At 40.4% G+C, this 61361-nt stretch overlaps 3 protein-coding genes and 1 long non-coding RNA gene across 5 annotated transcripts; 2 read left to right on the top strand and 2 right to left on the bottom strand.

Annotated features, from left to right (window-relative positions):
- Positions 1-2769: 2769 nt before the first annotated feature.
- tdrd6 (tudor domain containing 6) lies at positions 2770-19561 on the bottom strand. The gene is made up of 19 exons (XM_053445864.1): positions 14239-19561; positions 14003-14073; positions 13802-13882; positions 13249-13303; positions 12672-12745; positions 12384-12474; positions 11804-11898; positions 11545-11604; positions 10061-10115; positions 9702-9775; positions 9451-9505; positions 8824-8918; positions 7132-7186; positions 6549-6622; positions 6297-6351; positions 5673-5767; positions 5440-5502; positions 4443-4461; positions 2770-2984 (listed from the first exon to the last, which is right to left on the bottom strand). The coding sequence occupies exons 1-19, from the start codon at positions 19559-19561 to the stop codon at positions 2770-2772; spliced, it is 6705 nt and encodes a 2234-aa protein (XP_053301839.1).
- A 3914-nt stretch (positions 19562-23475) lies between these two features.
- Positions 23476-26197, top strand: sf3b6 (splicing factor 3b, subunit 6). Its single transcript, XM_053445009.1, has 4 exons — positions 23476-23630; positions 24228-24346; positions 25415-25553; positions 25684-26197. Exons 1-4 carry the CDS (start codon positions 23601-23603, stop codon positions 25771-25773), a joined length of 378 nt encoding a protein of 125 aa, XP_053300984.1. The 5' UTR covers positions 23476-23600; the 3' UTR covers positions 25774-26197.
- Positions 26198-31105: 4908 nt separating this feature from the next.
- On the bottom strand, positions 31106-54811 carry vsnl1a (visinin-like 1a). 2 transcript variants are annotated; one of them, XM_053445242.1, is made up of 3 exons: positions 54650-54811; positions 32477-32692; positions 31106-31303 (listed from the first exon to the last, which is right to left on the bottom strand). In XM_053445242.1, exons 1-3 carry the CDS (start codon positions 54809-54811, stop codon positions 31106-31108), a joined length of 576 nt encoding a protein of 191 aa, XP_053301217.1. The 2 variants fall into 2 exon arrangements, with proteins under 2 accessions (XP_053301217.1, XP_053301218.1); XM_053445243.1 differs by lacking the exon at positions 32477-32692.
- LOC128460177 (uncharacterized) lies at positions 45604-46724 on the top strand. The gene is made up of 2 exons (XR_008342185.1): positions 45604-45923; positions 46033-46724. It is a non-coding gene; the product is annotated as an uncharacterized LOC128460177 (long non-coding RNA).
- Positions 54812-61361: the final 6550 nt, after the last annotated feature.

The following is a 61361-nucleotide window of genomic DNA, read 5'->3' as shown; positions in this document are numbered from 1 at the left end:
AGACTTATAGTATTAATTGGTTTTGGAATTATTAAAATTAATATTTTATCACATTTAGAATAGATTAAAAATTAAGATGTGTCATGCCATCAAACTTAAGTGAGTAGCTGGGTGATTGGATTAAATAAAACATGACTCAGCTCCTTAGATCTGTACTATTTATTGAACAAACAGAAATGTCTCTTTAACGCATGCATGAATCCACAACACAGAAAACTTTGGTTGCATTCTTTTACAAAATAACATCACAAGTCACATGCTTTCAAACCAGTCTTATCTCCAAAGAATAAGTTAACATCTGTAATACAAAAGAGCTCCTGGTAACTGGGTGAGCACATAGATAGAGGCACTTTAAATTAGATGGTTGTTTTTCACAAGGGGAAAAATGTAAAAGGAAAAATGTGAAAAGCAGAATGAGGACCTGCTCGGTCGACTCAATAAATCAAGACTGCCATTAAGCACCAGGAACAAACACAACAAAGAAAAGAGAACTTGTGTCTTATAACTTAAACATCTGCAGTCGAATGAACTCCGTTTTGTGATGTGTGGCAGAGGCAATAACATGAATCATAAGGCGGTTACTGAGGCCGCGGCTCAACAGGCAGATCATCAGCAGCACCGTCACAGACGACCGGAGAGAGATGAGTCACCTCTGACAGCTTGAGGTCTGAGGGGGAGGAAAAAACAACTCATCACACACTGTAGAAGCTCCAAGTCAAATGAACTGGGACGCTGAAGAAAGCAGCAGCATTACTCCATTACATCGATACTATTACATGATTGCAACACTTGTGGCAAACTAACACGATACAGGCACAAACAGTGGCTTCAACTGTATTTGTGTTTATTGATAATAAAACATTAAGCTAACACTGCAAAAAGTATGGGAGTAAATCTGTTTTTGAAAATTAAAAGCCTTTAAATTTCTATAACTGAAAACATTTGCATTGAATTTTGATATTAGAATTTTTTCCACTCTGAATTTAACATCCTGCACAGGGTGAGAATAAGAATTGGACGTTTCATTCTGTAAAGATAAATTCCACGTACATTTGTCCCGTTCAGTTATTTATTGTTAGTTTGTTTTCTGTTGCTGCAGCTTTTCACAGACAGAAGAGATTTTATTTTGACCATTTCTACTTCTTTTCTTGAAATAAAATTCCTACTCACCTCCCCAATTAATACGAAACAATGACTCAGCATGACTTGTGTGTCTCAAAATATTTGTACACTAGAGTCTCTAGTTCATGACTAGAATAATAAAACAGGTTTGTTCAGTTTGATGATCAGTGACATGACAGTAAACATTTAATTGTCATTGTTTTAACACAATCAGTTGTTCTGGTGACTTCTAAATACTCTCAATGTAGTGAGGTTAACTGTGGAGGTTGTCTCTCACTGGACTGACTGAAAACCTGCTGGTTGAGGCTGGTTTGACATAAACCACACTGCTGGCCATAAACAAATGGTTCTACGAGGGCTGGACCAATCTTATATTGACTGATACATGAATATAAATATTAAAAACAATTTCAATCATCCTCCAGATGCCGTTATCAAGCACTAATGGCTCGGAATTTTACAGTTTACCAATCAATTTTATGATAAAGAAAAACAGAATATAACCAAACATACAGAACTTGAAGAAAACAGACTCTTTTCCTAAAATGTAAAACAAATCTATTCTACATCGTTTATTTTGAGAAATAAGTTATCATATGAGCAAGTCTCGTCAGTCTGTGAAAGGCTCACATCAGCTGATTTTTATCGAATAACTAATCATTCTAGATTTTAGACCTATTAATTGTATATAGGGTCAATGGATTTAAGCTACAAAATACACATTTTACTTATATACAAGATATGTCAGTAAAAAAACGGGTGTTCAGTTCACATTTGGATATCAGCCCTGTGAACTTCTGATAGAATGAACTCAACCATCAAAAGTGCTAATTTCTCCTCTGAATGGTTACCTTTCTGTTCAGGTGGTGAATGCACCAGCTGCTCAGTCTCTGTTTCAGTCTGTTTCTGCTGGTCTGAAAGAAAAAGGAGACATCAGTATAATGACGCCTACAAACAAGCAGGACATAGTCCTTCTCTACATTAAAGTACTGGTCTTCTAATAAATATTTGCATGTTTTGTTGATCAATAAGTCTGATACCTCTCCAGGCGTCTTTCAGACAGTTCTCTGCCAAGAAACGGGTCATCCCATCACCAAGGTTACTCTGAAGAGAAATAACAACAACCACTTGTCACACATGTGATGACGTGCTGTATAATTGTATGTGTTGATTAACCTCTATTACCATGTCTTGACGGGAGCTTTGTCGCTTTGTGTCCCATGACAGAGCTGCAACCACAGAGACAGGTGAGTAACCGTTAATAGAAAAGGGAAAAGGTGTGTGAGAAAAGCACGACACAAATCCCATTGACAAATCAAAATAAATAAAAAAGATGAAAAAAATGCAAACCAGGAAGTTTGTCTTCATGAAGATCTGCTGTCTCGTCTTCAGTCGTGGAGTTATCCTAAAAACAGACAATAGCAGAGTGTTCCAATACAGACCAGAGCCCTGTTATACAGCTTATCCAATTGAGGGTAGTGGGGGGGGAGCTGGAGTCAACCCAAGCTAACATTGAGCAAGGCACACCATGGGCAGGTTGCCAGTGTATCACATGCACATCTACAGTCTGCATGTCTTTACACTATGAGAGGAAGCCGGAGTACCCAAAGAATTTCTAAACCAAACTGTCATGCGGCCTGACGTCCTCTAGTGGGACCTGAGCTCGCAGCCCAGAACCGGGCAGCTCGACTTGTATTCGCGATCAGTGAACAACAGAACTGGCAGGTCCGCCACCGGCGCTCCGTTGTCTTCACAGGTGAGAGCAGGTTCACACTGAGCACATGTGACGGGTGTGAAAGAGTCTGGAGACCACGTGGTGAACCTGATGCTGCCTGTAGCATCATCCAGCATTATGTCCTCCTCTGGAGCCGTGAGCATCACAGCGGACATTTAGCCTAAAAACATGATGTGAATGACCTTGTTTCTTGTCTAATTTGGTATAGGTATTTTAAGGCTTTAAATCCAATGACATTATATACTGTTAATTAAATACTGCCGATTAAAATCTAGAGTCTGAATCATTTGTTATCAGATACAAAATTATTTAAACCACAAGAGTGGAATTCCAAGGGGAAAAAAATCTAATACATATTTTCAATGAAAATATATTCAAAGGCTTTTCTATACTGGGGTGAAATATCCCTTTAAGTGCATCTGGAAACAATCCAGACTAGCCAATTGTCTTCAGACTAAAATACTCCTTCTCATTCTCCTCCAGATAACTTGGACTTTTACATCCAGTGTGAGGAGTGGTTTGTCAATCATGAAGGAAGTTCTCTTGTTTTTTAAACAAAGGAACACTGAGTGCTGAAGGTGAGGCTGCAGTCACATGGGATAGGAATGCTGGCACCAAACCCTGTGCCTGGATAAAAAACTCCTTACAATTGATCCACAGTTAGACAGTCGTGAATGTGGTCAGACTACAAGTGATGCTGATAAACAAGTCGCAATCAAACTGTATTTTCATTAAACAAAAATGGCTCCACTTTACCTGTATAGTCACGACCTCCTCCTGTAGAGAAACGGCTCCTATTGCAATTTCACACACTGAGGGAGCTCCTGTACAGAAAATCACAATCATTCACTGTATTATAACAGAAGACATGTTTACATAGACACCTGTATTATGATATGAACACGATTCAAAGCCTGAATAAGAAATGGTAACATCATATTCTGATTACCATAACCTGAATGAGGTCATACTCTGTATAAGTAATAGTTGAAGTAAGACATGTGGGTATTCTGACCTTAGTCAAATTATATAGGCATTTCAGACTGTTATTCTAACGGCCGGTTGGGATCCCGGATGGGGTTCAAGTGTAAACAAGTAGTAGGGCATAATGTAGACTTGAGTCATAATCACACAATGATCTGTAACATGTAAAAAGGAATATGAATATATTATTCTAGATCAATTTTATTCAGAATAAGCTCAGTAGTTGGAAAACTGCTGCCCTTGTAAACGGTCACTGTGAGAACAGGACATAACAAGCAGAGCAGTTATGGATCATTCTGTACACATGGCAGTTGTTCTGGAGGTTGTGATAGTTAATGCGGTACAAGCATTAAACAAACTCCCTTTGATAAATAAACTGCAGGGTAATATTTGTCCTATAATTTGAATGAATGAAATAACCTTAGTTATACATGTGAGCATAAGTAACTGTTCCTTGAAGATGTTTCAACTCTCATTCAAGGTTTCTTCAGTCCTAACTGACTACAGGGAGGTTGACCTACCTTGAGTCTTGTGACCTAAGCCTGCAGTGTTTATTAAACCCACTTTATATATTGTGTAACAGTTCTCAGAAATGACTTACCATCTGATTCACATTCAACCTAGAATTAAAGAAATTACCCAATTAAAATTTCAAAAGAAATACAATTCATGACAAATAAACTTGAAAATGAATGTTCTATTGATTACCATTCAGATAAATATATTAAAGTAAGCGTGAATAAGTTATATTTACACACACACACTCACTGAGCATTTTATAAGGATCACATATACACCTGCTTATTCATGAAACTATCCAATCAGACAATCTTGTAGCATCATGTTACTTTTCCCAGTCAGAATGGAGAACAACTGATCTCAGTGACTCAGACCAGGGCATGATCCTTGGTGCTAGACGGGCTGTTTCTAGTATTTCTCAAACTGCTGATCTCCTCAGATTTTCTCACACACAACAGTTTCTAGAGTTTTCACTCAGAATGGGCCAGACAAACACAGCACATCCATTGAGCAGCAGTCGTGTGGCTGGAAACGCCTTGCTGAAGAGAGAGGTCAAAGGGGAATGGTCAGACAGCGACAGCAGAAATCCTCTGTCAGCCAAAAACTGAAATCTGAAGCTGCAGTGAGACAGACTCAACAAAGCGCAAAGTTGAGGTATAGAAAAACGTAGCCTGGTCTGAGGAATCTGATGAGGTTGAAGAAGATGAGAACAGAATCTGGAGTCAACAGACTGAAGCCATGGAGTCAACCTGCCTTATGTAAGAGTCCAGGCCGTTGCCACTGGTGTAATAATGTGGGGGAAGCTTCTTTATCACAGTTTGGGCCCTTAATAAAAAAATCAATCAGGAGTTTAATGCCACAGTCTGAATGTCGTTGCCGAACGTGTCCGTCCCTTCAAGAGTAGAATCATAAAGGAGGAGCGAGTCCAACATTTTGTAAAATTCACGTCACACATAATTGAGGCTGGTCTGAGACGAATGTGAGGAACTACCCAGCATCCGTATGGTGTTCCAAATAAAGTGCTCAGTGAGTGTCCACTACAGACAGTACTTAATATACATAATAGCAGTATCGTTTACCTCATTTGATTCTTTAGCCATCGTCTTATGCAGATCCTCTTTTACATCGGAACCAACTTGCTCCTGGGGAAAATTTAAATTTGTATACATCTATTTATATATATTTACAGTTTATGTTCTTAAATTCGAAATTCTCAATTAAATCAAGTCAACAGGAAATTAACTGGAGGTAAAACTACGCCTGAAACTTTATATAAAAAGACAGCAGATTCATAAACTGAGTTGATACTCACTAGGATGCATTTGAACTTGCTCTTTTCAGTCAGGCTGATGACATCCTCGTCCGTTTCCCTTGTGAGTTTCTCATCATCACTTGGCTCATATGGAACTGCAAAGCAAAGGAACAAAAGTCAAATCATATTCTAACAGATTTGAAATGACACAAAATTTGAAAGTATTTGTTCCTCTCGTCTATGGTGCCTCCTTAGCTGCCTCACTTAGGTGGAAGAGAACAGGTGGACCCCAGTCTTGTCGTCATTGAACTCTCACACACCTCTTCTCAGATGCTTTGGTGTTTGCTCTCTAATATCCTCTATTTTCATAACAAAACAACTATACAGTACTGACTTACGTTACTGATAAAGAGTGGATGCAATAGATTAAGCTGACAGTGATTGCCCTCTGCTGGATCATGAGACAAACTACTTCAGACAGTCTCATGTGCTTCTAGACTATATTTTTGAATTCAAACAGGTCATAACAGTACTAATATGAACTTCTCCCCCCAGGTTTGAATGAATGTTTGAATTTTGTATAAAAAGTGACAGCCTTAACACCCAGATCTATAAGAGAACATTGCAAAAAGCCTGAATGATGTCTACAAAAGTAATTTAAAGACTGAGGTGACGGCAGCAAACCTGAATCCGTATCCTGCTGAGGAGATAAGGTCTCGTCTTCAGTCATCAAGTCAATCTAAAAAAGATCAGATCATCAATCACTGAACTCTAGACATCATCTGATGCACTGCGTTGATGGTTTGATGCAAAACTGTCTCATGAAGGTTATCAATTAGGTGATGCACAGTAACAGGTCCAGTTGATTATTTACACATCACAAGAAAAGCAGTATTGGAAAACCTCCATACAAGAAGAGAATTTCCACAACATTACCTCGAAACGTGGGGACACGCATGGCACCTCTGTGACGTCACTTCTTGCTGCAATGTCCTGCTCTGTAGGAGCATCTGTGAACATAAAAACAACCACACTCCATTTCATACACAGTATTAAACTATTCTTTGTGATTGTTTAATATCAATGTTCACTTATTTGTTTCCTGGTGGAGTTGCCTACAGCTAGTTTGTTGTGGGATAAGATTTTAAAATTTTTCCAGATCACCTCAGTCTAAGCAGAGGCATGTGTTTGTGTGTCTGCTCGTCTCTGTCGCGCTTCACACAAACTGATGATCACATGTATTTAGACATTAATCGATTGTGTTGGATCATGAATCTGGATCGTTCCAGTCACTATAACACTGATGTCCTGGCTGTGCGCCTCATATTACGTCTCATGTTGTGTGTGGCAGGTGAAGAACTACATACAAGTATGGAATAACAGTGGTTGTATTTAGAACACTAGCATGCAACACATCTCTCTCAGGTCATGTAGCACGTTTGCCTCACATTGGCCCCCCCGTTAACAAAACTCCCAAAATCTCTAGAGTGCTTTGTGATTTGAAATCAAAACCACTCACCACACAAAAGCTGAGCAGGAAGCAGAGGAGAGGGCAGCAACAATTCAGTCTGAATCTGTGAGAAGACAAACACAGTTAAATGATAAATGGAATGAATATGCAACACCTGACACTCAAAGCCCTTTACACTTCAGGTTACTTTGGCCCACTCACAAATATGCATATGAAACTTCTAAACAGAAGTACTTCTGTCAAACACACTGATAGTACATCATTAGGGGCAATTTTAAGCATCAAAGATAATTCGACATGTTGACAAGAGAAGCTTGGGATCAAACTACCAACCTTCCAATTACAAGCGCTCTACCTACTGTTCACTTATAAGAAAGAATTAAGTTTTTTGGGAGGACTGTGACACAGGATAGCAGAAACTTTCTAGACAACTGCTTTGTAAGGTAAGAGGAAAAGCTCATCACTCTGAATCTCAGAAAAACCTCACCCATCTGCTTCCATATTCCTCCAGACATTGCCCAATTTTAGAATACAATTTATGATGAATTAACTTGAAAAAAATTATGTTCTATTGAATACTATTCAGATAAATATATATAATAAAGTAAAAGTGAATAGTCATATCTACAAACACACTCACTGGGCATTTTATAAGTATCACCTATATACCTGCTTATTCGTAAAACTATCCAATCAGACAATCATGTGGCATCATGTTAATTTTCCCAGTCAGAATGGACAACAACTGATCTCAGTGACTCTGACCAGGGCCTGATCCTTGGTGCTAGACTGGCTGTTTCTAGAATTTCTAAAGCTGCTGATCTCCTCAAATTTTCTCACACACATCAATTTCTAGAGTTTTTACTCAGAGTGGTGCTAAAAACATAGAACATCCATTGAGCAGCAGTCGTGTGGCTGGAAACACCTTGCTGAAGAGAGTTCAAAGGAGAATGGTCAGACAGCAGAGCAGGCAGCAACAGGAGAAATCCTCTGTCAGCCAAAAATTGAAAATCTGAAGCTGCAGTGAGACAGATTCAACAAAGTGGACAATTGAGGACTAGAAAAATGAAGCCTGGTAGGAGGAATCTGGATTTCTGCTGAGGTTGAAAAAGAAGGGAACAGAATCTGGAGTCAACAGAGTGAAACCATGGAGTCAACCTGCCTTATGTAAGAGGCCAGGCTGTTGCCACTGGTGCAATGAAGTCGGGGAAGCTTCCTTATCACAGTTTGGGCCCTAAATAAAAATCAATCAGGAGTTTAATGCCACAGTCTGAGTGTCGTTGCTGATCATGTCCGTCCCTTCAAGGCCAGTTTCTAATGTCATCATGGAGTAGAATCATAAAGGAGGAGCGAGTGTAACAGTTTGTAAAATTCACGTCACAAAGAATTGAGGCTGTTCTGACAGAAACGTGAGGAACTACCCAGTATTAGTATGGTGTTCCAAATAAAGTGCTCAGTGAGTATCCACTACAGAGAGTACTTAATATACATAATAGCAGTATCGTTTACCTCATTTGAGTCTTTAGCCATAGTCTTATGCAGATCATCTTTTACATCAAAACCAACTTTCTCCTGGGGAAATTAAAATTTGTATACATTTATTTATATATATTTACAGTTTATGTTCTTAAAATGGAAATGTTCATTTAAATCATGTCAAAATTAAATTAACTGGAGGTGAAACTACGCCTGAAACTTAAAAAAAAAGACAGAAGATTCATAAACTGAGTTGATACTCACTGGGATGCATTGGAACTTGCTCTTTTCAGTCAGGCTGATGACATCCTCGTCCGTTTCCCTTGTTAGTTTCTCATCATCACTTGGCTCATATGGATCTGCAGTGCAAAAGGGACACAAGTCTAATCATATTCTAACTAATTTGACATGACACACATTTCATTTGAAAGTATTAGTTCCTCTTGTCTGTGGTGCCTCCTTAGCTGCCTCACTTAGGTGGAAGAGAACAGGTGGACCCCAGTCTTGTCGTCATTGAACTCTCACACACCTCTTCTCAGATGCTTTGGTGTTTGCTCTCTAATATCCTCTATTTTCATAACAAAACAACTATACAGTACAAACTTATTTTACTGATAAAGAGTGGATGCAATAGATCAAGCTGACAGTGATTGCCCTCTGCTGGATCATGAGACAAACTATCTTAGACAGTCTCATGTGCTTCGAGACTATACTTTAAATTCAAACAGGTCATAACAGTACTAATATGAACTTTTCCCCCTCGTTTGAATGAATGTTTGAATTCTGTATAAAAAGTGACAGCCTTAACACACACATATATAAGAGAACATTGCAAAAAGCCTGAATGGTGTCTACAAAAGTAATTTAAAGACTGAGGTGACGGCAGCAAACCTGAATCTGTATCCTGCTGAGGAGATAAGGTCTCGTCTTCAGTCATCAAGTCAATCTAAAACAGATCAGATCATCAATCACTGAACTCTAGACATCATCTGTTGCACTGCTTTGATGGTTTGATGTAAAACTGTCTCATGAAGGTTATCAATTAAGTGATGCACAGTAACAAGTCCAGTTGTTATTTACACATCACAAGAAAAGTAGTATTGGAAAACCTCCATACAAGTAGAGAATTTCCACAACCTTACCTCAAAACGTGGGGCAATGCATGGTACCTCTGTGACGTCACTTCTAGCTGCAATGTACTGCTGTGTAGGAGCATCTGTGAACATAAGAACAACCATACTTCATTTTATACACAGTATTAAACTATTCTTTGTGATCGTTTAAATATTCCTTTAACTTATTTGTTTTCTGGAGGAGTTGTCTACAGTTACTGTCTGTTGTGGGCTAAGTCTTTTACATTTTCCCAGATCACCTCATAGCCTAAGCATAGGCGTGTGTTTGTGTGTCTGCTCGTCTCTGTCGCAGTTCACACAAACTGATGACCACTGATGACACTCCCAAGATCTCTAGAGTGCTGTGATTTGAAATTGGAACCACTCACCACACAAAAGCTGAGCAGGAAGCAGAGGAGAGGGCAGCAACAATTCAGTCTGGATCTGTGAGAAGACAAACACAGTTAAATGATAAATGGAATCAATATGCAACACCTGACTAGTCTTAACAGATACTCAAAGCACTTTGAACTTCAGGTTACTTTTGCCCACTCACAAATATTAATATTGAACTTCTTCTACACACAAAGTGCTTCTGTCACACACACACTGATAGTACATCATTAGAGGCAATATTATGCATCAAAGATAATTCGACATGTTGACAAGAGAAGCTTGGGATCAAACTACCAACCTTCCAATTACAACCGCTCTACCTACTGTTCACTTATAAGAAAGAATTCACAGTTTTGTGGGAGGACTTCGACACAATAACAAAAACTTTCCAGACAACTGCTTTGTATGGAAAAGAGGAAAAGCTCATCACTCTGAATCTCAGAAAAACCTCAACCATCTGCTTTCATATTCCTCCAGACATTGCCCAATTTTAAAATACAATTCAAGACAAATCAACAAAACTAAAAAAAAAAATTCTATTGATTACCATTAAGATAAATGAATACTGAAGTAAACCTGAATCTAGTTGTGTTTATACACACACTCAAGAGCATTTTACAAGGATCACATATACACCTGCTTATTCATGAACTATCCAATCAGACAATCCTGTGGCATCATGTTACTTTTCCCAATCAGAATGGAGAACAACTGATCTCAGTGACTCAGACCAGGGCCTGATCCTTGGTGCTAGACGGGCTGTTTCTAGTATTTCTCAAACTCCTGATCTCCTCAGATTTTCTCACACACAACAGTTTCTAGAGGTTTTACTCAGAGTGGTGCTGAAAAGCATAGAACATCCATTGAGCAGCAGTCGTGTGGCTGGAAACGCCTTGCTGAAGAGAGAGGTCAAAGGAGAATGGTCAGACAGCAGAGCAGGCAGCGACAGCAGAAACCCTCTACCAGCCAAAAACTGAAATCTGAAGCTGCAGTGAGACAGACTCAACAAAGTGGACAGTTGAGGACTAGAAAAACGTAGCCTGGTCTGAGGAATCTGGATTTCTGCTGAGGTTGAAGAAGTTGGGATCAGAATCTGGAGTCACCAGAGTGAAGCCATGGAGTCAACCTGCCTAATGTAAGAGTCCAGGCTGTTGTCACTGGTGTAAAAATATAGGGAAAGCTTCCTTATCACACGTTGGGTCCTAAATATAAATCAATCAGGGTTTTAATGCCACAGTCTGAGTGTTGTTGCCGATCATGCCCGTCCCTTTATGGCCAGTTTCTAATGTCATCATGGAGTAGAATCGTACAGGAGGAGCAAGTCCAACAGTTTGTAAAATTCACAACACAAAGAATTGAGGCTGTTCTGACAGAAACGTGAGGAACTACCCAGTATTAGTATGGTGTTCCAAATAAAGTGCTCAGTGAGTGTCCACTACAGAGAGTACTTAATATACATAACAGCAGTATCGTTTACCTCATTTGATTCTTTAGCCATCGTATTATGCAGATCATCTTTTACATCAAAACCAACTTGCTCCAGGAAACATTTTAAGAAAATTAAATTGAGAATTTTTCATTAATTTGTATATGTTATTGTTATAGATTTACAGTTCATGTTCTGAAAATGGAAATGTTCATCTAAATCAAGTCAAAATGAAATCCACTGGAGGTGAAACTGAGCCTGAAACTTTATATAAAAATACAGCAGATTCATAAACTGAGTTGAAACTCACTGGGATGCATTTTAACTTGCTCTTTTCAGTCAGTCTGATGACATCCTCGTCCGTTTCCCTTGTGAGTTTCTCATCATCACTTGGCTCATAAGGATCTGCAGTGCAAAGGGACAAAAGTAAAATCATATTCTAACAAATTTGACATGACACACATTTCATTTGAAAGTATGTGTTCCTCTCGTCTGTGGTGCCTCCTTAGCTGCCTCACTTAGGTGGAAAGAGAACAGGGGAGCCCATAGATTTGTCGTCATTGAACTTTCACAAACCTCTTCTCAGATGCTTTGGTGTTTGCTCTCTAATATCCTCTATTTTCATAACAAAACAACTATACAGTACTGACTTACTTTACTGATAAAGAGTGGATGCAATAGATCAAGCTGACAGTGATTGCCCTCTGCTGGATCATGAGACAAACTATCTTAGACAGTCTCATGTGCTTCGAGACTATACTTTTGAATCCAAAGAGGTCACAACAGTACAAATATTAACTTTACCCCCCTTGTTTGAATTTTGTATAAAAAGTGACAGCCTTAACACACATATATAACAGAGCACTGTAAAAAGCCTGAATGGTGTCTACAAAAGTAATTTAAAGACTGAGGTGACGGCAGCAAACCTGAATCTGTATCCTGCTGAGGAGATAAGGTCTCGTCTTCAGTCATCAAGTCAATCTAAAAAAGATCAGATCATCAATCACTGAACTCTAGACATCATCTGATGCACTGCTTTGTTGGTTTGATGTAAAACTGTCTCATGAAGGTTATCAATTAAGTGATGCACAGTAACAGGTCCAGTTGATTATTTACATATCACAAGAAAAGCAGTATTGGAAAACCTCCATACAAGTAGAGAATTTCCACAACATTACCTCGAAACGTGGGGCAATGCATGGCACCTCTGTGACGTCACTTCTAGCAGCAATGTCCTGCTCTGTAAGAGCATCTGTGAACATAAAAACAACCACACTCCATTTCGTACACAGTATTAAACTATTCTTTGTGATGTTTAATATCAATGTTCACTTATTTGTTTGCTGAATGAGTTGCCTACAGCTACAGTTTGTTGTGGGCCAAGACTTTTACTTTTTCCAGATCATCTCATTGCCTAAGCAAAAGTGTGTGTGTGTCTGCTCGTCTCTGTCGCGCTTCACACAAACTGATGATCACATGTATTTAGTCATTAGTCGATTGTGTTGGATCATGAATCTGGATCGTTCCAGTCACTATAACACTGATGTCCTGGCTGTGCGCCTCACATTCAGCTTGTGTTGTGTGTGGCAGGTGACGAACTACATGCAAGTATGGGATACCAGTGTTTTTATTTAAAACACTAGCATGCAACATATCTCTCTCCTGTCATGGTTACGTTTGCCTCACATTTGCTCCCCCCGTTAACAAAACTCCGAAAATCTGTGTGCTGTGTGATTTGAAATTGGAACCACTCACCACACAAAAGCTGAGCAGGAAGCAGAGGAGAGGGCAGCAACAATTCAGTCTGAATCTGTGAGAAGACAAACACAGTTAAATGATAAATGGAATGAATATGTAACACCTCACTAGTCTTAACAGACACTCAAAGCACTTTACACTTCAGGTTACTTTTGCCAAATCACAAATATTCATATGGAACTTCTTCTATACAGAAGTGCTTCTGTCGCTCACACTGAAAGTACATCATTAGAGGCAATTTTAAGCATCAAAGATGATTCGACATGTGGACAAGAGAAGCTTGGGATCCATCTACCAACCTTCCAACTACACCCGCTCTACCTACTCTTCATTTATAAGACAGAATTAACAGTTTTGTGGGAGGACTGTGACACAGGATACCAACAACTTCCTAGACAACTGCTTTGTATGGAAAAGCTCATCATTCGGAATCTCAGCATAATATCTACTTTTACATTTCACCAGATAATTAAAAACATACACAAATTAGTTCTTGTTTTTAATGTAGGTTTTCATTATTATATATATTGACATGAACAACTGCATGTACCGGCTCCAAGTCTGTTGAAATCAGATCAATCATATCATGCTGATAAAAGCTCTTCCTGGGATAAACAGCTTCACGTGGAACCTACGCAAAAGAACAATACATTAGAGATCATCAAGTCCATCTACCAAGATGCAAAATGAAATAATGGAAAGGTCAATATCTTCACATGCAGAATATGCAAAATAGTGTTACACAATTTACCATTTTCCCTGCTGACCGGCTGGTAATAGAAACGTCACTTGGGATAGGAGTCTTGCTCTCATTCGTTGGAGCTGGATGAGAAAATGAAAAACATGCGCTTAATTAATAGCTTCATACAACAGGTTACACTCAGCTGTGACATGACCTGACAAGCTCCGAATACAAAAATCTTTCCATATTAACATTTCCATAAACTTAATATTAAGACACTAAAGCGAAATTAATGTGCTGCTTACCTAAGTCAATATTGGAGTGAAAGCTGGTTCCCATGTTGCAGGCTCTCATTTCTGCAGCTGAAGACTCCAGGTCTGTCGGTAGGATCTCAGAACAGTCCATGGCCTCCTCTCGGTTCCAATCCAGTAGAAAATGTTCATCATCCAGCCCAACAGTGTCCGTCACTGAAGCACCCTCCTCCTCAGGGACTTTGTTAGTTTCACACACATCCTCGTCACAACTTAAGATCAAATTGCTTTGGTCAGAATGTGCAGGTAATGGGCTGTCTTCTCTATGCTCTCTCTGAGGGTGAATGCAAGCATCATCTGGATCTGTCTCCTGTTTTGTGTGATACTCCGTTTGATCCTCAGGAGGTGCAGCCTCTTCCACAGTTAAATCAGATTGTTCACCTGCATTTGATTGGTTTTCTGTGGTGGAGCATTTCCACCAGTTTTTCATTGCCTCATTTATCACCAGGCCGTCACATTCCATCTGCACAAAGTATTTGATGGTTTCTTCTTCTCTGGTTATTCTGGTGACAGTCAGCTGTAACAACTTGTCTGTTGTAAGAGTGAACAGCTCATCTACTGCGCCACCGTCCCAGGATCCGCATGAAGAATCAAAGCCTTCAAGCTCGCACAAAAATGCCTGTGGTGGAGCTTCCACTAAATGAGGGGGCATTTCCCTTACATCTGTAACATTGACTTGGGACTTGTTTCCATAGTCTACGAAGAGAACAGACAGCTTGTCTCCCTCTGTGTCGTTGACCACCGCACGGTACCAGAGATGATCGTCCGAAAAGAGTACAATGCATGGGCTGCCAGGGGAGAGGGTGCCTAGGTCAACATGTTTGTGATCGGCTGCATTTCCAACTTCTGAGACACCAGAGGTAATCTTGTCCAGTTCTTCTGTGTCAGCAGACTGACACCAAAAGGAAAGGGCATCATTTATTGATGCGATGTAGCTTTTTAACTGCTGTTCCTCTAAAAACTCTAGTTGACTGTAATTTAGAGGGCGAGAGTTCAGTGGCAGTTTCTCTGGGGTCTGGGCAGTTTTTTCCTCAACTTCTTCATGGTTCTCTGAGGTGGATTCAGAAGCATTGGCTGAACACTTGGTCATTACTTTACATATGAGATTCACACCACTATCCTCCAGACTGACTTCCCACACAGATCCTAACTGCCTGATAAACCGGCATATGAGCTTCCTGTCTCCATCACCACATACAGCTTCTTTAATAGCTGACAGCACTTTAGGATCAAGCATTTCCTCTTTTCCATGATCTGCAACATTGCTCAGCATGCAGTGTGTGCTGTACATGGGAAGCAGCAAGAAAGACTTGTGGAGTCTGCCCATCTTAGACATTTGTGTCATTGCTGCGTTTCCAAAATCAATAAACTCAACGAGAGCCATTGTGTTGTTGTGGATTTCTTTAACAACTGCACGATACCACATGAAGTCATCTGCAAACTCTGCTTGAACAAGGTCACCTGGATTTACAACTTTGACGTCATTGGTTTTTGGGGTTGATATTGAATCATTGAGCTTCTCAGCAATAGAGAATATTTCATCCTCATCCCTGAAGAGTTGAACGTGAAAACTCGATGGGCTGTGGTAGTGTGAGACATAAACCTCTGCTTCCATCCCTGGTGTGATCGATTTTAACGGCAGGTCTGCAAGTTTAGGAAGTTTTTCATCATTGCCTTCTACCTGAGAGTCTGCAGCGAGTGATATAGACTTGATCAGCTGGTCGATATTTTCCTCCTTTGGTCTGACTTGGGCACCCGCAGGCTCATAACCATTTCCCATATTTCTCAGTGTGGTCCCACATGACTGTCTTTGGTGAGGAGGTTTGTACAACTGTATCGGAACAGCTTTGACCTTTTGACCATGTTCATTAACATGTCGCAAAGGCTGCGGTTGAGACTGCAGATTTGTGTTGGTAGATTTAGAGTCATCTCTAATTTGATTAGCCGTTTTGGGGGGAAATGCTCTCCGGTAGACAACCTGCTCATTTGTGTGCATCTCAATCTGAAACTTCTTCTTGATCTTTGAATTTATCTGAGTGCCTTCTTGATATAGTTCAACCAGCAGTTTACCATCGGGTTCTCTGGCCACAACTACTGCCTGGAATTTAGATTCTGTTGCCCATGTCTCAAACCAGCTGTTCGCCTCACTTGGAACTTGGGCAGGGACATCCGACAGACCACACACAACTGCTTGCACAGGCACAGACATGATGGGATTAGCTTCTATAGGTACTGGAAGCAAGTCAGACCTGGCCACTTCAATAGTGTCACCATAGTCCACAAAGTGAACCCGGATTGCTGGCTTTGTGTCCTGGATTTGACCCCTGTACCAGTTTCCATCAGTGTACTTGGCAAAGCACAACGTTCTTAAGACTCCTGGGAGCTTTACACTCTCTAGCTGATGGCAGACTTGACTAACCTTGTTCTTGAGATCTTCCATCACATCAGTATTCCTCTCAAGCTGGCAGTAGAACTGATTGACATTGTTCACGCATGTCACTGTGATCTGTTCTTCTGTGCCAGTTTTGACATTGTGCGATGAGAAGTAGTACGAGTCCAGGCGGACAGATGGCTCAGAGACTTTCTTGGGAGGGGCACTTTTGACAAGATTGCCCATGCTGGTGCAGATACTTTCAAAGGGAGTTTCCAGATCCACAATGTTGAAAATGATCTTCTGATCACTGTACATGACAGCATATATGGTGCACTTTAAAATCACAAACTTGGATGCAGCAGTTTCCACAAAGTTGTGGAATCTTGCTGTTGCCTCCTGATTCCACTCATTGATGGCAGATGTGGGGTCCATGGGGTTTAACAGATTGCATCGAAAGGATTGTCCAGGCAGAGTGAGAAATTCTGGGCATATCCTCCTCAGGTCATAGAGGGAGATGGTTTCTGTCTGGCCATAGTCAACAAACAACACATCCACGAGTGGTTTTTCATGTTTGTGAATTACGATGGCCCTGTACCACATTCCATTATCAGGGTGGCGAGCAACACAAGCTGTTTCAACAACAGGCTGAAATTCACTGCCTTCATAATGAGCCTGTATATCATGCATTAGCAATTTCAAGTGCCCTGCATTGTGCACGAGCTGGCACCAGAAATTATTTGGGCTTTTGATGTGGGACACACAGACATCTAGGACACTCCCAATGTGAAACATGTGCTCCTTGAATGAAGGAATTCTCCTTTCATTGATGGCAGGGCCAACAGTGTTTTGTGCCTTGAGACATATCCCCTTGTTCCCATAAACATCTGCAAGCCTGTCATGTGGATGTCGTTTTGGAGGCAGAATGGCAGGTTGTATAGTGACATTGGCTTGGGGTTGTCGCTTTGTCTCAGCCTTTTCAGTAAGGTTATAAGTACACATCAGTGTACTGAGATCTTTTTCTTCATGAGCTTCAGGATCTGTTAGTTTAACAACATAGCCATCATCATATCTTGCTGTCACATATACATTTAGTGCTTTATCTGTGACTGCTTTGATGAAATAGTCAGAGGCAAGTGGACTCCATCTCCCATCTTTGGGTCTGACATCAGCCAGGGTGCATTTAAGTGCAAGTCTTGGCAGCTTTTTGAACTTCTCAGGAAGGGTCCTGATGTTCATCCTTTTAACGAATTCTGTGTTTCCATAATCAACAAAGAACACCTTGACTTGTGTCTCACCAACTTCGGACACAATTGCTCTGTAGAAGACACCATCTTCGGCCTTGGCAGCACAGTACAACCCTACAGTTGGATTCATTACCACATCTTTGTTTTCTGAATCTTTGTGCAAATGATAGATCCTATCCATCAGTTCATCCAGCTCCTGAGCATATTTCTGTGTTTGGATCCAAAACTCTGATGGGTTGGACACATGCTGAACAACTGCAACATGTGAAGAGTTTAAGGAGAGGTCTTCTGCAGGTAACTTCTCAGGTATTCCTTTCTGTTCTTTTTCCTCTGCAGCCTTTGGAGAAGTTGACAGCTTTCTTTGACATCTTTCTTGCTTGGCTTGATGCTCGCGGCTGTGTGCAGGGCTACGGATAGCATAATCTCCAAGTGTTTTCTCACATTCCAGCAAACAGCTTTCCTTGGACCCAAACAACTTGTTGATATTTGTATTTTCATCACCAAATAGCGTGACATAGTTAACACCCTCAGACATGCTCTGGTACTCAAATTTAGCGATTACAGTCTTGTGCAGAAGAAGGTTCCGGAGAAGGTCAATCTGGCTGGATGTCCAACCCTCCCCTTTGTCAACGATTCCATGGAGGGAACAGATGTAAGTCACAACGGGCATCCTGAAGAACTCTGGAGCAAGTGGTCCCACATTCTCCACTTGAACAAACTGTTTTGTTCCATAGTCAACGTTAAACACTTCCACCACTCCATTGGCTGGGAAAACCTGTTGAAGGACAGAGCGATGCCATCTGCCGTCACTTCCTCTTGCAGCACAGGGAAAACTAATCATTTCTGGACCCACGGTGCAATTGGTCATTCTGCCCTCACAGAATTTTGTGATTTTCTCAGAGAGTTTCTTCAGCTCTTGTGAGAAGACCTTCAGCTGGCAGAAAATCTTCTGCGGACTTGCCACTTCTGTGACTATGACGGTCTCCACAGTTCCATCTGGAAGCTCTGGGACCATGAACTGATCTTGAGTGTTCAGTCGCAAACCTGCTCCCTGTCGACTCTCTGGCGAAGCTTGAACGACACTATTGGACTTTAGTGACATAAGCACAAATTCCTGGAACATGTCTGGAGACACCATCTTCGCAAATCCCATCTCATACATTTGTTTGGATATACAGGGGATGTGCAAGAGAAATGTCCTGTAGGACACCAGTACATCTTGAACATGTGCTCTCAAAGACTTCCCGGAGAGAGCTCTCAGATATTCGAGAGCCACTGGAGACCATCTGCTCTCAGTCGAGAGTGGCAACACATTAGCTAACACACAAAATTCCACTTCGGATGGAAGGTGGAAGTGCTCCTTCTTTCCCCATGCCAGCTTACTTGTATTGGTGCAAGACGTCACCCCTTTGTCAATGAGAAACAAACTGTATTTGGAGCCATTTCTAGAGACTATGCGGGCCCTGTTCCAAATGTCATCTATCTGAACCAAGCACTGGTCACCAGGACTTCCTTCAAACTCTTGAAATGCCTTTTCAGGTGACTGAATGTCTTTAGCCAGGCACTCGTAATCTACGGCGCTCTCCTGACTGAACTTTCCCCAGAACTCTACAAGAACACACAGCGGATGCAAGTGGACCCTGGTTATGATAATTGTTACTTCTGATCCTCGTGTAGGGAGTCCTTGTGTTGATGGCATGTTGGCAGTTTCATGAATTCCAGCTACGCATGATCTTTCACCTCTTATGAACAATGCAGTGAATGCACCGGATGTTATCTGAAAAACAAACAAACAAACAAACATGTACCTTAAAACACAGGCCTCCATTCCAATTTACATTTGGTCTTCGGAGACATTACTTGTGTGACAGCTTAATTAACTAAAATTGATAACTCATCAAATTAAAACATATAAAAATAGTTCTTACAAATTTAGCACAACATGACAACTAAGATGTGATCCCTTCATTGTTTAAACAGTTAAAAATGCCAACAACTTTATAATTTGAATTGGGGTCCCTCAAGCACATGGTCATAGGGTATGGGCAATATGGCAAAAATTAAATGTCACATTTTGTTATATGGCTGTTGATGAAAATAATTGAGATTATTATTGATAGTTTTATTGCCCAGCTCTACATGATCATAAATATTTTTGTGCTGTTCTATGCAAAGACATGTGTAATAGATAATGACTTATTACCAAACACCTCTGTAATATAGTGTAAATCACAGTGACCAATTTGTTGCCATTGTAATGCGAGTGTACAGCTGCAGTCCAATGTTAATGTAGTGTAGCTCGTGACCTCTATCAATGTCTTCCTCAGATTAGACTTCGTCTGAATAAACTCAATGACACCAACACGTGATCTTCTTAGCTGCTACAGGCACATAATATTTCTCATATCAATTTGTTTGGTGAATCCTGTTAAATACAATGAGCCATAATTTAACACCAGTAATGTGTTAGATTTTGGTTTTATTATTAAGAATAGAAGGAAGATTAAAACCATTCATGGTAACAGAGCTCTCACATTATGCGTTTAACACCGGCAATGGAACGTTTAAATCGACAGTGATGATTAGCTATCCAAATGGTGGTTATGGATAGTTATTTTTTCATCAAGAGCAGGTGTGATTTATTTCTCCGCTTTTCCAGGAAATCCACAAACTCTAGGGTTAATTTCTCGTTAATTCACGCCATGCGCTCGGGTTGTGACTGTTAGCTAACTTCCCAATACATTCGGACGTAGATTAGCTGCTGCTAAGCGTTAGCATCTGCCGGCAGCGCAGCCATTAGCATCCGACAATAAGATGGCCGGCAACAGGTGCTACATGACCTGCGGGCGCATTAGCATGACCGTCCCGCGGTTTGAACATGACTCGACAGAGGATGAAAAAGAAGTCAACACAACAACTCACCTTGTTTTCGGTCCTGCGGATCCTCGAGTCTCCTCAAACCCCCGAAATGATGGCGGCGGGAACGTTAATAAATCCCCGGATCACCGTCAGTCCAGCTAACTTCACCTCGACCGCCGGAGCTCCTCGCATCCTTCGCGAACTTCAGTACTTCTCCACTGGTTCGACCGGATGTGTCAGAAAAACTGTTTGACTTCCTCCGAAAATACTGTCATAAAATATAAAGAATGACTCCACAGCAAACCGACGTTAGCTGGTTGGTTGTTTAGTAAGTGCGTTAGTTAGATGGTTAGTTGATTGGCGGCTAAAGTTACACGCGCTTCTATCCACCTGTCGACGGGTTTCCCCCTTTTTCTCGTCGAGCCGGAAGTGGCGCTGTTGTCCCCTGACGGCAGAGAGTGCGACGCGCAGCAGATTCGTTACTTTACTTAATTTCACACAACATAAATGCAAACAATCAAATGTTACGTTTAGAGAGAATCATGTGACGACAACCCCCATATATAACAAAAGCCAGTATACAGTCTGTAGTTTTAATTTACTTTATGTCACACAGCATAAATATAAAATATACAAATGAGATGTTTAAAAGCCAAACAATGACTACCAATAAAATACTAAACACAAAATCTTCAATACAGGTTTAAAAACAGTGGGCCTGTATTTGTTCAAACATCTATGTCCAGTTTTCATTGTGCAGTATTTTTAATCTTTCTAAATGAAATACAATGATACATGCAAAAAGAGTATTTTTATTCGAAAAAGGGTTTTTCTCTTGTTTTGTTTTTTTCATTTTCTTCTCTTCCCACATTCTCATGGGCTAAACATTCAGAATGGCAAATACTTCAATCTTTTAAAAATAGAGACCAGGAAAATATTTCCACACATCACAAATATATAGGATGACAATATACAGTGTGTGTATTTTTCTGTGTTTGTACAGAGATATATTTCTTTCTTGAAAATACAAACAAGTCGCCAAGCATTAAAAATTATTCCTCCAGTCTGTGTAAACTGTTTCATGTTTTGAAGGGACTCTCAGTATGTGCCGGATCATAGAAATCCTTTGAAGGTCTGATGAGGAAAGTGTTGCTTTATAGGAGGTATTTTATCAGCACCTCCTCCTGCACAGACAGTCAGGATGAAAGTTAAGGAAACTAGATGTACTAGAAATATGACGCAGATGTGTTGAGTCATGCATTGTTTGTAGACAAGTGCAGCAGCATGTTATTGTGTCTCCACAGATCATTTTGTTGCATGTGTATCGTCTCTCTGGTGACTTGTCCTCTCTCTTGCATAAGTACGATACCAACAGATGTGATAGTAGTCAGACAGAGAATTACTAAATTAAGTTATCTTCTCCTGTGTTCAAATGTCCTGTTGTTTGATACTGCAGCCTGGATTCATTAATGGCATTCAAGCTGCTTTCAGACATGCACTGAATTCTGCAAATCCCCTCCTTTTCCCCGGGTGGAGCTGCATGTGTGAACACATATGAGGATCAGGTTGGCTTTATCTAAAAGCTGTGGTTGGTGTAAGTGTGGCAGAGGAAAGTGCAGAGCTAACAAAGGAAAAAAGAGCCTGACGGTGGGTAAAACCGAGAGGCTACATAAGTACCAGGGTCAGACGTGGTCAGGAAGGAATCATCAAAAAAAGGGTGCAGGTGGGACTAACAAAGTCCTACAAGACTATGCATAGAATTCAGTAATGTGTGCTTTTGTACATTACTGAACCTCAGTTCTGAGCTTGTTTCTACTCATGAAACTCCTCCACCTTCACAGTAGCAACAGTGATAGGTTGCTGGTCAGAACGGTCATGGCTCAAGGCTAATGCTCAAGGGAATCAATTTATACAGACTGTGTCAATTGGGCGTGAGGTCTATCCAAAGTCAACCTATTTATATAGTCTGTTTAAAATTGTAGATATTATTTGAGTACGATATGTTTAATTATATGTTACTCGAATAATATTTATTTACCCAGCTAATATGTGAAGAAACACACAAGTCTTTGTTGTAGATAGATAGATAGATAGATAGATAGATAGATGGATAGATAGATAGATACTTACTTCCCCATTCGCAAATGAATGACAGTAACACATCCCTCTGTTGCTATTGCCTCACGCTCCGTAGTCCTGAATAGTTTCACTTGGCCATTTGACCATGATTTTGAGCAAATACTCAACTTTTTGCTGTCTGCTCGAAAAATATTTATCATGGCCTTTTTTAGATCTGAGGTGCCTGAATAGTGTGTTTACATCAGCTGCTGTTGTGCATATTTCCCTTGAGTGACTGACTGTATCTAGTCAACCAGAGGACGTTTCGACCTGTGAGGAAAAGCACAGGTGAGGAAAGGTTGATGGAAGGGCAGAGAGCTAGTGTGCACATCACCTGCACCTGAAACATCTAAAGTGTATTCAGTTGAGTATCAGCCATTAACACCTTTAACTTTGTTGCAATGACAATATGGCTTAAATGGAATATAAATCAGTTTTATTGGTGGAAGATTGTCATGATTAAAGATTGTGTGAACTTATCATGTAATTCAGAGTATGTGGGATGTTTTTAAGTCATTACTTAAACTTTTAATTGTGTTTAAACTTGTTGCCTTGGGAAGTGTCGTCATCCGTAGGTCCACATTTACCCAATAGGTGGCAGCACCACCTTGCATGTGTCTTCTGTTTCATAGTCGGAAACAGGAACTGCGTCACAATCGGGCGACCGACGACAGTGCCCCCATTTTGGCGTTGAAAGGGAAGAAGTTGAAAAGTGTTTGTTCGTTGTTCGGTCTGTTAATCGACCCTCTGAGAATTTCATCATGGCTATGCAAGCAGCGAAACGCGCTAATGTAAGTATACGCACGGTCGAGTTGGTTTATTCTGTGAAGGAAATAAATGATGGACTCACCGTGGTTCGGCTAAGAGCTAGCGTTAGCATGTGGTTAGCCAGCTAGCATGCTATCAAACTGTAATCAACCACACTGGCTATTTAAAGCTTATTATTTGGACGGATTTTAATTTTACAATGTAATTAATATACAGTTATACTCACTGGGTTGAGTTATTTTTGACCAAATGTGATCTGAAGCTTTGATTTAGAAATATGACGACACGCCCGCACATGTAAACAGCGGAACTTCAGTTGATCCTGTGTTTACTTCTTCTAAACATTAATTGATCTAACGCTGACGTGGTAATATGACTCTGTAGATATTGGAATTAGTAATACTTAATACTTTATTACAGTGCACGTAAGATGGAGTCTCAAGTGTTTCCATGAAGAAACAGTGAACATATTTTTTAGGAAGATGACCTAGTGTCTTAGTAGGGATTATTCTCGTCTGGTTGCATATACATTTAACATACATATTTAATTGTATCTGACTCATCTGGCTTCATCAACTACCGTGTCTAACAGTAAGTGTAATTTCTCTGATCTCCTGCAGATCCGATTACCTCCCGAGGTGAACAGAATCCTGTACATCAGGAACCTTCCTTACAAGATCACAGCTGAGGAAATGTACGATATCTTTGGGAAATATGGACCAATACGGCAAATCAGAACGTAAGTGTCTATGACCTGTACAAGCCCTAAATGGACCAAGGGACACACTTCTTCTATACACTTCATTTGCGCGTACAGAGATGCGAAGGGGTCAGCAGCCTCCCCTGCAGTTGAATGAAGGGAAACAAAAACATGAAGTCTGATCTGTCTCTTAATATCTGAGCGTCTAAGGGTGACTCAAAGGAATCCTCAGATTTAGAACTAAGTATAACATTGGCACTAATGTATTAAAACCATACTATTTGTTAAGTGTGTGACCAGCTTTGACCATGGAAACATGCAGTGATCTCAGAAGACTATATATTGAATTTGGCTTTTTCAACCCTGTGATTGACTGGGGACCTGTATAGAGTAGAGCTTGACAGATTCATCAATTGGACCATAGAAAGCAATTCATATGATCCTTTCACCCATATGTCAGTATCAATTAGTGTGTTTGCTCATGTGCACCATATCAAAACTGTTTACAGAATAAACCATGCAGAAAACATGTTTATCTATGTCAAGATTTTACAGACATTTTCTTAACTCAATTTCTATGTAGTTGGTTTTATTTATGTTTGTTTCCTCTTTATTTATGGTTTTATTTCTTTATAAATATGTTGCTGGTTAAACTGCAAAATATCAACCCTCGATTACATTTCTTTGTCCCAAGCGTTGGATCAAGACACTTTAAGAATCACTGCCCGGCTGTTTATTATAATATATATAATGTCCAATATATCTGCATTGAGATCAATCCCAAAAAATACAAATTGAAAGAGCTTAGACCCAGGGTGTACCCAGCCACTTGTCAGCATGGTTCCAGCCGATAAATACTGACAAATTTGTGTTGGGATAGCAGAAAGACAACATAGAGGATGCTCATAATATATGTATTTCTTTAATTGTGCAGGGACGATGTATAGTGCATTTATAAGACCAAATATAGTTCTTGGGCGGATAAACACAGATTTGGCTGTTGCAACTCAACTCTGGAGATTAGAATCCTACATATATTTTGTCTGTATGTTGTTTACACACGCTTAATTACTTCCTGTGTTTTTTGTGTTTGCGCCATCTTCTCAGGGGGAACACACCCGAATCAAGAGGAACAGCCTATGTGGTTTATGAAGACATCTTTGATGCCAAGAACGCCTGTGACCATCTGTCTGGATTCAACGTCTGCAACCGTTACCTGGTGGTTCTCTACTACAATGCAAACAGAGTACGTATGAGCCTAACAGTGTCTGTGTGGATTCAGTCAGATCACATCAAGATATTGTTTTGGAAATGCCTGACTATATTTGAAATGGAAATATTTAAATTGTCTTACCTGTTTTACCAACTCTTTACAGGCTTTCCAGAAGATGGACACAAAGAAGAAAGAGGAGCAGTTGAAGCTCCTAAAAGAGAAATACGGCATCAACACAGACCCTCCAAAGTAGCATTCTGTGGAATGCTCTGTCCTGTTTCCCGTATCCGGAAAAATCCCAGATCTAATTTTTCTTTTCTGTACAAACTTGTGTTGTGTCAGGGCACTGAGTTGTGTTCCAGTCACAAAGAATGTTGTTTCTTACAATTCAGTTGTCGCTTTGATTTTTATATCTTAAACTTCAAATTTGTATTTTACTGTCAAAGCAACCGAGAGACTCTTCAGCATCAAATACCTCTGACCAGGATTCAGATCAGCGACTGGACTAATTACTTACCCTGGGTGACTTGTTCTTCATTTTAATTTTTTCGGTCTCATTTTCCTGTACACTTAAGTTAAAGCTAACCACAGCCTGCGATGTGACTTAAATTTGAGTTTATCAGTAATGATGATGTGAAGTTTAATCTTTCTGTAAAATAAATGTTCCTTTGCTAAAAGCTCTGCTCTCCCTCTTCTTACTCACTGTAGATGTAATGTAGTGGAAGCGCTGTCCTCTGAGTGAACCCATTTAGAACAATAGACAAGCATCTCCCACATTTGCAAAGGGGTAAGACAGTCGCCCAATTTCTTAAGTTGGCCTGAAGCTTAAAAACAACGTGTGATGTTTTAATCTCTGGGACTTCAGTCTGTAGATTTCTGTTCTGACACAAGCCTCCAAATGATCCCTGTGCTTTCTGAAATTTTTCACAAAAGAGTCATTAGTAAACATAACAGACTTTCTCAAGTCTTTTCTCTTATTTTATATATCTGCTTTGAAAACAAACTTTCTACCTCTTAATGCTTTATTCAGTGTAAACCCGCCTGAAAAACAAACATCATATGCTCCCTTATACCAATACGGAAAAAACATTTACGCCACTATTTTAGGTTGTAAAACATCAGCAAGGTCACCTAATGGTTGGGCAGGAACATTACTTCAGGATTGTTTTATCCAGTGAGAGAAAGATGCATTACTAACGCAAGAGAGTCAATATATATTTCTGCTGCCCTGTGGAACAATAAAAAACACAGCAGACTGAACGTTTACCAGCCGTTTGTGGACATCTGTGTCCAAGTTCAATATTTTCACAAAGTGTCAAACTGGTGTCCTCTACCTGAGAGTAAATGTCAGGGTGGGGAACTGTTTGAACCACATGGTAACTCAGAGTAAACCCTGAGGTCACTGGTGACAGAAGTACTCCCATTCTTCAGTTATGTAAAAGTAGTAACAACAAGTATAACTCACCTACTGTTAAAAAATACTCCTATTGTGTCACTTAGGTGAAAGTATTTCATCAGCTAAATGCATTTAAAAGCACCAAAAGGAGCTGAGACAATTCATTGATCAACTGTAAATGAACCAGCATTTTTTAAGCAGATTTCTGAAAATGTCCCCTATGGCTTTAAAAACTAGTGGTTGACATTTCACCAGTTTATAAACCAGTTATGTAGTTATTTAGAAATCCATCGGCGGACTCATCGCTGCTCTAATCAATAACAAAGTACTTATTATGCAGAGAGAGACTCCAGTTTGAGTTGTATTATTACCAACTGCATTTAAGCAGCAGTTTTAGTTCTGTATCTGCTGACGGTGGAACTACTGTAGTTTCAACTGATTTGAAACCAGTTAGGTTTAATCTATTAAGGCACCAAACTTAAGTCACTGATTCCCTGCCTTAGAATGGAAAAATTCCCCTATATTTACCTGTTGTAAGGGAAAAGGTGTAGTGAATATTTTCCTTTAAAATGTGGAGTGATACAAAATGGAGGTAATTTAAAGATAATATTTCTAAGTTGTGTCTACACTACTGAATGAATACATTTCCACCGTGGGAGTGACATTGTTGTTTAAATCTGCCAAGACTTTAAATACAGTGGAGGTCAGTAATTCGCAGCCTGGGAACATACAAAGAAAAACCATCAGAAAACCAATAGACCATTATCCAGGCCGACTGCTCAGATCTCTGCCGACCTTCTGTGAAGTCGCACGTTGCCATAGAGACTGCATGGAAAGAAGTCAGCAGAGCCCAAGCAGAAAAAACAGGTCCATCATTAAAATGTGGTAGAAAAAGTGTAAAGTAGCGCAAAGTGATTTAGTCAAAACGTCTGTGTTTTAATAGTATGGGAAGTGATTGGTGTTTTTTTATTTTGAGGAATACGACATAAGTGAGACATGATGAGACCCACTCTGTAGGGGAGAGCTGGGTAATGTGGGACATTTTTTACATTTGCTCCCCTCTAGGCGAGCTAAAATGGTATATCAGTCAAATTTACACATTTCCCATTAATTCAGGATGTTTTAAATTTTACTTTCCCTTTCTCTTTTTTCTTTATGAATCTTTTGAGGGCTGTCTTATCAATATTTCTATCCCTTCCAGCTTTTCTTAAGGACTTCTTTCCTTGCATGACCTCAGCGGCTGCACTCTCCATCTCTGCGAGGGGTGTTTGGCCCCAGGTTGTCTTCCTGGTGTATAGTTATTTGGCATGATGGCTTTTCTACAATTAAAAATAAAACATATATAATGTAATATAACACTAAATTATGTTTAAGACTAAACTTAACTTGTGCTTCATGGTGAGCATTTGTCCCACTTTACCCCACAGCCACCGTTTAAGAAAAAACATCTCTTATCAATTCAGGCTAATCGTCAGCTAGCATCAATCACATGGTTTTATATGTTGGAAGTTCACCAACATGTATGATATAAGTTTTTCTACCTGATTAGATTAGAATTTGTTTTGACACAACAGTTGATTAAGTTCAAAGCAAGAAAATTTACTTTTACAAGCAAAAAACTAATTTTTGTGAAAAAACATACTTTCCACAGCACCAGCACCAACTTCTCCTTCATGGCAAGGGGGGAATGGGAGGGGCTTTAAACATAATGATCAAATGACCACAAATGCGTTCCGTTGCCTAGATGTCTCACATTACCCGATGTGCCACATTACCCCACTTTCCCCTACTACCGGGAGGTGAGAGAATTAACACATGGGGGGATATAATAAACAAATGGGTGAGGAATTTCTTCTTTTCCTTTCCCCCTCTTCTTCGTTTTCCCATCTTTCCTTTATTTTTATCTTGCAGTGTCCAACACTAGCTGATTTTCTAATTTCTACTATTATATAATAATTTAATCTTTAAGTTTGTTCTAAAAGATTTTCAGATAATTTCTAGTGCTTCATAATATCGAGGTTTTCTTGCCTGAGCGACTGCAATCTACATGTGACGTTGCTCGGGAGGCGGTTTCGTTGAGTCACCAGACCAGACCAGAGCCCATAGAGTTCCTTTTATTAGAGTAAATCACAACACAGGGAGTAGTGCAGCCATGTCGTCAGGGACACAATACATGCTACAAAAGAATCCTTGTACACGGTCGCCTTCGCTTACATTTGGTATCTTGATAGCAACAGTGGTAACTGCAGGTTTTGTTATTAGAAACGTTGTGTTATGTAAAGAAGTTCAGAATACAAAGTTGACAGGAGACAAGCCACACTGCTGGGAGAGAAGACGATGGAGTGGTTTGCTGGGGTCTTTATTGCAACGCTGTCTTATGACGACACTTCCTATCTCCTTTAGCTCTTCGAACACCGATTGCAATATGCAGGTTTGGAGAGTGTGTGTGTGTGTGTGTGAGGGGGGAGGGGGGGGGTTCAGAGGTCATTTCTGAATCCTTTCTAGGGAGGTTCCACTCCTCGCTGAACTTCCCCACGTTAAGCCTCCGTCAGGTCATGTACAATGTGTGAGCGACGGGAGTAAAAAAGTACAAAAAGATCGACTGATTGAGAGAAATACTTGAAGAAAGGTCGGGGGGGGGGTAAGTGGAGGAGGAGGAAGAGGAGAGGGGGGGCGGATAGTTCAACCTACTAAACACATGGCTTTACAGTAAGGGCCGTCCTCTAGTAGCTACAGTGTATTCTAATGAAACGCCATTCACTGCTCCTCTCACTACTTTCGTGCACTTCCACTGAAAAAAGACAAAACGATAAAGGTGGAAAAAAATGCCGCACTGGCTGCTCTTCTCTCAGAGTGGAACAAAGATTCATCATATTGATATGCAAACCTGCAGGCTTCTCCACAAAAAGAAACAAAGTGGATGTGACGGGGGACATAGAACTAAGTTTGATAAAAATGCTCTCCAACTACAGATGAACACTTGTACTTCTTTTCTAATTGAATGTGACCGCGGCTGTAAGAGAAGCCTCGGTCACTCTCCAGGGGATCCCGATTTCAATGCTTGGATCTCATGAGCCTCCAGTCTGATGCATCAAATTAGCTCTTTTTGAAAAGTTTCTCTTTCGTCTCCGATACTGATTCCTCCACATTCAGCGTCTAATTTGCAATGACAGTGTTTTTGTAACGCAGGGACAGGGGTTTAGTTCTTAGCAACATATACCACAGCTAAATCTACAAGGGAACATGCTCCCACAGTTAAAGCAAAAAACGTCTCGACAGATCACAAAGGTTACATCCCATATGACGATACTGGTTGGATTTATTTTACCCCCCCGCCCTCCCTATCCGGTTAAAACGTGTGTTTTTTTCTTACACTCCCTATATGTTGCCGCGCTGCTTTGATAAGGCCTTCTGTCTTCGATTACAGGATACAGAATGAGGAGATATTTTTTTAAGGCAGAACCTAAAGGCATGCAAATTAACTACAGTTACACTTTTTGGAATTTTTTTTTTCTTACCGACAGCACAAGCATGTTTTAGAAGGAAAAGTTGGACGAACGTTAATCCATCTCCCCTAGAGCTAATGTCGGAGACGATGGATAGAGTGTTGTCTCATTGGAGGCAGATACATTATCATAGGAATTTGGATCGGTTGACAATACTTGGTATTATGAAACACGTACAGCTAGCGTCAGTAAACTCGGAACAATAAATAGAGTAGCGGTAAATTCAACGAAGCACATCACGGATGCGCAAGCTCCAGTAAAATGAAACTGTATGGAAAATACTTTGCACACTTCACATTTTGGCAGTTGATCTTTAAATAACTTAAATATATATCCATATTTATATATATCTATATATATTATTTGTGCGAGGTGTCGTGAAAGATTGTGTGTGTGTGTGTGTTTGTGTGTGCGTGCTCTGTTGGTGTATCTGTCTGTGGTGTAACTGTGCACCCCGCACCCTTTCACCCCGCACACTCTTGTATGTTGTGTGTAGATCTTTTTTATAGCAAATAACATTCTCATGCACACGAGTGTTTCAAACACAAGAAGCAGATCCGTTGAAAGGTAGTCCAAGCATATAATTTTTTTTCAGTGGAAATAGCTGCAAACTGAATGGAACATGAAATTCTTTCTGTGCAGTCCGTGGCGGATGGCGGAGCAGCCCGCTCGCCCCTCACAGCCTATTTCTGAAGGTCGCACTGCAGCAGTAGTACAATGGACGGGTCGCTCTTGGCCGCCTCTTTGAACTCGTCCAGTGAGATCTGGTCGTCGTTGTTCTTATCCATCTTGGAGAAGATCTTGTCCACCCTCTGCTGGGGCGTCAGGCCGTCCTCGTTCATTTTCATCATGATCACCGTGCCCACCATCTTATAGATCGCCTGCAGGGGGAGACAGAGGACAGAGGATTTTTTAAAAAGGGGTGGGGCACATCACAAGTCTCTTCACTTGTGCGTTTTCCTGAGAAATGTGAGGAAAAAGGAATCAAGAGTAATTTCAGTGTAATGAGGTGTCTCCTTTTCTCGGAAGACACAGCACAGCTCTAACATCTGTCTGATGGTGTTACCTGTTCTTAAGAGTTAAGTCTTGTACAGATAAAGAGTCTGTTTCCATCATATTAAGAGTGCAAAGAAACTACAGTCTGCACTTTTGATTACTCTTTTCTTGTATATTCTCATTTTATCTGGATTATATCTACTGTATAATGGAAGCAATGTAAATTATCTCATGAGACTAAAAGTAAAGTTGTATTCAGTTGTAGCAGGAAACGACTTTGGGGCTTCACTGCTTATTCAAAATGATAAATTGTATCCATCTACATGGACAAATATTCTCTCTGATTACTAAATAATCTAAAATCATTTTGTTATTCAAATATTTTTGAGAAATGGAATTTACATACTTTCTATTAAAAACACAGTGATTTTAAGTGTTGCTGTGAGTGAACAGAATTGAAGCTGTAGACATATAATTTTTACTGTTGCAAAACAAGTCAACTCTCTGACTCACTTACATCTGTCTGAACTGGATCCAGTTCACCTGAGGAATGGAGGGAATTGGCATGAACCCCTACAGTCAGGAACAGGGATCCCCCCCCCCCCCCCCGAGCAGCCCCCCCCGAGCAACGTGATCATTCAGGCTGAGTCTGTTCTAAATCAGGCACTTCTGCCTCTTGTTTAATATAATCTGGGTTTATGAATAATTAGTCTCCTGTCATTGCCCTGCAGGCTCAGACCTCTGCTGTTTAACCTTTAACTAAAAACATAAAAAAAAGGTGCTGTATTTTTGTGACTCAGCTAAGAAAGTACTGCATGACATAAATGTTAGAAGTATGGTCAATAAATGTGTAATTGTCACCAATTCATACTTGAAATATCAACACAATAAATAATTGATGCTTTCCACAGATTTCTACTATAAACTGAAATTATAACAAAACGAATGAATCCAATTGAATGCTCTTCCACACAGAGATGTAAAATAGAGTGTTTTCTGAAATCAATACAGTATTTATGTTACAGCTTGTTTAGTGAAGTATTCTTTGCCGTTGTTACCTCGATGATCTCCAGCATCTCCACGCGTGTGATCTTGCCGTCTCCGTCCAGGTCGTACATGTTGAAGGCCCAGTTGAGCTTCTGCTCGAAGCTGCCTCGCGATGTGATGGACAGCGCACAGATGAACTCTCTGAAGTCGATGGTGCCGTCGCCATTCTTGTCGAAGGTCCTGAAGGCGTGCTGGGCGAACTTGGATGCGTCACCGTAAGGGAAGAACTGGAATGATAAAACAGAAGGAAGAAAGATAAGTCGAGTTTTGTTCACACGATCCCTTTTGTACACATAAAATGATTTGTTAAAAATATGTAAAAATGTCACTTTCATAAAGTGTAGTTATTTGTGAGTAGCTGCCTCTAAACTTACTCGTTTAATAAGTTTGATTCAAGAAGTCCTGTTTCAATCTACATTAATTTTTTGTCTGACTCATTCGGATTTTCAAATGTCACTTTGACATTTGAAAATTAATTATTCAACTTTGAGTCCAAGTGACAGCTGTTCAGTTAATCTGAGAGTTTAAGTAAAAAGTTTGAAAGGATCCTCTCAAGGAGTTCTTAAGGTTTAATTAGTCGCATGACCTTGACCTTAGACACCAAAAAATAATCACTTCATCTGTGAGTCTAAGTGAACGATTGTATTAAATTTGAATGGATTTTCTGGAGATTTTCCTGAAATATTGCTTTTACAGGGCAAAACACCAAAATCAAATTCCTTCGTCCTTGAGTCCAAATTAACATTTGTATCAAATTTGAAGGCGTTCTTGAGATATCATGTCCACAAGAATGGGACTGACAGACGGATGGATGGAGAAGACAGGAAGTCAACCAGAAAAAAGAATGCCTCGGTTGTTTCTGAGGCATAGAAACAGGTGGACGACCACTACCTGCGGTCATTCACTTTAATTTCCTCCTCCTCCAGTGCTTGTGAGTGGTTACGCAACCATCCACCCTATCTGATGGCTTAAAACTAAATGTCTTGCAAATTTGACTCATAGCTGGTAACCCTGGGATAACCTGTCACTTCAAACCCTGCTTATGAAATTCGAAAAACAGGCAACAATTACACGGTGCTCTTTATTGATCCCTGGAGGGAAGCTGTGTTTTCCCTGAGGCCCCTTCACAGGAAGGTCAGGGTCGCTGACACAAACCCCCCGCTGCAGCTGGGGGAGAAACTCTCACACACTGAATGTGTCCTGACACATGTGACTTCAATATGAATCCTCCAGACACAGGCACCGTCTCTCTCTCACACAACCTCACCCAACAATAGTCTGCTGTGTTTCAGCACAAACCCAAAGTGGTATTTGTTTTTCCACTTTAGGACTTTAATGGATTCCTCTGGATCTTATAAGCCCATAATTTCCCTGAGTTCAAATTTAATTCAACTCATCAAATTTCACTCAGATGAATTGCAATGACTTAATTTTATCCAGTGCCGTCATTAGGTCAGAAAACGGATTTGTCTAATACTTCAATTTAGGCTAAAATACCTGCAAAGTGACTTGAATATCAGCCCTTAGCTACACATGGTGTTTACGGCTAACTAGCTAATATTAACATGCTAACACTAAGCATTATACCTGGAAACATTACGTTAGCATTAGCATCCATTATAAGCATGTCAGAATGTTGAGATTGCTTTTATCTTAAATCACCACAGTTTCTTGACAGCTTCTACCAAGTAGGATTTTGTTCAGTCTTGTTCAATTCATTATAAATTCAAGTCAGGATCACAAGATTGATATATTTATTCAGGATACAGTCCAGTAGAGCAGCTTCACTCCTAAATAGGTAAGAGACTACAATCAAAAACAATGTAACAACAGTCAGAAATGTCACAGGGAGAAAGAGACATGTTCTGTTTCTGTCCACAATGTCCTAAATGACTCAGTCACTGCTTTGGATCAGCTTAGTACTTAAAACTTAAAGCTCTGCTGCGCACATCCCGCAAAACATGCACAGAAGGTCAGATGTTAACGCAGTAACTCTGTGGATGGCCGCTGAGCCCCAGCTCGACTCATCATCCACTGTAGACGATGAACCCTGTGGGCGGCCGCGAGAAGCCGAGTGATTCATTAAATGTGACCTTTCACTTGACCTCCCCGATAAAAACCCTCAGAGCCGATGGGAAATCTAAGCTGAGCTTCATCAAGGAAATGGAGCAAACAGAAGCTGATTTTCTCCTAATTTATTATTCGAAGGGACATCTTGTAGTTTATTTTAAGCAGTTTTGTTGCTGATTGACAGAAATAACTCAGAGAGGAATCACAAAAGAAAAAACCCAGAAGCTCTGGACATCCATGTTACCTATTTGGCTTTGTTTTCTCATTTTCAGTAAATAGTACGAGCACGACTTTGCTCAAGCAAAGATAATCAACTTAGAGGCAATAAAGCTGCTTCTCCATTTTAATATTTGATCAGCCATCAAATGTCAAGGGATCCTGCTCCTAGAGACATTTACAGAACTAAAAGACAGAGAAGCAGCCGAGGATGACCGCATTTTCAAAGTGAGGTCATCTTTTACAAGGCCCTTAAAGTTTTAAGTGTGGTCATCGATGACTGTTGACCAATCTTTTGATCTCACATTGTGCTTGGATTGACCAGTTCATGGAACTTCTACTATTGTACATCTTTGTGATGCGTTATCTGCTTTTTGGGCCACTAGAGGGCAGTGGAAACACACAGCCAACTCAACACTGACACATTTTTATCAGCTGATAAGGGCTAATGTGTTGACAAAGTGATGCTTTACTACAAATTAAGTGGACAAAGAGCAACATAAGTCCAAATTTAGATTTGTGTTTTCAGACATTAACTTTGTCCCGAGTTTGCCTTTCACATATGAGGAAAGCAACATGAGAATGTCTGGTCAGATGAATTCAGTTGAGGGGTTGAGCATCATGCAGGAATGTTTTAGTTTTTTATTTTTTGTAAAATATATACTGTTAACACCAAATCCTCTCGGAACACATTGTGTTAATAAGTTGACATCTTCGTCTGTGTTTTCTACAGATATTTGTATTCAACGTGCCCACTCGCTCTTGGTGAATCCTCGGGAGACTCTAGAGGGTTTTTACTAGCAGCCTGGCAGGGGGAACGCTAGAAAATGTCCGCAACAACTGATTTGACATTTGACATTTGACATTTGTTTTCTTTTTCCCACATGCAGCCTCTCTGGATAATTTCAGGAGTTTTTCCGGAGTTCAGTGATTAACTGCATCTTAGGTACTATATTCTCTCTGCTTTTAGCTCTACTTGTGTTACCACCACCTCCAGAGGGAAACAACTATGTTATCTTTTGAAGCTAATAGCTAACGTGACCGTTTGACGCTGGTAGGTAGCATACAGTGGGGTGTTAAAGCTTTCCCACTGCCCAAATGACAATGAGAGTAAATCAGAAATGAAGATTTGGTCCTTTAAACCAAAACCATGAATTTTAAGACACTAAACACCTCTTTAAAGCCGAGGGAGACTGCAGAGTCAGGGGGTTATTATATGTGGGTTCGTCACTATGAGCAAACACTTATACATTACTCATAGTCATTTGATACAGTATTATAAGAAAAATGTAAATGATAGCAGCTTTAATCACAAAAAGGGGCCACAGCTTTTAAAACATCTGCCACACTCCCATTCACTATGCAGAGGCACGTGTAGTTTGGTTTTAGGCTACAAGGCTGTTCTACATCTTGTCCTTGCCCATGTGCAAAAAAGACAGGCTCTCTGCTGACCAAGCAAGAGTGCAACACGAAAGTGGGGAAGTCAAAACCAAGAATCGTCTTGGGAATGGAGGGATGTGAATAGATTAGGAGGAAGAAAAGTGAGGGCAGGAAGGAAAAGATGGAACAGCTGACTAAAATACAAATGACAAAGTTGAAGAGGGAGCGTGACAGCAATGGAGCACTGTTCCTCCCAACGTCGTTCCTGATCTACCATTCTGCTCTGGAGAAGCCAAACTAATTTAAGGAAAGAACCCCCCTCGGGTCAGGGGGGCTGTAGCGAATCTGCCCCGATGAACAGGATGCCGCCTCGACGCTTTCCGCGCGAATGCAATGTGGCTTCCTTTCCGTGAGCGCTGGCTCCTTCCCTCGTATGGCCCTGCCACGGCTCGTCTGCCTGGGCCGGGGGGGAACCGGAAGGGGAACGAGGACGGACGAGATGCCGTGGGAAGGAAGAGTTCAGGAGCGGAAGGAAGAAGGGAAAGTGTCGGGGAAGCGACGTGGGTGGGATGTTTAAGGTAAGGGAGGGAGGGCTGGAGAGTAAGCTACTGTGGCTTTTTGACAATCTGGCAAGTTGTGAAACACTGTGTTATGGTGAAACAGAGAGAAGAACGAAAGAGAGCAAGAAAGAAAGTAGGGCAGGGTGATGAGACTGTGAAATTTCCCCATCTGAGTTTTATTGCTTCATCTTTCCCATCTGTCACACGTACACGCATCGTCAGATGTCACAGATATAGATGAAACATCCATCACCCATCGAGGAGGAATAACAAAACCTTCACTAGATGGCACACGATTACCATTCAACAACAAATATGACCCAGGCACGACGTGAAGCTTCTGGTTCCCCGCTTCACAGCTACAGATATTAGGTCGTTAACATTTCCATCAAGTCTTATCCCTCCTCTGATTTGGCCCCTGTTTGCTGTTACGGCTGTTTGATATGGCTGTTTGGAGTCGGCCATCAAAGAACAGCATCAGCACCAGATCGTTTCTGGGCCACTCATGGTAGAACCAGGCGGACGGGCACAGCTGGCAGAATGAAAGCTAACGCTGCTGTGTTCATGTGTGTATTTGTGTGCGTGTCTGTATCCCCAGCATCCGAATACAACCCGAAAAACATGATGCCATTAAATGGAACATTAAAGCTTTCATTATCGGCCTGCAAGCTGGCACCTGGTACCGATCCACCAACTGGGAGAGGGGGAGCCAGAGAGAGGGGAGGGAGAAAAAAAAAGGGAGGACAGAAAAAAGAGGACGGAATAAATGGAAAAGAAAGAGAGCAAGAAAGGCAGTGGGAGTGAAATAGTGGAACAGGAATCCTCAAATGAGAAGCTCGTCAGATACAAGCGACAAACGAATGAGAATAACTTCGGAGTTGGGTAACGGCAGCGTCGGGTCAAGATTTGTGTGTAGTTGGCCGGCGTGTGCTGCCAGGTCCTCAGATAACAGTTAAGCTGGACAGACTTCTTGCAGCTTAAAAAGCTTCCAGTGATGAGCTGGCATGAGGGTTAGGATATAAATGCAATAAAGATTTATTTACTTTATGCAATTCTGTAGAGTAGGAGCTACATTTAACTGGATTACTGTTATCGGAGGACCCACAAAATAATTTCAAAAAAGATGTAAATGTAAGCCTTTATGATTGGAAGTGATCTGAAACAGTTTAGAGCAAGTGATATGTATGTCTTTCTGCTTCTGCAGCATTCTGGTACATGTAGTATGAAGGCATCTTGCTGTGATAAAACAGTAACAGTGAGTTTTTTAACCACCTGGGACCATAAAGTAGTAATTACTTTTCACATTTAGTTTATTTGATAGTTAATTTGATCATTTAATTAACTCATTATTTACTTTCTTAAGTGCTATTGTCTCTACTTCACCGAGCCAAGTGGTTTAAGTACAGATTTAATCTGTAGCCAAAACACTTGAAGTCCACATCCAAGCTAATTTCTAAGCTTAGTACCATTTGAAAACTTTAACTATACATGTGATAATTAAGCAAAATCTGTCTGTGGAGGAAGTAGCAAAGAAGCAAAATATGATGATAAAAGCCCTGGAGAAAAGAGTTTTCAATATTTTCTGTGTCCAAGGTGAAGACAGCATTTCTCAAGATAAAGTCTTAATAACATAATGGCACTGACGCAGAATGTTCTCTATCAATCATCATTTCATTCCATTATTACATCATTAAAATAGTAATCCATAACATTTCAGCCCCAAGTAATGCGTATCAAGTACTAGGTGGCTCAAACCAAGTGGCAACCCCCTGTTAGGTCATCCATTGGTTTGTGAGAAGCCGTTTGGCAGCCTCCAGTTTGATTCTTAGGTCAGCACAGCATCGTCTTGTTTTGTTGAAAGCCGAAGTCACCATATTTGGAGGAGCTGGGGTGAGTCTGACTGAGAGCTAGACGACACAGCAAGCCCCCCTACACCTGCCTCCTGCACCCATGGGACACTTCGAGCTGTCAGTCACACATTGAAGTGAGATTCTCTAACTACTAGAAGCAGAAAGATATAGTGTATAAAAAAAAGAATAAGCAGCAAATGTATCTTTCAAAAGACAAATAAAAAAAAACTAACTTTAGCTTAGACTGTATATAAAGATGGACAATGCATCACCATTCTCTCCAACTATCCAAAAATGAAGCCAAAATATGCGGAATACAAATGCTACCATATTGTGTATTTGGAGGCAGAGTCAGGAGGTCCTGCTGATACCCATGCTTAACCAATCGTAAGTCAGGTGCAACTGTCAATTAAGATTTATCCCGCTTTTATAACGAAAAATAACTAATTAACTTACTGGAAAAAAGGCTCACCCAGATATACATCAGTGTGATAAGAACTAACTAAAATGACAGAAACCGTCTTTATACAATGGGAACTTAGACTTTTTAGTTTGGTGCAGCAAGCCACCTGGTTGCTTTGGTCCCCTTTTTGAGGATATATAAGTTGTATAAAACATGAAATACTAAACTTATCACTGAATGCTATCCTCTGTGCATTTTATGTGTCATCAATCAAGCTCGACAGAGCCAGGAGACAGGAAAGCTGACGAGCTGCAGACCTGCTGAAAAAAAACCTTTCCCCCGTCCGCACTATCTCCCAGAAGATGGCTTTTAGAGTGATCAGTCATGCACTCAATGTCCCATAATACCTGCACTGGACCAATGCCATAACAATGCCCCACTCTGTCATATGCACCTCCTGCTTCCAGAGACTCAGGCTGTAAACACAACAGTACACACACACATAGGCACACAAACACACAATGCACACTTTTGGGAGCATCAGAGCTCATTTGTTCTCGGCTTCCCTCTACCTGAGAAATGTAGATTGTTTTATATGGTTTTGCCCAATGATTAAATGTTACAATAACCTGCAAGTCGAGTGCCACAGGAAAAATAATCCTTTGCTGTGAACTGCTAAGTGGCCACCAAGACAGGAACCTCAGAATATAGAATTATTAGAGTATCAGATCTGAGTTGGACTTCTCATAATAATTTATGGTCCTATCTTTTCTCTCCACTTTCCTGAAGCCCACGAGGTCATATCTCCTCGCTTAAGGCTTCTACAAGATACTCTGCACCGCCTCTGTTGTTATCAATATGTAGCAGCTTCGCCCATGGCTATTCATCTCCCCGGCATACAAGCACGGGTTTAGAGGTCAGTCTCAGACTGTAATTTGCCCTTCAAAGCACTCGAGGTCTGTATTTTCCTTTTTACAAGCGAAAAACAAGGCTTTGGCTTTGACTCGATTCGTATGGTTTCCGTCGCTCCAGTGTGGCACCAGAGGGCTGTGTAAATAATGCCTTATGTTTCATGCATCTCTTTGCTAACATTGTCAGATGCAGTCCCGCCTATTTGGAGAAACACAAACGCAGGACATGTCTTGACAGGACTGGCTGTCTCTGCATATGGCTGTTTACATTGCTCCATCAAAGCCCCGCTAAGATTCTACTTCACCAAGCAGAATTCAATGGGTTTGAGAGGGGGAGAGAGAGGAATACATGCATAATCCATCGCCGGGGTATTTACTGAGAGTGTGTCTGTGTGTGTGCCTCTGCGTGAGAGAGACGCAGCCTGTATGTGCTGTTACATAAACCCTCAGTGACATGCCAGGCAGCTACAGAGACTCAGCCAGTGCACTGTTGTAGCTGCTACTGCTTCCAAACCTCCAGGGTCTACACACACAAACACACACACACACACGCGCACGCCTTCCATGGTGCTCTGAAAAGTGCATTTTTCTAATCATCCTGCTGTCGATCGAAACCTCCTGTGATTTCAGTATCACCAAAACGGAACAAATCAGCGGTAAATATTTTTCCGACAATAACTACACACAAACACGTCATCTTCTTATCTCAAAAACATGTGGAAGTTTTTCATAGATGAAATCAAACCCTATGTTTGTTCTACTGTTTCCCCCTTTCTTCTATTGCAGTAGCCTTTCAGGGTTTCTAAATCTTTAACTTGCCTCTCTATGGGATCTTTTACATTTTTGGGCCATCCAGAATGTGAGGTCAGGGATGGAGGAGGGATTTACTTGTCTGTGCACAGGGGAGGAGTTTTGAAGGTGAGGTTATTTAAGGTCTGGGTGTATCCAGCTGAATCCCTCTGGTTGAGACCATGCAGCCATGCACCAGTAAATTCGTCTCAGTTTATTATGCCAATTGTTTGAGAATTTAACTTCTATCCTTTGTATTGTGGACGTTTATTATGCATCCTAACTCACTTGATGTTTATGCTTTGTTGACTTGGTGTATGCATATCCTATGTAAGCAACTTTATGTATATTTGATTTAATGTATCACTTTGTTTAGGAATTGAATGCACGATGATGAAAAAATGTATGCTTATTATCCAGAAAAATCATGCATCCATCCATTCCTCCATCTAGCTACCATCTGAAACCTCAATAAATGGTTAAATGGTTTGAATCCATGTATTTAAATGTGTACACCAGCCAGGAGCTCTGTGAGCCTGTTATCTATAAACCACCTGAACCAGTCACAGTAATTCAGTACCTTCAGGAAGTTTCTCCCTTCCTCGATTTAAAAACACTATCTCTGTCTGAAATGCTCTTCCCGTTCATTTCTACATAGAATAGGGTGAGGCAAATTTGCTTCTGCCCATGACTGACTCACAGATTTACCTAAATTCTGACATCGAAAATCACAAGGTTCTTCAGTGTCCAGTTGCTTGGAGAGATGGGGTGTGATTGACCTCTAATTCTGCAGGAGGGAGCATCTTACATAGGATCGCACCAGTCACGATGCCTGTCAACATGCTGACCTTCCACCCAATGCTCGCTACCATTTTTGTGATTGTGTCTTTCGTGTAGGGAGGGTATGGACACACACACACACACACACACACACACACACACACACACACACACACACACACACACACACACACACACACACACACACAACACACACTGGTAATAATACAAGAAAATGTAGCAGAAAAGAAGGATGGCTGCAGTAAATATAAGGACAGTGAAAACCCCCATGACAGTAAATTGTGTAATAAACCAGTGGACAGATAGTTGTCTCTTGCCTGCTGGCCATGTAAGCTCCTGCAGTTTACAACCCAACTCAATGCATTTTGCATCCACTCCTGATTCTCATGATTCCTTTTTGCCAGGTGACTTTTCCTCTGACTGTAGCTGGGTCAGTTGTATTGAGTTACAAACAACTCAATCATATGTCCTGCTCTTCTGCTTGATACTAAAATCATCACGGTCACAGGAAAGACAATATGCCACAACAATTATGGCCGCCCATCAAAAATGCATCATTCTTTGCTATTTGTAGATTAGTTTTGAATGAATGAATGAATGATTTGAGAGCAAGACAGAGCAGCTATAATAAGGTTTTAGTTGAAGAGTTGTAGGCGACAGTTTGTTATCCGCCAACTTCCCAGTGAGAGAAACCAACTTTAACAAGTCCTGTTGTGGATGTAAACTACTCAAACAGGTTCAGCATGAAACCAGATTATTATTATTGACCATCTTTCTTTGCTGCATCAACACTCAACAGAGGTTTGTTTCAGCAGCACTGAACTTTGTTTTACACTTCTATATATGGGAGAACAAAATTTCTTAGAACATTATTGGACATTTATGTCAACAAAGAATACACACATATCCTGACAATTTTAAAGGATGAAACTGCAGTGGAGTCAGTGTCACTGCTTTCCATTTCACCTTGGAAACCTTGGATCCCACCACTTGTCCTCTGAGAAGCTCCACCTGACCCAACTTTGACTCTGCACCAGTATGGATGTAAAAATCCGAATTACACATGTGACTACAGGTTTATGAATGCTAGGAGACTGCCAGATGTAAAAATTCAGGCATCAAAAATTGTGGAAACACATTGGTTTCAACAGTTGCAGAGACGGAGGAACACCAGAGCAGCAATCTGAAGGGAGAGGGGGGTGATGTGTCGCTGACCTGGGCTGACACAGTGTGTCAGTGAGTGTGTCTGGATTTAAGCTGCTCTTTAAATTCTCTTCAGATTTGATAATGATTAAATCACTTTAGACAAACAACGGCTTAGGCCGTGGACTGTAAGTCGAAATGATCAGAGATGCTTTAATGAGAAGTACGAGTTGGACATCTGTCTGGAATCAGACCCCATTGAAACCATGTGATCTTTGTTTATGGCCAAGGTCTTTATGATTGCCTTAAGCCCTGAGGAAGAAATCGTAGAGACCTGACCGTTGTCAGTGAGACAAAAAGCTTTCACAAAGAGGGGCCACTTGATAGAATCATAAACCACGGGGTGATGAGTGTAACGAGTTCTAGTTCAAGTGTTGGAGGCGAGGAGAATGGTGGCACTTAAAAAATGACAGCACACGCAAACGAAAAGGATATTTACTGATATTTGCTTTGACTATCTGAAAGATGTCCTGCCGTCCATAATTACTGTTTGTGAGCACCTTCCAGCAATCAGCACAGCTTCCTGGACAGCTCAGGATTTAAGAGGAATTTGGAGCCGACCTGTCCCTAACCCCGTTTATCAGTGGTTACAAAACACCCATCTGGCAGCGCCAAATCTGCACAAGGAGTGTCGATTAGCACACAACAGCAGATGGTGCTATTGAGTGTGGATAAATTTGCATTAACGGTGAGAATAATCAAAGGAAGCTAATACATCCGACTAATACAAAGCAAAATTTGATATAAGAAACTATCAGTGCTGCTACTGAAATCGGCGAAACAGGAAAGATGTCAGGTCTGTCACATTCCACCGGTGTCATTCCTCTGCCTTTTCAACAGAGCTGCTGATCAGATACAGAAATGCAGCCATGCAGGGCAGGAAGAAGAGGGTGACTTGCTGCTGGGCTTGGCAGGTAGACCTGAGGACTACCCTCTGCTCCTTGTGACGCAATCCACAGCAGAAAAACAGAAGGGGGGGGGGGGGGGAGGGGGAGGGCTTACTTCATCTTCACTTGCCAATGGTGTGTCCAGAATGTCTCTAAAGTAAGAAAATCTGCAACAGCTGGTGCAGTTTGATGCTGCCTTTTAAAAAAAAAGAAGAAGGCTGCTCGATCATGTCTAAGTCTCTGTGTGTGTACTTGTTTTGTTACCTTTTAAAGGACCTTTTTCAGCATAAACAGACCTTGTCAGGACCAGTGGACCTCATGGGGACCAAAGCCAGCTTCTAATGAGGCAACATTTGATTTCTGAGGTCCTGGTTAAGGTTAGGGGTCAGATGGAATTCTGGTAAGGTTCGGTCTAGGCATGAGTGGGTCATGGTTATGGTTAGGTATAAGATTTTGGTTTGGCTGTCCACAATGAATGGACGTCAATCCAAAGTCCTAATAAGGATAGCTGCACAAACCTGCTTGCTTGTTTGTGCGCTGGTTATATAAAAAAAACCATCACACTTTTGAATCTGCATGCAAACAGTCATGTGTTTGTACTCTCTGCTGCCTCTATGCTATTTCAATCTGACTTACAGCAAGCGAAGACACCCACAAGACGTGTAAAGGGCTCATATCATTTCCCTCATATCCGAGTGCATTTATAAGAGTCAAGGATCTAATTTTACTGAGTTTATTCTAACCCTGAGGTGCAGGCAGATATAGAGCTAGCTCTACTATCATTGAATGGAGACCCACAGGTAACAGACGAGTCTGTGACCCACTTTGTGTATATTTGTACTAAAAAGGGTTTGGCGTTTTTATCAGCTGACCGCAGTGATTGGCGGCGACTTGTGTAGTTTTATTACATTAAGATGAACTGTAGCAACATTTAGCTTTCTGCTTTTCAGGTATAATCACCTTGACCAGTCTCTGGCGTTGACAGTTTGACTTTGCCTGAGGGGTAACTGATTCTCTTTGGCACAACATTATCTCTACTCTTCTTTTTCACCATAGCTGCCCTCTCTCTCACAGTAGACTGGAACATTTCTAAATTCGAAACATTTTTAAAGATACAAAAATCCTAAAAACGATGGATACCATCTACTGAGCTGAGTCAGACAGGTCCTGATGCATTTCATTTCATTATCAATGTAGACACCACAAGAAACACACTCAATCGCTTACTTTATCCAATACGTGTAATCAAGCTAAATCAATGCCTAATATTAAATGTAATAATTTCCTCCGTCAGTGATGAAAGAACTATCGAATTGTTACCATCTTGTGGCTGGCTGCATTATAGGTCATAAACCCCACCTTCCCCAAATCACTGGATGGGAAATGAACCAAACTTCCTTTTCTCAAAGATGGTTTCAGTCATTTAAGGTTCTTATCACTCTGAGGTTTGATGTATACTGTATGTTGTCCAACAAATATGATTGAATGTTAAGTTTTGTGTAGAAGGAAAACAATAATATACATTTTCCAGCTCTGATGTTCAGTATCAACCTGTTTTGGTCTCGTTATTTTCTGTGCCTACTTGAGGTGGGAGCCGGGAACACTGACCTCGGTATCTATGGCCGATTGATTCATTCAAGATTTAATGACACTAATTATTGCTTCAGTGCATGTGCTCAATCTCAGCATGTCCCAGAGAGAAGGATGCTGTTTGCTTTTACATGAGGAAAACACAGTTCAATCACAATCACAGTTGAATGAACAGTTAATTGTGAGGTCAGAACCTTAAACAGCCTGAAAATCCATTCTTTTCTCTGAGGTTGATGTTGGTATTGATATATGGATGGCACACAGCTCTAGGTAAGTGCTCACTATGGCTCTAAAGGTACAATTTGTCCCTCCAACTTTAGGGCCCACAATAGAATTCACTATGCTTGTTAATCTTTTGTTTCAACTACATCACCTCAATTCACAGCTTTTAGACACAGACTATCCCGGGTTTGTTTGTTAGTTATTTTTAGTAAGTGGCAGAATGTGAGCTAGGGGGCTATTGTCAGTAAAGGCACGGACGTAATTTGGGGGGGGGACACAGGGGACATGTCCCCTGCGCTTTTTCAAAAGGCCGTTCTGGTCCCCTGCAGTTTTCACCGTCCGGAAACCATGTTACGCTATGGTAAACAGAGACTCTTCAGGCACTAGGACCAAGCGGAAACGGCCGCTCGAGCTGAAGCCAGTTTGCTTTCGTTTAGAACTACCCACAAGCTCCTCCATTGGCTCTGCATTCCTTGTGTGATTGGCCGTCCCCGCTGTCACTCCATCAGGTTATAAACAGCACCAGGACGCACACCGGTCTGCCAGTTGGGGAGGAGGCCGTGTTAATCTTCCGCTGTAAGTTGGGCGTTTGTTTTGCCTGGGCCACGTCAGCTGGAAGGATTGTAATATCAGAGGTTTCATTTACATTAACGTTTGAATCGGTGTGTGTGTGTTTGGTAATTAGGCGCAGCCAGGATGTCTAAAAAAAGAAAAGTGGACATAAGAGACTTCTTTCAAAGTCAAAGTGTAAGTTACTCAAAGAAATGCGTTACACCATCCTGCGACACCTTCACTGGCTCCCAATAGAGCAGCACGTCCACTTCAAGATCCTCCTCATCAATTACAAAGCTCTCAGTAATCTTGTAAAGTGTATTTGAGTTTTATTGAAAGTGCTGATAAATAAAATGTATTGTTAAAAAAAGGCGCGAAAATTTCTGGAGGAAAGCAGAGGTACCAGTTTCTATCAATCGCTCTAAAAACCCCATTTCCTAACTTTAGCCACATAAAATATATATGCAGACATTCAGGAAGAGCTCAGGATGCTCACAGTGAAGCCGGTTCAATGATAGGAACTAACTACAGTTTGGCCAAAAATGCTTCGGTTTCAGTGGTTTGTCTCTCAGCGGTGTCAAATGTCACAGGAGCCGCTGCGGGTGACTGCTCTGCTCTGATTGGTGGGCTCCACCAGGCCCTGACAATTTCTTTAGAAATGTTCTAGTTGTTGTTATTATTATTATAAATATACACCCTTTCACACCTTAATTGCCACGATCATCCTGTAAGGCTTAACAAGACGAGAAACTACTATAACTGCCTAAAATGACAGTGGTTCTGTGTTACATTAATTTTAAATAAATTTGATCACTTGACTACTTACACTGAATTATGGACATTTTATTCAATTTCTCCCCACCTGTGATATTCCTGCCAGTTTGACCTGCCCACCACTGGGTAGTGCTATGTAAATGAGGTCTGTTTACCATATATTCCAAAAATAAGTGTAAAATTGGTGCTACTGAGATGGAGTGAAGTTGACTAACAAGGTGAAACACAGAATTGGGTGATAATGTTTTGCTACATGCTTTACAACCAGACAAACCAAAAAAGGGAACAGTAAACTTAAAAGTAGCAACAGAAAACTAGAAGAACTACTAGAAAACACAGTGAACTGAAGAGTTTTATAAAAAATATTTGTGTCCCCCCCACCTCTGAAATCAAAGTTTCGTCACTGAGTAAAGGCATATTTAACATAAAAAATTGTTTTGACTGTTTTCAGGAGAGGCGTGGTCTGGTTCGGCTCCTGCTGATAGAAGAAGCTAAAAGCAGTTGGTGTTTTGACATTCCGGGGGACAGCATCACATTGCAGCCATGTGCACGCCCTGTTCATTTTGATTTACTAGGAGTTGAGTTTTGTTCTGTTAAACAAATTTAACTTTTTATTTTTTTTGTACATATTTTTATTTTGGGGGACCACTTTTGTATAATAAACTCACGTTTTTTATCTGTAACCTGTGTTTGACTCTGCCTCCTACCAGTTTTACAGGCTTCTCTGATCAGATCCCCACTGGCATGATGTTTATTTTTTGTTGGCCAAAAGGAATTTTTTCCCTCTATTTAAAAATATGATTACAGTACATTATTTCCTGTAAAAAATATGTCTCAGGATAAACAATTGGATTAATTTGTCTTGATTATATTTAGCTTTGTTGTTCTTGTTCTGCTTTGTGTTCATTAGTTCATACCATAGACTGAATATAAAGATGGACCATGTGTATCCATCTCCTCCAACTATCCAGATGTGAAGCCAAACTATCCAGAATATAAAGCTGCCTTCTTGTGTAGTTGGAGCCCAAATCTGTGCAGTAGTGATTTAATGGTGGAGCCACGGTATCAAGGTCCCACCAATGCATGTGATCGACCAATCGTGAGCCATTCTCAGCTGTCAATCATGACATTTAACCAAATATTTTTTATAACATTGAATACCTAATTAAAACCATGCTTACCGGAAACATGAGCCCTTTAATATAAATCAGTGTGATAAGAATCCCCGATAAAGTGGATTTCTACAGAAGAGAAGTATTTTCAACCCGGCAGCACAGATCTCTACAGTCACCACAGTTTCAAGGTGGACATGATTGATCAGTGTCACTGATTCAGTATCAAAAGAAAGGTCACCTTTGCGGATAACATGTCATCACTTCATTATTTTTTCATATTAGATATTTGTGTGAAAGTCTGTGCGTAATTAGTCCATGAATTCTTAAGTTGGAGCAAAAAATGTGTTTTGATCTTGACCTTTGGACGATAATTAGCTCATCTTTTGGTCCCAAAATAAAGTAATGTCAAATTTGAAGAAATTCCCTAAAGGCAGCTCTGAAAAATCAACTTCACGAAAATGGGACATAGCAATGGGACAGTCTAAAGACAGACCCTGATGAACAGGCCTTCAGCCACAGCTGTCAGTGGAGAAAAAATGAGTCTTGAAATAATCTTAATATCACAAAAGTAAAAAAAGTCTCCATGCTGATTCAATACATAATATAACCTCTTTCCAATAATTACGCCTTCATTCAAATTTGTCTCCATAATTAAAGTTCGGATTGGACGGCATAATCAGTGGGGACGGATGAGAAAAGACTCAAGACTTGCATAACAAGACAATTCCTCCAGGAAGTGGTTTATTGGAGCGACATCTAGCATGTTTTAAAAAATGTCAAAATATTTTACAGTCAATATAGTGGGTCATACTTGAAACAAATATATTTGATCGAGAGAAAGATAGAGATGTATCACTAAGCAAAAGCTGGTGGCTGAATGAGAATGATGACAAATTGTAAGAAAATAAGAAAATAAAAGATAAGTAGGAGGAGAGGATGAAAGGGAAAGCCAGACGCCTAATCTAATAATGTCCATCTCCAGCCCTCCATCTTATATTGCTATTGCTGGTAAGAGAAGGGCCACACCATTGAGCGACAAACCAACAAATGCAGCTTTTCCAGGTTCTGCACAGAAACGTTTACACATATTCTGAAGGATTTTTGCCCATGTAGCTATGAATACATAATTCATTTGTCACAGCCCTTCCATTCACACACGACACAAATGTAAAGCACACACAACGACTTCTCTCCTCACTTGTCTGCCTCCTCATGAAGGCCACAGGTCACACTTCAAGGGATTCAGCCTCTCTCATTGGCTGTTGCTCGTTGCGACGGAGGCGTGAACCCTTGCTAACCAGTTGAAGGTTGTTCTCGCTATCCCCCCACTGCACCACTGAATTTTAACCTCCACCGTGAGAGTAATAGCTCAGTGGCATGTTGTCTTCACAAGGCTAATGGTTATACACAGCTTAATCTGAATGTGATTTCCCCCCAGAATATGCCTTATTATCTTACTCTGTGCATCTAAAGGCGCACTGTAACTTCCTCTCCCCTCCTCCTGCACCTCGGCAACAGCGGTGAGACTCTGAGCTGAATAATTGAATTAGAAACTTCAAGGTCCAGAGGTTGATGCTGTGAAGAGGCCAGAGAGCAGCTGAAGAGGTCTAATCTACCATGCATTTTTTTTTTTGTATTCATTTTCTCTGTCACGGCTCATTTCAGGGGTCTCTCATCTGCACTGACAATCTCACGAGTTAACAGTTGTTTTCTGTTTCTGAAAGACGAAAAAATAAAACATAAAAAAATTACTTTCTGCTAATTCTCTGTCAGATTCCCGCCCTGCTGTGCTTTCTAAACAAACTGTAACCTACTTGTTATCATGATGAGTGAGTCATTTTGTTTTTCAATACTGTTTGTGCAACTCTAATTCTCTGAGCTCGGATCTGATTGACTTCTAACTGAAATAGAGTCAGGATTGTTTGTGTGTTTGATCGCTGTGCCGCTCATTTAATGTTTTATCTTGTTGAATCATGTGGAGTGCTCTGTGTGTGTGTGCGTGTGTGTGTGTGTGTGTGGATTAAGTGTGTTGTGACAGCGATAGATAATGGCATGAGAGCTTCTGAGATGACGGAGGTTATTTTTAGTGTAGGCACCAGCCCATTTGGACAAAGAGGAAGGGAGGTGAAGAAGGAAGCGGCTAAAGAGAGAGATGGAAGACAGGAGTGCTGCATTAAAAAGGAAAAATGGAAAGAGGAAGACAGTCACATATAGTGATAGAAACAGGAGAGACAATTGATATTACGCAAGATCGTTAGGGCATTATAGGTACAGTATATCCTGGCTGTACGGTGCACCCCCCCACAGTGATGTGCATTCACAGGAAAATGTACCTGCACCATCAACTGGCCTATGTTCCTGCCAATAAATAGGTAAAAGTAGGATAAAATAAGCAATAAATAATATAAACTGGTTTGGCAAATCATTACCCAACAATCTAGTGGGAAGTTTTTAGATTTTGTGAAACCGTATTGCCAGGATGGTATTAAATATTGTACAAAATTCAATTTTTCAGATCAGTAATCACAATCACAAGTACTTTATATCTCTATAGAGTATGAATACGTGTCGCTGGATTAACGGACCATCATACTTTCATATCTTTCAAACAATTTGACAGTAAAGACAAATTTTGGAAAGATTTTTTGTTTGGCCACAAGAGATAACCACCAAGTTATTTTGTATCTGTATAATTGACACTGCATCGCTGTCTCTTCTGTGTCCTGTGATCAGGCGACATATGTTTCCTTGCAGTAACAGGCTGATGGCCAGATGATGTCAGTGACTGTCTGTCGCTCCATTCACCTTCTTATCATTGTGCTCAGTCTGTCTGTCTGCAGAGGGAAGCAAAAGTGAAACTCACAGTAGGAGCTGTTGAATGGGCAGTGTTGCCCACACACTCTCCAGTCAACAGTAAAATCCTTGAGGCTTTGCAAGCAAGATGCAACAGAGCGGAATCCATCCATACATCTATATTCAGGTCAGCATCTGTGTGTGTGTGTGTGTGTGTGTGTGTGTGTGTACGTGGGCCAGAGACAAAACAATGCTTCCAATCTACACCAAGGTCTTCTTCTCTCCCCCTCAATATCACATCTTAGTTAAAGCAACAAACTTGTTCATATTTTTCTCATATTTTTTCCAACCTTTTGTATGATGATACAAACTACTGTATGACCTCCAAGGCCAAATAAAACACATTTTGTGAAATGTTTTCTCTTCGCTTGTACTTCCATGCATCTGTAAAACAATCACAGTAACATGAGAAGAGACAGAGTCGCTGTGTGCATCAGAAACCATGACGATGTCCATTATCCTGACGTAAATGCTACCTCATCACAACATCAACAAGAAGAGAACTGGCAGGAGACCAGCAGTATCGATGTTCATTTCACGTTGCTGTCAACCAGCATACACATTTAGTGTGTAGACACACTACAACACAGGTCCACTGTGCTTGTTGTTAAGGAGAGAATATGTTGTGAACATCCATTGATCACTGTTAAATGTGTGTGTTCATGTTTATCTGCGAGCTGTGGCTGCTGTCTCTGCATGCATCAAGCTTGAGAAAAACATCTAGTGACAAAATCTATCACCTTAACATTTCAGGGAGTTTTCCGTTATCCTGTTACAAATGGCTCCTAGAGCGGTTGGCGTGTCAGGGATGAGAAATTTCACACTCCGTGCTATGCAAGAGCTTGACTGCGAATTGTCACGGAAGCCACTCTTCCATTTTTTAATGCGACTGTCGGGCATTGGCAACACCACTAAAAGTGTAAATCCACTGGGGAAAGAAAAACTCCCAGCGGGTCAGTTTTATGATCCTGGACAGGATTTATGAATAGCTACACACCTCTATGGGAAGCTAAAGACAGACAAGGCGACAACACTTCGGTTTTTATTGAGAGTGTAGCGCTTTGGTGTGGAAGCTTTTTCTTTCCAAGGGCCATTTCAGTTTTTAAAACAACCTTCCAGGGCCACACTAAATTATTGAACACATATATCACAATGACCTGCCTAATGTGACGCATGAAATTGCTGCTCCCCTTTCTTACAATCTAAAATGAACTTAATTAATATTTGGCTCTTTAACTAAACTTCTGTATTGTTACCCTAACCCTAACACAGCATAAAATGTGAACATCACAGACAGCTCTCAGATACGGACACTGTTCATTTCCAGCCGACATGTTGCACTTGCTTTCCCTCCCTTCTTCCTGTTCTTTGATACTTCTCCCTATTAACTCTCCCCCTTTCACTCTCTCCCTATTCACAACCTAAAAGATGACTACCTTCACAAAGGCTCTCAGGACTAAAATAGCGACAGACTGAGCACAGAAGGACAAAAACAAAAAACACGAGAACAGTGTCCAACCCAAAAAATACATTAACTCCAGGCAGTCAGCCGAGTGGAGGTAAAGCGGTTGGGGGACGAGGGTGGGAGTTTTGAAAAATAAAGCTCTCGGTACAAAGGAATAAACTGAACTTAGCCATCTCATACAGTCATCTCATACATTTCTCTGTTGGACTCTATTGGAGCTAATGACTAATATAATGTACACATTACTTTGCTTCTTACTTTCCTATCTCTGCTCCTCTCTGTTTCTCGCTCTCAACCAACGCAAATACCCACTGTTCTGTCTCCCTCACCCTCCTACCAAACATATGAGTCCCCTACCACACTGAAACACACACACACACATACACACACACACACACACACTGTCACTCTTCACAGGAACAATCTGTCCCGTTAATGTGAGGTCATTGCAGACAATTTTTTCCACTTATCAGCTCTCTGGATTTAAATAAAGCCCTATCACTGATACACTGTTGCTTAGAAACACAATAGGATGCATCAATAATAGGATTTACCCAGAGGCCTACAAGACTCTATATGTGAGCCGTATTGTCCCTTTTGTGCAGCTGCCACTGTTGCTTGCATGCCGTCATATTGTGCTGTAAAGAGATTGTAGGAGATATTCCATCGGATCCGGTTTAAGGCTGTATCCCTCTATTAGAGCTGTTATCTCTCTCTAATTTCCCAGGAGTCCAGGCTGTTTTTTTGTTTTCTTATCGATTTTTATAAGGATTTTGATTCTTTTCTGTAGGTTTTATTGGGACAAATTGGATCAAAAAGACAATTGAATTCCCCAATGTGACAGATGTGCTTTGTTCATATATATATATATATAAATATGTACATATATATATTTTTTTCTTTATATCATGGCTGTCACCTCTAAACACATTTTCAAAGATTATTTTTTCTTTTCTTTTCTGGTCGCCGCTGATGCATAGCATCAATGGCATTTGGAGGAAGTACACCAATGACCCCCAGTGCCCAAGTGTGCCTTATGTAAGGCAGCCCCCTCTGGTTATGAGCAATTTCCTGGCACCACTGATAAAAGATTAATGCCAATTCTTACATGACACAGATTGATCTCTTGCCTTCGAACTGTGACTGCGAGATAGGGACATACAGTACATCATTATATATTCATATATATATATAGACAGTGCTATGGCTCAGATTTAACAGATCAATACACTTCCATGGGTCATAGCTGATCTATCAGATGTCCCTTGTTTTAATCCAAAACCTTCTTTAATTAATTTTAAATTAATTAATTTGATATGATGATCAGATCGTAGTATTACTAACAGCTCTGAGTAGTACTGAATATTCGTTTGAGTTTTATTTAAAGCCACTCATTGCTATTTTATTCTCATTTCCCTTTCATTAGAGGATCATCATTGTTTCTATGAATGTGTTCATCCCATCTTTTTGCAAAATGAATAAATCATTGCATAAATTTACACTGCTCTTTCAGAGGTAATGAGAGGCTACATATTAGCAAGAGAAGATAATCATCTGAGCGCCTCTGATATCGGCCTCTCTGTTGGTTTTCTGCCCAGATACAGGAGGGGCGAATAGAAAAGGTGGCAGAATGCCTGCTAAAATCTAGCAGGTTCTTTTTCCTCAATGGTGTGTTTGTGGTGATTCAGAATACATTCATGTGACCTCAACCAACCCTGCTAATATCTACTGTGTGGAAATCCACTTAGAATGCATTGTTGGTCTTTTGTTAGGCATTAACAAATGGCTTGTAAATGAACCCCATGTATCTGCAATTTTTAACAACCTCCATCATGACTACTTCTGTGGTTACAAGTGCAAGATTTCCGCCTGTCCTCATGGGAAACTTGCACTATAAAGGCTAATTTATGCTCAGCATTCTCTCCTTACTCTGTGTTAATTTCTTCTGTATTTGTGTAAATCTTCTGAAATTTTACAGATTCGGATCATATTGCCAAAACTAATAGTATCACCAGAAATTGTGGGAGCAATGTAGTCAATATTTCAAGTGAGACAACAATGGCAGAACTTTTTAGACTTTAAAAACTTGACAAAGAGTTGGCAAGAAACTAAAGTAAACAACAGGATGTTATTTAGGGAGTAAACGTGAACGTGCCGGACACTGAGAAGCTCTCTCACCTTGTTGTCTTGCCATTGTTGCATTTTGCACAGTGAAAAAAGACTAAATTGCTGTTGCACATTGTTCCCAAGATGTAGAAAACAATATGTGAACAAACATTGATGACACCCGGATGTTCAACCAGCATCATAATGTTGTACAGGAAACACAAAATGTATCACTAAAGATCTGATCAAGAACTTCACTGATTGGATTTGCAGAAGTATTATTAGTTCAGCAATGTTTCCATGCTATTTTCTGATGAAGTCTAATGAACTGTGTTTTATCTAACACCTATGGCGAGCACATAAAGTGTGTGCTGAAGTGTACAAGAGTGATCCATCAAGCCTAATGCCAGCCTGAAAGTGAGTCTGCGGAGCTTCACCTTGACATAAAGCTGCTGGAACTCATCCAGGTTGAGTCTGCCGGTGGGACAGTCCTTCAGGAATCCCTTGTACCACTGCTTCAGCTCGTGTTCATTAAACTCTGTGCTCTTCACCAGGTCCTCCATCACTTCAGGGGTCAACTTGCTGTTCTGTTTCCCCATTTTGCCTGCAAGGAAAAACAAGAGATGGCACAGGACACACACACACACACACACACATGCAGACACACACAAAATGAATAATGTTAGGTATCCTTCATTGAATACAGAACACAAACAAGTGCCTGTACTTGATATGAACCAACAGTAACAGTCTGGAGGGCATTTGAAACAGTTATTCATCAAGGGTGAAAACAGATTTCTGGAATGTGGAAGTGCAAAAACAAGCCGGTGTCATGACATTGGGCTCTGAGCTCTTTAAAGACGAAGAGCTTTGGGACTTTTGGTTGGACACCTTTTGATATTTTATATATTATGACATTCTTCTTGTGTTTATGTTGGTTGTTCATTTTGAGTTCTGTTTCCTGTTTTATTTTGAAGTTTTGTCGCTTGTGTTTCTTAAGCTTTATTTAGTGTCTTTGTCCTGTTTCCCGCCTGTGTGATCGTCTGTACCTTATCGTAATGTCTGGAACCCTGTGTTCAATTAACCCTGCCTCCCTTGTGTATAAACGTCTCTATGCCTCCCTTTGTTTATATCCAGTTCGTCTTGTCATCTTACTTTTCTGCCTTTTCCTCTTCCCCTAGTATTGCATGTCAAGTTTTGATCTTAATTTTTTTGGGAATCCTTTTTTAGCGGTAAGTTCCTTTTCCTCGTGTTTTACCTACAATGAAGAACCCTGCAGGTTTTTTTCACCTGAATCTGTGGCTCCTGCATTTGGGACTACCTGCTCTCTGTTTGTTACAAATGGACTGTAATATAAGGCACGGGAATATTGTCACAAGTTAGAGATAAGTCCTATTAGTCCTGTTTGTTTCTTCTTCTTGGTTAATCGGGTCTGATTTTAAAACATACAACTTTTGCATCTTACTCTAGAAAACATCCTTGGAGCCGCATTTTTTTTATTTTCATGCCAAAATGGCCTAAGGCATTGTGCAATTTAAACAGGTTTTCAGCCCAGTAAGAGGAAAAACTATCCTTTTTTTTGTCAATATTATAAATTATATTTTTCCGCCCAATCATTAAAATGTTATTTTTTTCCCAATAAAACCTTTCGCAAGCTCCTGTTGTAGCCTTCAGCGAAATATATTTCAAATGGTGAATATCTCACCTCGAATGAATGTCTCTGAATTTCGGAAAGGGTAATAAAGACATCTTAAAGTACTTGGGCCCGCTGTGACCTTTTAGAAAAACTCAAGTGCATTTTGGTGCTTAATGTCTCTTAATTTCTCCACTGCAGATGTTTGTACCCAGCTGCCTCTGTGTCGCGCTGTTTGTATCGGCACACTCGCTGCTGATGCTGCCACTTTATGGACCTGATTAGTTCATTAACCACCCCCCTAATTATCATAATTTGCTAAAGATGGTTGGAGATTCGGAACATTTCTGCACTTACTGTCTGCCAAGAGGTTTTATTAGACCTCTTTAGCTTTAAAGGACAGAGGGAGGTGTGAGGCAGCAAGAGTGTGTGTGGTGCCAATCTGTCTCTGTGTGCGCCGGGGTGCAGAGAGGACACTCAGGCAAACATCCAAGAGGTGCTGCAGTAATATACTGAGGCCTGCCATTCTGCAGAGCTCCATCTCTTTAAAATGACCACTTTCTAAAGCATGCCCGACGTTTTGAGACTCGCATTGTGCTGTACATTTTGTTTTGGATTATTATTTTGATTATATATGTAATTCAAAACAAAGACACCTAGAATTCACCTGAGACAGGTAGTGCATATATTTTGCAGAACCAAACTTTGATGCTAGCATCACATTATTGTTGTGTGGGAATGACCCTGCGAGCAGCGAGCATACCCTTTTTAAATTTTAAAAATTCCCCCCGTGGTGCATTAAAAAACACTCAAACATCAAACTCTGAAGCTCACTGCCAAACAGCAACCTTGTTACTGGACAAGGGCTTTTCACAGCATCATAGCTTGCCTGCTGATCGTCCTTTGGATTTGATTGTTGTCACAACATAGCTCAGAGCTGTGTCCGACTGTTTCCAAAAATTGTTTAGAAAATAGTCCCATCACCACATGTCAATAATAAAAATACATTATAAAATGAATAGAAGAGTCTTCTGATAGTTTATCTTCAGCAGACCTCTGCATCTGAATGTTCATCCTAAGGCGATATAAAATGATTTCAATAGTTCAATTGAAAAAACTTTGTGCTCTGTGATATGCCATTAACAGGCTGCTCCCATTGGACGGCACTAGACATTAAATAACATTCAAATAACTATAAGTCAATCACATGGTATTTTACATTAATTGGGACCATAATTTACTAAATGAACATAATACTGTATTAAGAAGTACTGAAGCTAGTGATTTATATCATAAACTCCATAGGAAAAAATCTCTTAAAGTCATTTTGTTTTTGCAATCAGTGGAGTGAGCCAATGCTGTTCATTAGAGAGAATACAGGTTCCAATAACTTCAGCATTTGCTTCACTTTCTGGATCCGGAGTCTATATCTGTTTTTATTTACAGTCTATGCCTAAAATATGCAAAATATATTATGTTTAAACTGTATGGTACTTAATATGCATAGTTCAACATTATAGGAAATATAAGCTTGTATACTCTCTTCCTGAAAGTAAGATGAGAAAATTGCTACCACTCTAATGTCTGTACATTAAATATGAAGTTACAGTCAGCATCTGGTTAGATTATTTTAGCATAAATACTGTACATTACTGGCTCTTTCCAAAGGTCTTTATAACCTTTGACAAAATTGACAAAACTGAAGGTTCTCTCAAATGTTTCACAAGTGTAGGAACAACAATTTGTTGCCTTGAATTCCAAATTTGGAAAATGGTTTCAACCAGGCAGAGGATGACCCAAGTTCACAGAGGAAGTTATATAATGACTGATCATGCCTCCTCACTGACCGTGAGCCAAAAGGGTGATACCACAAATAAATTAACTTATTGGAAATTAAATAGCTGTTGGTAAAACAAATATATTGCTCATTATAACCCAATCAATAGAGTCCCTGGGACTACCACAGAAGCAAAATTGAATGGGTTCTTCTTTTGGCCATGTTCCAGATTTCATGGATATGGGGAAAGTAGTCTGCGTAATCCTGCTAACTAACAAATAAACTGACATATGCTGACGAAAACATAACCATCATGGCGGAAGTCACAATACTGAAATGGATCCCTAAGATATTTTAAACTGTGTCCAAGATACAAAGTAGGACATGTTACAGTAAAAATGTATCTGTATGTGTTCTCTAGTGGACAGTCTGTGTATATACAATGGGGGACATTGTTGCTTGACGATCTCAAGCTTACTTGATGCCAATACTTTGATTTCTTGCTCTATTGTGCAGTTCAGTTTGGAGAGAACTCATGCTCCTAAAGTCTTGTCCCCTCTGGACCATAATAAACCCACACTGGCTGGATGCCCACACTATCGGTTGAAACCATGAAGGCCACTGACAAGGCTGACCATGTCCACCCAAATATGTCACTTCAAGCAGACCTGTAATGAATTACTAAGGGATAAGCTGCATTTTCCACCAGCATCTCGACTACTCATCATCATTGGTTGTCAAGATATTTTTTGATTACCTCATCTAGTGTCTCTTCTTTTTGTTTTGTGAAACCCAAACTACAAGTAAACAACAATGTCTCAGTTACTTACAAAAACTGACAGTCACAACTAATACTGTGGATATCACATTAAGAGTTAACGGTACATAAAGGTAACATCCTGTTCACCCTTCTGTTTGAAACACTGGACTGGCAGAGCATCTAGTAACATGTTGTGAATGTGAGGGGGTAGTATTCTATCTGGTTGTCATGGCAGTGACACAGACAAGTTTCTCAATATGAGCTCACACTAGTGTCCAGAATTTTTTTTTTCAAGAGAGCATCCTCTGCGCATTCAGCTGCTTCTGAAAAGGAAAAGGAGTCTGAACAAATTCTCTCATTTAGTAACTGTGATCCTTCAACTGCAGTTTCATTGTGAAAATTAACAAAAGTTAGATTTTCAGCTCGGGCTATAATCACCGAGTAGCAGTGGATCAGCACAATCAGCAGCTTTTTCACCTTTCAAAACAAACAAACGACTGTGTGACTCACGTATCATTCAGAGAAAATGTTTGTGTTATGTGAAAATGATGATGCACAGTTCATTGAAGGGACCAAAACACTGACACGCCTTGCATAAATGCTTCTCATAGCAGCTTTGTTTTTACAGCTGTAATGGATGAGAATTTATTTTTGGTTCTTCAAGGATTTGGGTTTCTGGGATGATAGCGTACAGTTGTTTGGCTGAGGGTCAAAGATCTGTAGTCATTAAAGAAGTAATCGGGTGATTTAGTCTATAATGAATATTACACTGAGTAATCCTGACTTTTAGTTATTATGGGTGTCAGACCTTTGGACCGCGCTAATTATTTCCCATAATGCAACCCAAAACCATTAATCGATAGAGCTCCCTTGGGGGCTGAACCCTATAATCGGTCCTGTCGTGTCAGAGTGTGAATGATGTGTTATAGAAAAAGTGCTGTGTGTAGAAGCGCTGTAAGAATGTACGTGTGAATAGGTTGGTGTGAATCGAAGTGTTTGTAAAAAAAACTGTATAAATATGAGGGTGAATGGTAAAACAAATGACTGCAAAGTGCATTGAGTGGTCATCAAGACTAGAAAGCTCAATATAAATACAGGCCATTTATTATTACCCACTAATAAATGTGAAGTGGTTTGCAACATATCTTTCCTCGAAAGCTATTTCATTACTGTCCTACATCAAAAAGAAGTGATCTACCAAAAACTCCACCTACTTAAATATATTCAGTGACAGATTCAAAAGGATTTGGAGTCAGCAAGGGGGTCTCAGTGTTTCCCATTCATTCATCCTGCCAGTTTCATAATAAACAGACCTATTTTTACACTGCTCAATTCAGAGTCTACTAAATAGAAATTGTTCGTGATTAAAAGCAAACAATACAGTATATTGGCAAAACAATTTGGCAGCAACTTAACAACACTCTCAGGATATATCACATCATAACTACCCCTTCTCTTTTTATGTATTTAGTGATGAGGAACATCCTCTCAGTACTGCAGTGAAGCTGAGGAGGCAGTGCACGCTGACATCTAGCTGCTAACACTTTTCTGTTACAATACAGGCTGTCAGACAAGATGGGCTGAGCTTGAAGACGTTAGCTGCAGCAGGACACAGATGTGTCCCTGGAGAGATGTCAGCACAAGATGTGTGAGAGCCTGGCCATTATGTCACTGTGGAAGCGTGTATGTGTGTGTGTGTGGGGGGGGGGGGGGGGGGGGGGGCAAGTGTGTGTACATGTGAGTGCTTGTGTGTGTTTCTATACAGCATGATTGTAAAGTTTTGTTATGTGTTCATGTATTACATGATCTACTGCATTTTTAACCAGTCTCAACCACATGCGTGTAACATGTGGTTGAGACGGTCTGCTACATATTGCGTGTCTTTGTGTATTCGTGTGAAATCATTCAGACTTGAGGTTAAGTGCAGTATTTCAAGGCATCCGAGCACATTATGAGTAATTGCTGGCATATACAGTATGATGCTGCCATACACACAGGCACACGCACATACACTGCAGACAACCTCTAGAAGATGAATGCATTTTTGATGAAAGCTTCAACCTTCTAATGTGGTACTTAGTGTTCCTTCACTTCTGATGTGTTCAAAATGTTCTTACATAGCTCACACTGCCTCATGATGCAGGTGTTATTTATCACTCTGTCTACCTCCATTCATTCAACATGCAGCAGAGCTGAATCTGGATCTGACCTGTATCAATGTGCAGCTGGAGATATTATACAGTATATTGACCTTACCACCAAAAACAACTTGTATAATAAGATGAAATAATTATTCTAACTCATTAGGATAAGCATCTATGTTAAGTGATTCATTTATGGTGTACAAAAGGTGACCTAACACTTCAATAAATCACACTTCTTTTAATACCACCCCCTCAACTCACTCTTTTATAAAACTTGAGGCTGCACGATCTTTAAAGTGACGCAAGTAGCAACATGGTACGTTGGAGCGATTTCAAAATGTAATCTTCCAACACATTCTTGAACACTTAAAGACCTTCATTTTGTGTCTGTATGTGGTTGATTCTGATTTTTCTTCCATACTTTTCATCCTCATGTCAAATCATCTCCAGTGTAATTGTTCACAGCTTCCTAAGAGCCCTCTCACGGTATCATCTGTTCCTAGGGTTGAATTAATAGTATAGTATAGTATGGTATAGAATAGTATAGTGATAGTGGATAACCAACTACATTAACCCAACCTGCTATTGGCTGGGAGAAGCCTGTTGAGCTCAGATTATTTTTCAAATGTTTTATTCTACAATTAACAATATAACACATTCAAATCACAAAACTAATATCTGAAGTTAGGGCAAGCTGCTGTCAGTTATATGTTGTTAATATTACCACAATACCACAATACACCTGTTTTTACATCTTCTGGACACCTGGCTATATTGGACCAATCATGACCGAGTGATCACACCTGCGTTAAAAGATTGATAATAACTATGAGAT

The sequence above is a fragment of the Pleuronectes platessa genome, chromosome 17 (assembly GCF_947347685.1).
Source record: "Pleuronectes platessa chromosome 17, fPlePla1.1, whole genome shotgun sequence".
In the NCBI taxonomy this organism is placed as follows: Eukaryota; Metazoa; Chordata; class Actinopteri; order Pleuronectiformes; family Pleuronectidae; genus Pleuronectes; species Pleuronectes platessa.
This window is presented reverse-complemented; position numbering and strand designations above follow the sequence as displayed.

What these genes read in the sequence shown, in the direction of transcription:
- tdrd6 (XM_053445864.1), bottom strand. Translation starts at nt 19,561, where the DNA reads ATGCCATCAACACAAGGACTCCCTACACGAGGATCAGAAGTAACAATT. An exon ending in TGGCTAAAGAATCAAATGAG is followed by an intron (nt 10,116 to 11,544) that starts GTAAACGATACT and finishes GTCTTCTCACAG; the next exon opens with ATCCAGACTGAATTGTTGCT. An exon ending in GCAAGTTCCAATGCATCCCA is followed by an intron (nt 7,187 to 8,823) that starts GTGAGTATCAAC and finishes GTCTTCTCACAG; the next exon opens with ATTCAGACTGAATTGTTGCT.
- sf3b6 (XM_053445009.1), top strand. Translation starts at nt 23,601, where the DNA reads ATGGCTATGCAAGCAGCGAAACGCGCTAAT. An exon ending in AAGCAGCGAAACGCGCTAAT is followed by an intron (nt 23,631 to 24,227) that starts GTAAGTATACGC and finishes GATCTCCTGCAG; the next exon opens with ATCCGATTACCTCCCGAGGT. An exon ending in CCAATACGGCAAATCAGAAC is followed by an intron (nt 24,347 to 25,414) that starts GTAAGTGTCTAT and finishes CCATCTTCTCAG; the next exon opens with GGGGAACACACCCGAATCAA.
- vsnl1a (XM_053445242.1), bottom strand. Translation starts at nt 54,811, where the DNA reads ATGGGGAAACAGAACAGCAAGTTGACCCCTGAAGTGATGGAGGACCTG. An exon ending in TCCAGCAGCTTTATGTCAAG is followed by an intron (nt 32,693 to 54,649) that starts GTGAAGCTCCGC and finishes TTATCATTCCAG; the next exon opens with TTCTTCCCTTACGGTGACGC. An exon ending in AGATGCTGGAGATCATCGAG is followed by an intron (nt 31,304 to 32,476) that starts GTAACAACGGCA and finishes CTCCCCCTGCAG; the next exon opens with GCGATCTATAAGATGGTGGG.